The sequence below is a fragment of the Gossypium arboreum genome, chromosome 10 (genome assembly GCF_025698485.1).
Source record: "Gossypium arboreum isolate Shixiya-1 chromosome 10, ASM2569848v2, whole genome shotgun sequence".
NCBI classification, from domain to species: domain Eukaryota; kingdom Viridiplantae; phylum Streptophyta; class Magnoliopsida; order Malvales; family Malvaceae; genus Gossypium; species Gossypium arboreum.
Window position 1 is genome coordinate 49,941,920 of NC_069079.1, and position 72,089 is coordinate 50,014,008.

At 37.4% G+C, this 72,089-nt stretch overlaps 2 non-coding genes across 2 annotated transcripts; both read left to right on the top strand.

The window, feature by feature from the left end:
• The first annotated feature begins 7,094 nt into the window (after positions 1–7,094).
• On the top strand, positions 7,095–7,201 carry LOC128283224 (small nucleolar RNA R71). Its single transcript, XR_008273566.1, has one exon. It is a non-coding gene; the product is annotated as a small nucleolar RNA R71 (small nucleolar RNA).
• Positions 7,202–28,126: 20,925 nt separating this feature from the next.
• Positions 28,127–28,233, top strand: LOC128283204 (small nucleolar RNA R71). Its single transcript, XR_008273546.1, has one exon. It is a non-coding gene; the product is annotated as a small nucleolar RNA R71 (small nucleolar RNA).
• The last annotated feature ends 43,856 nt before the right edge of the window (positions 28,234–72,089 follow it).

Below are 72,089 nucleotides of genomic sequence, written 5' to 3' on the forward strand. Positions count from 1 at the left end.
TGTTTACAATCTACCTTAGCATCATACAATGTTAACGGTCCATTCCCAAGATAACGTCAAACTCACCAAATGGTAACACATCAAGTTGGCGGAAAACAGTGACCTTGAATCATTAATGGGCAATTCTTGCAAACCTTGTCAACTAGCACATATTGGCCTAAGGGTTCGACACTTTAATCGTAAACTCGATAAATTCAACAGCAACTTTTTATTGGATACTAAATTCAAGCAAATATAGGAATGAGTGGACCCGGATCAATCAATGCAATAACAATAGTATCATAGAGAAAAATGTACGATAATAACATCGGAGATGATGCATCTTCTCGACACGTATAGCATAAGCTCTAGCAGTGCTCTAGCTTCGATCTTGCCGTTAAATCTTTCATCACAGTTTTACTACTAGTCCCACCTCCGATATTTCTCGGTGGTCTACCTCTACTAGCGGTGGTATTCTCGCTAGCACTCAAATCTTTCTTCTTTAACTTTCTCCGGACAATCTCTAATAAAATGCTCATGAGAACCGCACCTAAAACAAGCTCGCTCGGTCCCCAACACTCACCATAATGTTGCTGCCACATTGCGACACTCGGGCTTTCTAGGTCGCACATTACCCATACTTGCCAAAAGTAGCTTGAGCTTTAGACCCGAATATGCTCTACCACGATCTCTGTGTGAATCCCCAATTGAAACTGTCATTCGAGGGTTTGTCTCTTTGGACCTCTTTGGTTGAGATTGAAATGGCTTGCTTATCTGTCTTTTTCGACATCTCGGGCCTCAATAGCGACTTTTCTTCTTTCTTTGTTCAATTCTTGGCTTTAAGAGCTCGATCAACCAATACTACAAATTCTTTCAACTCCAAAATTCCTACAAGCACTTTAATGTCCTCATTCAGCCCATCTTCAAATCTTCTACACATAATGGCCTCGGTGGACACACATTCCAGGCATACTTGCTGAGTCTTACAAATTCGCGTTCATACTCGCTCTGAGACATTTTCCCTGCTTCAATTCAAGGAATTCCTTCCGTTTTGATCAATAAATCGCTGACTTATGTATTTCTTTCTAAATTCTTCTGGAAGAAATCCCAAGTAACTTTTTTCTTTTGGCACCACTGCAACCAAAGTCTTCCACCGGTGGTAGTCAATCTCTCAAAAGTGATCTGACATACTTTAAGCATTCCTCGGGTGTACATGAGAGCTCATCAAATACACGGGTAGAATTTTCAAGCCGAATTCCGCTTTCTCGGGATCATCATCGACCTTTGCTCTAAACTCTTGACCCTTGTTTTGAATCTTGTCAACCGGAGGCTTGTTCATTCTTACCAAATCTATACCTTGAGCAGCTACAGAGAATCGCCCGAGGTATAGGAGGGGTGGAGGAGGTTGAGCATTTGGATTTGCTCGAATAAATTCAAGATACCAATTGTTCATCATTTGGAGAAAGGCATCCCGAGCCTCATCTCCTTGTCTCAATGTCTCAGTCTACTTTCCACAGTAGCGGTCCCTTGTGCGGGCCGGCGCATTAGCAAAGACATCATCGTAGCGATTCCTTCAGGATCCATTACTATATTAAAACAAAACACGCTTTAGAATAATCAGAGTCACCACACTATCACAATATTTTTATGGCATGTATAGCTAGACTTTTACACACACTTTATTAGTCCGAGAACCGACTAAACCATAGCTCGATACCACTAAATGTAACACCCTTACCCGTTACTGTCGTAGGAATGAGATACAAGGTATTACCGAACATAACACATACCATTAAACATAACCGAAATATAAATATGTCATCTAATTTGATAGTGCATCGTATAATATATGTCTTGAACAATATTAGCCAACTTTAATGGCTTGTACAAATTAGCTGGTCGAATCTTTGTAACTAATATTTTAAACCTAGACAAATATGACACGTAACAAAATAATTAAGCCTACTATACATGCCATAATTCAAAACGTTTAGTTCAAATACCCTAAAGTATGATAGTGCGGTAGATCTTCACGATCCTTAACTCCCGAGCAAGTCAAGAACACTATAAGACAAAAGAGAGAAACAAAGTAAGCTTATAGCTTAGTAAGTAAGTATGTAACTATTAATAAAAAAATCTAACATGTTTACACAACAATTCAAGTATATCTACTTTAACTTCACTATTCATTCCACTTTGATTAAGCTGTCTCTGCTTTCGTCATATTCGCTAAATAAATCATAACTCGAGCTACAAAACTCAAAATTCAAATCCGTAAAATTTCCCTGAATCTAGACTCATAAAGCTTTTTGATAATTTTTTTCTATAATTTTTGGTTCAGCCGATTAGTACAGTTTATTAGTTAAAGTTTCCTCTGTTACACAGCTCGACTGATCTGACCTCTGTTCACTACAAATTTAATTTCTCTCAGTACACAATTCAAACAACCCTGAAGTTTGTTTCATTCAAAACAAGTCTCAATAAGGAATTTAGGCATGTAAACTATATTTCTTAATTTTCTTTGTACAATTTTTAATGATTTTTCAAAGTTGGAACAGGGGATCACGTATTCATCCTGAGCAAGTCACATACAATTGTAAATATCTCAAAATATAGAATTCCTTTGCTTGCTCTGTTTCTTTTATATGAAAGTAGACTCATTAAAATTTAATTTCACATCTCATTCAACCTCTAACTATATTCCTCCTATTTTTGGTGATTTTTCAAAATCACGTCACTGCTACCATCTAAAAACAATTTTAATGCTAATTTCACTCTTTCACGCATTCTTTATGCTAACCTCATTTTATCTTATATATGTATATACCACAAATCATTTTCACCACATTTCATTCACCATAAGTGTAGGTCCAAACCACAATATCACCACAAAACCATCCCGTTGAACAATTCGGATCAATCCTCGATATTTAATGGTTTCAGCACACAACCCCACCATCATACTTCGTTTAGTTCGGCTCTCTTGTACACATGGTGAACACTTAGTACCACTCATGCGACCCAACCGATTTGTCTCGTAGCTCTCTTGTCTACATGGTGTCCTTCACTTGGAATCACGCATGCGACCTAGCTACATTTATCTTTCACGTAGCTCTCTTGTCTACATGGTGTCCTTCACTTGGAATCACGCATGCGACCTAGCTACATTTATCTTTCACGTAGCTCTCTTGTCTACATGGGATACATCTCGTATCACACATGTGACCTAGCTACTACAGGTGTCTCGTAGCTTTCTTGTACACATGATGTGCACTCAAGATCATACATGTGACCTAGCTACGCTCCTCTATTTCATTCGATCTCTCAGAATGTTCAGCCGGATCTCTCTCTATATTTATTTCCATTCTTCCAATAGTTGATTTATATTTTAACATCAGCTAGTATATTTATATAATAGGCTGAAATATAAGAATGTACATGAAATTATTGTAATATTTACATACAAACTTACCTTAGTGCAAAATGTGGAAATTTTGCAATTTAGTCCAAAACTTTTTCCTTCCCCTGCTCGAGATCAATTCGCGTCTTTCTTGATCTATAATAACACATTTAGCTCATTTAATACTCATAATATTTATTTCAATCCAGAAATCACATCATGGAAAAATTACATTTTGCCCCTAACTTTTCAAAATTACAATTTTGCCCCTAGGCTCGGAATTTAATTTCAGCCCTTATTCTTATATTTTATGATATGCTGAACATTTTTCTCTTCTACAACAACATCAAATTCTCACTCTATCATATAGTTATGAACAATAGGTATTTTTACTGATTATGCTGCTTTTACTCGTTTTCACTTAAAACCGAGTAGCACAAGTTATTTAACATAATTTAAAACCTCATATTCTATCATAAAACATCAAAATACACAAATTTCACCTATGGGTATTTTTCCAAATGTGAACCCTAGGTTAAATTATTACTAGCATAAGCTTAATCGAGCTTAGGGATTCCAAAAGCGTAAAGAACATTAAAAGCGGGCTTGGAATCACTTACTATGGAGCTTGAAAATTGAAGAAACCCTAGCTATGGAGAGAGGAGAATTCGGCAGCAACTAAGGAGGATGATGATCAATTTTGTGTTATTTTTCCCATTTTATTTCATTTAATATCCAAATGACCAAAATGCCCCACCTTACTAAACTTTCAAAAATTCCTTCCATGTCCTAATTTTGTCCATGAACTTAAAATTGGTCAAATTGCTATTTAAGACCTCCTAATTAATATTCCAAAACAATTTCATACTAAAAACTTCTGGGATGCAAATTTTGCAACTTATTCGATTTAGTCCCTACTTTCAATTTAAGCACTTTAGGCATAGAATTTCATCACGAAATTTTCACACAATCATGCAATCATATCATAAACCCCAAAATAATTATAAAACAATTATTTCTATCTCGGATTTGTGGTCACGAAACCACTATTCCGATTAGGCCCTAATTCGGGTTGTCACACGATCCATGTCCCAGACATGTCTTACACTAGCACACAAAATAACACGAATGTCATGGCATGAATACCCGATTTATTTCCTAAGGTTCGAACAGGAGTTTTTCTATCTCATTATTTATCATACATAATCATTTCCACAAACAAGAAATTTATGCTATATCAATTTAAACACATCTAATACGATGTAATTGTATTATTTACATACAACTTACCTCGGTATCTAAGATGTAGATGACTAGTTCGGCTTAGTCTACTTGTTTTACTTTTCCCCTGGACGTGTGTCCCCAAAATCTATAAATACCTTTCACTATTCATCATCTTCTTCACCCAAAATCCCTAACCCTAGCCGCTTCAAGGCATCGACTCTCCCTCCATCTCTGAGGTACTTACACGCCATTTTGGCTCACACGTTAATAGGAAGGAGAGCGAGCACTGGCGTCGTCAACAGTCACAGTGCCTACTTTCTATGGTGTTTGTCACACGGGCACATCATAGACCTTGCTTATTTCATTACCCTCTCTATTCAACATCAGATGGAGTGACATCGGATGGGGTTCATCTCAATTGGCCGCTACGTGACTCGACTAGCACGGCACTTCGGGCTCCTCAACACAGCACCCAATCATCCTCCCTCACTCTCATGGGCCAGATGTCCCCACAGGGCATCTCGAGCATGCTAAGTATGAGGATGATCGAGAAACGACATGGCACCTTCCCTCCTCAGTACCGTCTCACCCAATCCACTGAAAATGAGGCCCATGAGGACATTACTGATGATGTCCCTCCACGTCATGAGGACCCACCGACTCAGCCACAACCACCCTCTCGTCTAGTTCATGCGGCAACTTCATACACTGACATCTTTGAGCACCTTACCTCGACTATACTGAATGGAAAAATGCTAAGTACCGCAAGAGAGATTTGTTCATTTGGTTTGGTAGTGACAATGTGAGGATCTGTGGCATCTAATAAAACTTTATCTCCAACCTTAAGTTGATTTGGAAAGTATTGAGCTTGTTCTGGCATAGTTTTGGTTTATCGTGTGTTCTCGATTTATGTGTCTGCCATTCATCTAGCTCCTTGATTTGTAGCCTTCGTTCTTCATGAATAGGTCCTCTACTATTGCTTGAAAATGGCTCATGTACTTCCTTCAAACTCATTTCCTGCAAAGTAGGTTACACCATATTGTTAGTTTTAGTAGAATAGTTTAGATAATCACCTTCAATTTTTGATGTGTTGCCAGAACTGCGAGCTTGAAGGGTGATTGTTTCGTCTCCCACAAGAAGTGTGAGCTCACTTGTGCCAACATCAATAATCGTTCTAGCAGTTGCTAAAAAGGGCCTTCCTAAAATCAAATGAGTGTTGCTATCCTCCTCTATGTCTAGAACAACGAAGTCAACAGGAAATATAAATTTATCGATTTTAACTAGCACATCTTCAATAATACCCCTATAATCTTATAGTTTTATCTACTAATTGAATGCTCATCCTAGTCTGTTTAGGTTTCCCAAGACCTAGTTGCTTAAACATTTTGTAAGGCATGACGTTAATACTAGCCCCTAAATCATCTAATGCAGTATTAACATCTAAACTACCAATTAAGCAAGGAATTGGAAAACTCCCTGGATCTTTCAATTTGTTGGGTAGCTTATTTTGTAGAATAGCTGAGCAAACTGCGTTTAGCTTCACATGCGAAGCCTCATCCAACTTTTGCTTATTTGCTAAAATGTCCTTTAAAAGTTTCATTACGTTTGGTGTCTGCAATAGAGCTTCAATAAACGGTAAGTTAATATGTATTTTTTTTAAGATTTTAAGGAATTTACCAAATTGTTCATCTGAGCGGTCTTTCCTTGTCGCATTAGGGTATGGCACACGAGGTTTGTATTCTGTACTTACTCATTGTGGTCTACCTCACCTTTACCTTTGCTTATCTCAGTTTCTTGCCTTGGTTTTGGTTTAGGTGTGACTAACCCTTCCTCATCTTGACTAGTAATCACGTTGAGTTGCTCCCTTCGGTTAGATTTTGTGTTGCTTGGCAAGCTACCTTGTGGTCGTTCAGAAATCAACTTGGCAAGCTGTCCAATCTGAGTTTCGAGCCCTTAGATCAATGCTTGTTTATTCTTAAGTGCTATCTCGGTATTCTGAAAACGAGTTTACGACACCAATATAAACTTTGAGAGCATCTCTTCAAGGTTTGGCTTCTTTTCCTGTTGGTAGGGTGGTTGTTTGTAGCCTGAAGGTGGTCTCTGATTTCCTTGGTCTCCCCATGAAAAATTTGGGCGGTTCCTCCAACCTGCATTGTAAGTATTGCTATAAGGATTGTTATGAGATTGACCTCCACTTGCTTCACACTGCATTATTGGGTGAACCTGTGAAGAACTAAGACAACCATCAATTTACGTATTCAAGAGTTCTACCTGATTAGAGAGCATGGTGACCGAATCAATGTTATAAACACTGACTATTTTTGTTGGCTTTGTCCTCATGACTTGCCACTGATAGTTATTTAGTGACATCTCCTCTATAAACTCATAAGGTGTTTTATTATTGATGGTTTCGCCAGCAGCTGCGTCAACCATCTGTCGGGTCGAAGGATTCAGGCCATTATGAAAAGTTTGAACCTATAGCTAGAGTGGTAACCCATGGTGAGGGCATCTTCGCAAAAGGTCTTTGCATCTCTCCCATGCATCATAGAGTGTCTCTAAATCCATCTGCACAAAAGAAGAGATATCATTACGTAATTTAGCCATTTTAGCCAGCAGAAAATATTTTAGTAAAAAATTTTTGATCATTTGTTCCCAAGTAGTGATTGACCCCCATGGTAACGAATTCAACCACTGTTTAGCTTTGTTTCTCAAAGAAAAAGGGAATAACTGAAGGCGAAGGGCATCATCAGAAACACCATTAATTTTAAATGTATCGCATAGTTCTAAAAAGTTTACCAAGTGAGCGTTGGGATTTTCATCTTGCAAACCATCAAATTGAACAAATTGCTGTATCATTTGAATTGTGTTAGGTTTTAGTTCAAAAGTATTTGCAGCTACAGTAGGTCTAACTATGCTCGATTCAGATCCTGTTGGAGAAGGTTTAGCATAATCATACATAGTGCGCGGAGCAGGATTTTGATTAACAACAATCGCAGGAGGTAGTGAATTTTCTTGGTTTTCACCCATCTCCTCGGTTGTGGTTGAAGTATCATCCTCTTGCTCGTTCTCTATGTATCTTAAGCTTCGCCTTATTTCTCTTTGGTTTCTGCGGACTGTGCGATCAATCTTACTATAAACAAGTAATGCTCCTGACGTGTTTCTTCTAGGGATAAACTATAAAAACCTACCAGGAAAAAGGGAAAAAGAAGAATTAGTAATAAAAGTTAAAATAAAATTTAAATTCCAGTAAAAGTAAATGGCTAAAGTAATAAAAATCGAGTGTTCCTAATATGTTAGTTCCCCGGAAACGGCGCCAAAAACTTGATACATGATATTTGTGATAGGTTTTAAATATTTATAATGAATCGTTCTACAAACTAACTATTATCACGATGAAGGCAAGTGTACCTATCAAATAGTAGTATAGCTTTAGGAAGACCAGATTATCGAACCCAAAGGAACTAAAAGTACTAGTATTAACTTTTTTTTTATTATGTAGCCTAAAAATAAAAGGGTTTTGTTTATCTAACTAATTAATTAAACTAAGAAATCACATAAAAAAGAATTGGGGAATTACTTTTGGAAAAACGATTGAATTAAGACAATACCTAAGGAAAAATCCACCTAAACTTCACTTGTTATTTGACTCTAAATGGGATGATTTATTCATTTGACTTGATCCGTAGAAATCCCTAAGTTATATTATTATCCCTCTCGAGACTAACAATGTCTAACCGTAGGTTGAATAATTGAAATCTCTTTCTAATTAACTCCCTAGGGTTGCATTAACTCGATCTATGGATCCCCTTATTAGGTTTCACCCTAATTCGGCAAAATCTTTTCACCTATCTCTAGGCGCGCAATCAACTTCGCTTAATTATTACAAATGTACTCTGAGACAGGGTCTATTCCTCCTCTGAATAAGAGCTTAACTTGAATCAATATCCTGGAATACCAAAACAAGTATTAAGAACACATAATTAAGAACAAGTCAAATATTTATCATACAATTCAAATAATAATAACAAGATTGGTCTTAGGTTTCATTCCCCTTAGGTATTTGGGGGTTTTAGTTCATAACTAAAAAGGTAAACATCTTTGAAGAATAATGAATACAAAACATAAAGAAAAACCCAAAACTCTTGAAGGGAAATTGAGGGGAGATCTTCAGTCTTGATGATGAATCTGGCTTCTAATATGGATCAATCGGCTTTCCTTGAGGAGTTCCCTGCTTCCTTCTCTGTCGCCCCCCTTTTCCTCCTCCTCTAGGGTGTATTTATAGGTTTTAGAATGCCTAAGAACCCTCAAAATTGACATTTTCTGAATTGGACTCAATTTTGGCTCGACAGGGACACGCCCGTGTGTGATTACTTCAGGCCGTGGTTAAGCCTGTTAAATAGGCACGGACATGTGGTCCACCCGTGTGAGTCGTGCTTCGATTCTGCCAAATTGACACGGGCATGTGGTCTACCCGTGTGAGGAGGTCCAAGCCATGTTGATTTCGTATGTTGGCCCATTTTCTCCATTTTTGGCCCGTTTCTCATTCCTTTCATTCTCCTATGCTCACCTAAGTATAAAATATGAAATTAAGGCATTAGGAGTATCAAATTCACCAATTTTAAGGAAAAATCATCCATAAAATGTCCTAAGCATGGGATAAAAATATGTAAAAATTACAGTTTATCAGCTCCCTTCAACTGATCAAACAAATCATCGATCCATGGCAAGGGGTACTTGTTCTTCACAGTTACCTTGTTTAGCTATTGGTAGTTTATACACAATCTCATCGACCCGTCTTTCTTTTTCACAAAAAGTACTGGAGCACCCCACGGTGAATAACTCGGTCTTGCAAAACCTTTATTTGTTAACTCCTGTAATTGAGCCTACAATTGAGATAGGTGTCGTACCAGGGACTAAATCGATCCAAACTCAATTTCTCTAGTTCGAGGTAATCTGGGCAACTCTTCCAGAAACACATCCAGATGCTCACATACCACCGACACTGTCTCAATTTTCACTTCCGACTCTATTGTGTTCAACACAAATGCCAGGTAAGACTCATACCCTTTTCTCAACTATTTCTCAACAGTCAAAGATGAAATCAGTACTGGTGAGTTATCCAGTTCACCTGATTCAACTCGATTAATATCCGTATTCTCACATTTCATTTTAATGAACTTGTTACCATAATTCACTATCACATTATGAGAAGTTAACCAATCCATGCCAAGAATTAGGTTAAATTCATCAAATGGTAATAGCACGAGGTTAGCCAGAAAACAATAACCTCTAACCATCAAAGGACAATCTCTACACACTTTTTCAACTATCACATGCCTGCCTAACGGGTTTGACACTTTTATCTCAAATCTAGTGGACTCAATAGATATATTCATACTAGGTACTAATTTCATGCATACATAGGAATGAGTAGATCCCAGATCAATCAAAGCAGTAATAGAAATATCATGAAGAGAAAAAGTACCCATAATAACATCTGGTGAAGATGCCTCTTCACAAGCATGAATGGCATAAGTCCTTGCAGGCGCTCGGCCCTCGGATCTCACAGCTGAATCTCTAGGAGCTTCTCTATTACTGGCCCCATTGCTAGGGTTCTTTTGTGGTCTACCCCTCGAGGGAGCACTACTCGCCCTCGTCTCTAGCTTTTTCTCTTTCTCATTTAATTCAGGGCAGTCTCAAATGAAGTGGTCTAGTGATCCACATTTGAAGCAACCTCTTTCATTCGCTCGGTATTCGCTGAAATGACGTTTACCACATTGCAAACACTCCGGCCTATTTGGTTGAACATTACCGACTCTTGTGATAGAAGTGGTCTGAGCTTTAGAAGCCGTGTTCTGCTTGTTCTTGATCTTATTCGAGAACCCCACTGACACGTTGGATTGGGTAGGAAACTCTCTCGATTTCTTAGCTGAGGTTTGCTGTGATTTCCCCATCTATCTTTTCCTTGAGTCTCGGGACTCAATATCAGCTTTTCTCTTCCCTTTGGCCAATTCCTCGGCCTTACATGCTCTCTCCACGAGCACTACGAATTCCCTCAATTCTAAGATTCCAACTAACAATCGAATGTCTTCATTCAATGCATCCTCAAATCTCTTGCACATGATGGCTTCAGTAGACATGCACTCCCTAGCATATTTGCTGAGCCTTACGAACTCACTTTCATACTTTGTTACTGTCTTTCAACCTTGTTTCAGTTCTAGAAATTCCTTCCTCTTCTGTTCTATAAACCTTTGAGTGATATACTTCTTCCTGAACTCCTCCTGGAAGAACTCCCATGTAATCCTTTCCCTTAGTACAATCGACACAAGGGTATTCCAGCATTGGTAAGCTAAGTCTCATAGGAGTGACACTGCACACTTCACGCACTCCTCAGGCATGCATGATAACTCATTAAATACCCTAATGGCATGTAACACCCCGAACCCGAGACCATCGCCGGTGTCGGACACGAGGGGTTAACAAGCCAAATCCACATGTTTCGCCCATCAATTTGACATTTCTAGTCAGGCTGGAAAACTGCGTCACTGTCGCCTTAAAAATAATATCTCGAGTTTCAAAACTCGGAAACTGTTTTCATAAATTTTCCCTGAATTTAGACTAATATATCCATCCATGGATTTATTTCTAGAATTTTTGGTCGGGCCAATTGGTACAGTTTATTAGTTAAAGTCACCCATGTTACAGAGATCGACTGCTCTGACCTTTGCGCGTTACAACTTGAATATCTCTCCGTACAGGGCTTTAATACTGGTTCCGTTTGTTTGTAATGAAACTAGACTCAAAATGAAATCTGTACATATAAGGCATGACTCCTGATTCATTCTGGATAATTTATAGTAAATTTTTAAAGTTGCGACAGGGGATCCAGAAACTGTTCTGGCCCTATCTCACAATAGCATTAATATCTCTTAACATGTAACTCCTATGACCGTTTCGTTTCTTCCATATGAAAGTAGACTCATCAAGGTTCATTTACATAACTTATTCACTATTTAATACCATTCCTACAAATTTTGGTGATTTTTCAAAACCACTACACTGCTGCTGCCAGCATCTGTTTTCAAGGTAGGTCTTATCTATTTGTAGTCTCCATGATCCAACTAGTCTTGCCATACATAGGTTCACCTATGACCATTTTAGCCATTCCAATGGCTGATCATGTGACCAACACTCCCATTTCCAATCCATAATTACATCATGAAACCATATATTATATATACAAATCACAAATGGTCTAAGTTCGTACTTGACTTCTACGAGCCATTTTCGCATGGCCGTACACATATACATCACAACACAATTGAACCGACAAGGGTAGTCCTATACATGCCATTTCAAAGTTCAACCAAAATTATACCAAAATGGAGGCTTTGATAGTGTAGATGACTTGACTTTAATGATCCCGAATCCGTTTGCTATCGAGCAAAATCTATAAAACAGAGAGCCAAAGCAACGGGTAAGCATTTTTATGCTTAGTAAGTCTCAAGGATTAAAATCAGCTTTAATTAAAGCAATACATTCACATAGCCAAATGCATCATTTCATTAATACACATTCACATAATCATTCTTACTTCACACTTCATCATTATATACTTTCACAAGGTATCAACCACTTCAATAGTTGATATTCGTTAGTCGATTGAGCGAATGTTGCTCAAACATGTCGACTTTTCCAATGCACATATAAACATACCTTATTCTTTGGGCTTTTCGAGCGTACTAATTGAATTTATTACAGCAACCAACACTCACCTCCAGCCCAAGCTTCTTGAATACAACCGGATATAACCACATGCACGAATGCCTTGGTCTTAGCCAGATAGAACGACTTGCACGAATGCCTTGGTCTTAGCCCGGATGTAGCCGCTAGCACAATTGCCTTGGTCTTAACCGGATATAATTTCCAGCATAAATGTCTTGGGACTTAGCCCGGATATCATTCAATTGCTCATGCACACATACATCAATAATCATTAGACATTCATGTTTCATTTTCGTTACTAAGGCTCAAACACAAAGGTAATCACTAGCATAATCGCCTTGGGACTTAGCCCGGTATCATTCAAATACTCATACACACATAAATCGATAATCATTACACATCCATATTTCATTTCACATAATTCAAGTAGGGTCACTTCTTGAGGACTTACCTCGGATGTTGTCGAGCGGCTTTTACGGCTATTCGATCACTTTTCCTTCCCTTGTCCAATTGTGGCCCTCTAAGCTCTTGAGCTAATTCAAACAAATTTAATTTATTAAAACCTCATTATGGTAGCTTATGGCCGAATATGACAAGGAGTTTAAATGGTCATATGGCCACCCTTTAGCTTGAATACACAATGGTCATGCACATTTTATACTACATCAAGCAATTCAATACAATTCATTCAAGCATCAAGGAAAAGCTAAGGCCATCAATAGGCTACCTAAGGTAGAATATACATGTCCAATTTGAGGCCAATTATCCACTTAATACCACACAAAAAAAACAGCATGCATTTTACTAGTTAATGTTTTACATATTGTGGCTCAATACTTATAATATAGCATCAAGCACTCATATGGCCGATTATACTTGCAATTTCACAAACATTCTTCAACATTTTCTTCTTTAAACAAACATATTCATCACTTACTTCATAACCAAAACATCATGTGCAAACATATATATACATATATGTGCATGGCCGAATTTCAAGGTGCCCATAGCCATCCAAAACACAAATTTTAACTATCATGCAAGAAGCATGAACCGTGCTCATGAATGCATCATGGCCGAATACATCACAATCATGCCCCTTTCAACTTCAATCATGGTTAAACAAAAAAGAAAACTCAAAGTCTTACTCAAGATGGCTACAAAGAAATTTCAAGAGTAGACAATCCATCTTTGCATGCATCATTATCAAGCTTCACACTTAGCATGCAATGGCTTTATCACCATATTCACTTGGGCCAAATTTCATTCCCATGACATAACAAAGATTTGAACCATGGGCTAACAAGAACATCAATCTAGCAACCAAAAACATGCATGAATCTCATGGCACAACCTCAAACATACCTTACTCTTGATGCAAGTATAGCCAACCTCTTCCTAATCCTCTTCCAAACCAAGTATGAAGCAAAACTCCTTCCTTATCCTTAGTATTTTCGGCCAAAAGGAGAGTGAAAATAGATGAATAAAAAAAAATTTTTTCTTTGTTTTTGTTTCTCTCATGTACGGCACAAGGGGGGGGAAAGCATCCACACTCATTTTTTTTTCATTTCTTTACCCATGCTCTTATTTTATTATTTCTAACGTCCACCACTAGCAAAACATGTTTAAGACATGTTTTCTTTTGCCCATCTTCATCACCATGGCCAGCCACTTCCTTCTTTTTGGGTAAATTGACATGCAAAACCATTCTTTTGCATGCATATACTATTAGACCATTGAAGATTGGCCTATCACCTTTCAACAATGTTTCATATAAGTCCATCTTAATAAATTCACATAGAAGTGATCAAATTAATGCATGCAACTTTCACACATGCATTTGCTAACATCATAAACATAGAATATAACTTTTAATTACTTATAAGACTCGGTTTAATGGTCCCGACACCACTTCCCGACTAGGGTCAAATTAAGGATGTCACAACTCTCCCCCACTTAAGAAATTTTCGTCCCCGAAAATCTTACCTGTAAATAGGTTTGGATATCGCTCTTTCATAGAGTTCTCGGTCTCCCAAGTAGCTTCTTCTATCCCGTGCTTGAGCCATAACACTTTCACTAGCGGAACCCGCTTGTTTCGCAACTCTTTCACTTCCCGTGATAGGATACGAATCGGTTTCTTCCTCATAATTCATATAAGCTTGAATTTCAATTTTGATGGACTAATCACGTGCGATGGATCGGATCTATAGCGTCAAGCATTGAAACATGAAAGACATCGTGAACCTTTTCGAGTTCAGGGGGCAAAATCAAACGATATGCCACTGGACCGACTCGCTCGGATATCTCATATGGCCCAATGAACCTCGGGCTCAACTTACCCTTACGGCCGAATCTGAGTATCTTTTCCAAGGCGATACCTTGAGAAACACTTTATCACCCACGATACTCGATATCCTTACGCTTCAGATCCGCGTCGACTTCGACGATCGGAGGCTATCTTCAGACTTTCACGGATTACTTTCACTTTCATTCAGATCTCTAATCAAATCCACCTCGAAAATCTTGCTTTCACCGAGCTCGGTCCAAAACAATGGTGTACGGAATTTACGATCGTACAAAGCCTCGTAGGGTGCCATCTTAATACTTGATTGAAAGTTGTTGTTGTAAGCGAATTCAATCAACGGCAAATACCATTCCCATGAACCACTAAACTCGAGGACGCAACATCTCAACAGATCCTCAAGTATCTGAATTATCCGCCGGATTGACCATCGGTTTGGGGTGAAAGGCGGTCTTGAAATGCAACTTGGTACCCAAAGCTTCTTGCAACTTTTTCCAAAATCGCGAGGTAAATCTCGGATCTCTATCCGACACGATGGAAATAGGCACCCGTGTAATCTCACAATCGAGAACGTACAATTCGGCTAATTTGTCCATTGAAAAATCCGTATGTACGGGGACAAAGTGAGCCGACTTAGTCAATCTATCTACCACGACCCAAACCGCATCCTTCTTACTCGGCGACAATGGCGGTCCGGATACAAAGTCCATTGTGACTCGATCCCATTTCCACTCGGGTATCGTGATTGGTGAAGTAATCTCAAGGCACTTGATGTTCCGCTTTCACTTGTTGACATATTAAACATCTCAAACAAAGTCGGAGATGTCTCGTTTCATACCATGCCACCAAAACCGACGTTTCAAATCATTGTACATCTTCAGACTCCACGGGTGGATTGCCATTCGGCTACAATGGGCTTCATTCGAATTATCGAAATGAGTTCAATTCTTTGGAACACACAGACGACTTTTGAACCTCAAACAATCGTCATCATCGATTTGAAACTCGAGTCCTTGTTCGAACACACTCGGCCGTTTTGCGACCAACTCGTCGTCGACTTTCTCGAGCTTCTCGAATTTGATGTATCAATAATGGTTTGGCTTTCAATTCAGCTACTAACACACCGTCGGATCGAGCAGACAAGTGCACATTCATCGCTCAGTAAGCGAATAATGATTTACGACTCAAGGCATCCGCAACCACATTCGCCTTTCCCGGGTGATAGTCAATGACCAGCTCATAATCCTTTAACAGCTCGAGCCAACGTCTTTGTCGCAGATTTAAGTCTCTTTGGGTCATCAAATATTTGAGACTTTTGTGATCCGAGTACACATGGCACCTCTCACCAAATAAGTAATGTCGCCAAATCTTTAAGGCGAATACGATGGTGGCCAATTCGAGATCATGGGTCGGATAATTTTTCTCATGTGGCTTTAATTGCCTCGACGCATAGGCCACAACTCGACCTTCTTGCATCAATACACAACCTAACCCAAGTAGGGAGGCGTCACTATAGATGACAAACTCTTTGCCGGATTCGAGTTGCACTAGAATTGGGGCTTCAGTCAAATAAGTTTTCATTGATCGAAACTTTTCGACATTTCTCCGTCCATTCGAACTTAACATCCTTTTGGAGTAGCTTCCGTCATCGGCGTGGCTATCGTTGAGAAACCTTTACAAATCGTCGGTAATAACCAAGCCCCAAAAAGTCGAACCTCGAGAATATTTCTGAGGCTTCCAATTAAGTATGGCTGAAATTTTATTCGGGTCAACTCGAATACCGTCTGAATACCACATGACCCAAGAAGCTAACCTCTCTTAACCGAACTCACACTTCTGAACTTAGCATATAATTGCTTATCCCGTAAAATTTGCAAAGACTAACCTCGTGTGTTCAAGATGTTCGATCTCATTCCTTGAATAGACCAAGATGTCATCAATGAACACGACTACGAATCGATCCAAATATGGTCTGAAGATCCGATTCATTAAATCCATAAATACCGCAGGGGCATTAGTAAGCCCAAACGGCATCACTAGGAACTCATACTGACCATATCTCGTTCTGAAGGCGGTCTTGGGTACGTCCGAATCTCGGATTCGCAATTGATGATAGCCCGATCTCAAATCTATTTTCGAGAACACTGAGGCTCCCTTTAGTTGATCGAACAAGTCATCGATACGTGGTAACGGATATTTGTTCTTTATCGTCGCTTTATTAAGTCGACGATAGTCGATCTACGACCTCATGGTTCCATCCTTCTTTTCACAAACAACACCGCACACCCAAAGGCGAACAACTCGGCGAGCAAAACCTCTATCCACCAATTCTTGCAACCGAGCTTTCAACTCCTTTAATTACATTGGTGCCATACGATGCGGAGCTATCGAAATTGGAGTGGTACCGGTACCAATTCGATGCCAAAATCTATTTCCGAACAGTGGTAAACCCGGCAATTCTTCAAGGAAAACATCCGGTATTCACAAACCATGGGCACAGATTCAGTTTCTTTTCGATTCCTTGTCATCGAGCACGTCGCAAGGTACGCCGCACCCTTTTCTTACATATTTCGGGCCAACATTGCGATATTACGGTGGCAACCCTTTAAGTCCGTAGACTCAACCCGAATTATCTCATTATTCGCGCACCTCAAATCGATAGTCTTGCTTTCGCAATTTACAACCGCATCGTGCATGGTCAACCAATCCAAACCAAGAATAACGTCAATTCATCGAACGGCAAAAGCATCAATTCATGGGAAAACAAGAACCTCGGAACACTAGGGGACTTTTCTTGCACACTTTGTTGACAAGCACGTAATGACCCAAGGGTTTGACACCGAATTACAAACTCGATGAGACTCAATAGGCAAAGTCTTCTTTGGATGCTAAGGTTTCACATATATAAGAATGAGTAGAACCGGGGTCAATCAAAGCAATCACATTAGTATTGAAAAGAGTGAAAGTACCGGTAATGACATCCGGAGAGGCAGATCCTCGCGTGCGGCGTATGGCATAAGTCCTAGCGAGAGCACGAGCCTCGGATCGATGGTAGCATCTCTAGATCCTCTCCGACCGCCATGACATTGCCCATATTTCTAGGTGGCCTACCTCGGCGATGGTAGCACCGGGTTTCCACTTTGACTTACATTTTGTTCAAGCATCCTCGGGCAATCCTTCATAAAGTGGTCAGCCAATCCACACTTATAGCAGGAGCAATCACGGAACCAACAGCTCCCGAATGCCATTTGCCACAATGCGGACACTCGCCCTCTCTCGTGATCATTTCCACCATCACGATCAAGTGACTCGTGTGGTCACAGGGGTCGATCGCGTCCTCATCTAGAAAAGCCCGGCGCCTCTAGACCGGCTCACATCATCTCGAAATCTCTTCGATGCTGTTGAAGAGACTTTCCGAGGACCTCTTCGAAATTCTCCGGTTCCCACATCGACTTTTTGTTTCTCCTTTCTAAGCTCTTGACTTTACAAGCTCGCTCAACAAGTACTACGAACTCTCTTATTTCGAGAATGCCAACGAACATCCTTATATCATCATTCAGCCCATCCTCGAGCGTTTACATAATAGCTTTGGACGAAATGCATTCTCGCGCGTCGGCTAAGCCTCACAAATTTTCGTTCGTGATCGGTAACTAACATAGAACCTTGCTTAAGATCAAGAAATTCCTTCGCTTTTGGTCGATGAATCTCGGTGATATACTTTTTTCAAACTCGGTTTGAAAGAATTCCCAAGTCACTTGCTCTCTAGGCACCACAGAAGTCAGAGTACTCCACCAATAGTAGGCGGAATCGCGTAGCAAGGAGATGGTACACTTTAGGCACTCATCGGGTGTACAAGATAGCTCATCGAGCACCCGGATAGTGTTGTCCAACCAAAATTCAGCTCGCTCGGCATCATCATCATCCGTAGCTTTGAATTCAAGTGGCCCCATGTTTTCGAATCCTATCGACTGGGGGCTTACTTGACCTTATTTGGTCGATTCTCAAGGTATTGTAGGTCTTGAGGTTGCATTTGTCGGGAATGGAGGTTGTGGAACAGTAGTGTTAGTTCGAATGTATTGGTTAAACCATTCATTCATCACACTATAAAAGGCTTGCCTAGCCTCATCATTCGGATTGCTGGCCATAGGTTGAGAGTCCGCCGGCACTGTCCCTTGCGCGGGAGCAGGCGCCACACTCTCCACATCATCAGCTATCGCTCGGTTGGGATCGGGATCCATTACTATAAACAACACAAAGTCAAATTGTCAGAAATCACCACACTATCGATTCATCATTTAATGGCATGTATAGCTAGACCCCAAACACATCACGGTAGTCCTAGAATCGACTAAACCGTGGCTCTGATACCAATAAAATTGTAACACCCCGAACCCGAGACCATCGCCGGTGTCGGACACGAGGGGTTAACAAGCCAAACCCACATGTTTCGCCCATCAATTTGACATTTCCAGTCAGGCTGGAAAACTGCGTCACTGTCGCCTTAAAAATCATATCTCGAGTTTCAAAACTTGGAAACTGTTTTCGTAAATTTTCCCTGAATTTAGACTCATATATCCATCCATGGATTTATTTCTAGAATTTTTGGTCGGGCCAATTGGTACAGTTTATTAGTTAAAGTCACCCATGTTACAGAGATCGACTGCTCTGACCTTTGCGCGTTACAACTTGAATATCTCTCTGTACAGGGCTTTAATACTGGTGCCGTTTGTTTCTAATGAAACTAGACTCAAAATGGAATCTGTAAATATAAGTAATGACTCCTGATTCTTTCTGGATAATTTATAGTAAATTTTTAAAGTTGCAACAGGGGACCCAGAAACCGTTCTGGCCCTGTCTCACAATAGCATTAATATCTCTTAACATGTAACTCCTATGACCGTTTCGTTTCTTCCATATGAAAGTAGACTCATCAAGGTTCATTTACATAACTTATTCACTATTTAATACCATTCCTACAAATTTTGGTGATTTTTCAAAACCACTACACTGCTGCTGCCAGCATCTGTTTTCAAGGTAGGTCTTATCTATTTGTAGTCTCCATGATCCAACTAGTCTTGCCATACATAGGTTCACCTATGACCATTTTAGCCATTCAATGGCTGATCATGTGACCAACACTCCCATTTCCAATCCATAATTACATCATGAAACCATATATATATATACAAATCACAAATGGTCTAAGTTCAGTACTTGACTTCTACGAGCCATTTTCGCATGGCCGTACACATATACATCACAACACAATTGAACCGACAAGGGGTAGTCCTATACATGCCATTTCAAAGTTCAACCAAAATTATACCAAAATGGAGGCTTTGATAGTGTAGATGACTTGACTTTAATGATCCGAATCCGTTTGCTATCGAGCAAAATCTATAAAACAGAGAGCCAAAGCAACGGGGTAAGCATTTTTATGCTTAGTAAGTCTCAAGGAATAAAATCAGCTTTAATTAAAGCAATACATTCAGCCAAATGCATCATTTCATTAATACACATTCACATAATCATTCTTACTTCACACTTCATCATTATATACTTTCACAAGGTATCAACCACTTCAATAGTTGATATTCGTTAGTCGATTGAGCGAATGTTGCTCAAACATGTCGACTTTTCCAATGCACATATAAACATACCTTATTCTTTGGGCTTTTCGAGCGTACTAATTGAATTTATTACAGCAACCAACACTCACCTCCAGCCCAAGCTTCTTGAATACAACCGGATATAACCACGTGCACGAATGCCTTGGTCTTAGCCCGATAGAACGACTTGCACGAATGCCTTGGTCTTAGCCGGATGTAGCCGCTTAGCACAATTGCCTTGGTCTTAACCGGATATAATTTCCAGCATAAATGTCTTGGGACTTAGCCGGATATCATTCAATTGCTCATGCACACATACATCAATAATCATTAGACATTCATGTTTCATTTTCGTTACTAAGGCTCAAACACAAAGGTAATCACTAGCATAATCGCCTTGGGACTTAGCCCGGGTATCATTCAAATACTCATACACACATAAATCGATAATCATTACACATCCATATTTCATTTCACATAATTCAAGTAGGGTCACTTCTTGAGGACTTACCTCGGATGTTGTCGAGCGGCTTTTACGGCTATTCGATCACTTTTCCTTCCCTTGTCCAATTGTGGCCCTCTAAGCTCTTGAGCTAATTCAAACAAATTTAATTTATTAAAACCTCATTATGCTAGCTTATGGCCAAATATGACAAGGAGTTTAAATGGTCATATGGCCACCCTTTAGCTTGAATACACAATGGTCATGCACATTTTATACTACATCAAGCAATTCAATACAATTCATTCAAGCATCAAGGAAAAGCTAAGGCCATCAATAGGCTACCTAAGGCCGAATATACATGTCCAATTTGAGGCCAATTATCCACTTAATACCACACAAAAAAACAGCATGCATTTTACTAGTTAATGTTTTACATATTGTGGCTCAATACTTATAATATAGCATCAAGCACTCATATGGCCGATTATACTTGCAATTTCACAAACATTCTTCAACATTTTCTTCTTTAAACAAACATATTCATCACTTACTTCATAACCAAAACATCATGTGCAAACATATATATACATATATGTGCATGGTCAATTTCAAGGTGCCCATAGCCATCCAAAACACAAATTTTAACTATCATGCAAGAAGCATGAACCGTGCTCATGAATGCATCATGGCGAATACATCACAATCATGCCCTTTCAACTTCAATCATGGTTAAACAAAAAGAAAACTCAAAGTCTTACTCAAGATGGCTACAAAGAAATTTCAAGAGTAGACAATCCATCTTTGCATGCATCATTATCAAGCTTCACACTTAGCATGCAATGGCTTTATCACCATATTCACTTGGGCGAATTTCATTCCCATGACATAACAAAGATTTGAACCATGGGCTAACAAGAACATCAATCTAGCAACCAAAACATGCATGAATCTCATGGCACAACCTCAAACATACCTTACTCTTGATGCAAGTATAGCCAACCTCTTCCTAATCCTCTTCCAAACCAAGTATGAAGCAAAACTCCTTCCTTATCCTTAGTATTTTCGGCCAAAAGGAGAGTGAAAATAGATGAACAAAATTTTTTTTTCTTTGTTTTGTTTCTCTCATGTACGGTACAAGGGGGGAAAGCATCCACACTCATTTTTTTTCATTTCTTTACCCATGCTCTTATTTTATTATTTCTAACATCCACCACTAGCAAAACATGTTTAAGACATGTTTTCTTTTGCCCATCTTCATCACCATGGCGGCCACTTCCTTCTCTTTGGGTAAATTGACATGCAAAACCATTCTTTTGCATGCATATACTATTAGACCATTGAAGATTGGCCTATCACCTTTCAACAATGTTTCATATAAGTCCATCTTAATAAATTCACATAGAAATGATCAAATTAATGCATGCAACTTTCACACATGCATTTGCTAACATCATAAACATAGAATATAACTTTTAATTACTTATAAGACTCGGTTTAATGGTCCCGACACCACTTCCCGACTAGGGTCAAATTAGGGATGTCACATGGCATTTTCTAACCAAAATTTTGCTCATTTCGGTTCATAATCAATCTTAGCCCAAAATTCCTCAGCCGCTTGCTTTTGTATCCTATCTACTGGGGGTTTCTCTATCCTAAACAACTCCACCCCTTGCGAAGCTATAGGGGCATGCTGAGGAATCAGAGAAGGTGGGGGAGGTGGAATGTTCAGATTCATACAAACAAACTTTGTGTACCAAGCGTTCATCATGTGGAGATAAGCCTCACTAGACTGTCCGCCCTCACTCAGTATCATAGGCTCACTGTCTACTCGTACGGTCCCTTCAGCGGGAGCCGGTGCATTACTCTCTACATCATCCGTCGTAGCTATGTCAGGATCCATTTACTATATGAAAAACATAATTTATAATCGTCAGGAGTCGTCACACTATCAATATACAACTATGGCATGTATAGCTAGACTCGTACTCATTCTAGGTTAGTCCTAGAACTGACTAAACCTGGCTCTGATAGAACTAATTGTAACACCCATTACACGAGTCTGAGGCTGGGACTGGGCACGAGGCATTACTATACTCAACCACATGCATACAATCATTTCGAAGTCACCAAGACTCGATCAAATTTAAAATTTTTTCTAACCTTATTTAAAACTCCTTAATATGGGCCTAGTAGGCCCTAAACTCTCATTGGAAACCATTCGAAACTAACTCAGGTCCTTAACCTAACTTAATAAAAATAACCTTGAAACAGGGCACACGCCCGTATGGAAGGGTAACACGCCCGTGTGTTCATTATAACACAGCCGTGTTGGTGGCCCGTGTGAATTAAATTATAAATTCGAACCTACAAGGGTTTTCACACGGCCTGACACACTCCTGTGTCTAAAAACCTGGACATTTTGTTTCTGACATCAACAATCCTTAAGGGTCACATGGCCAAGGCACACGCTCGTGTGCTAGGCCATGTCCTTCACACGGCTTAGACATACAGTGATGTCTCTGCTCGTGTGTTTACTACCATGCATACTGACTTGAAATTTTTATGTGCAGGGGACACACGGTCGGACAACACGCCCATGGGGCTGGTCGTGTGTCATGTAACACCCCAAACTCGGCCTAGACGTTATGACCGGATCTAATGCGCCACATTGAAGCGTTCAAAACATTCCGTATTACTTAGTTTGGAAAAACTTAGTTGGTGTTGTAAAGACACTTTTAAAAGTAGGTTAAAGTGAGCGAAGTCATGCACCGGTAGGAAACCGGAAGAAGAGGAGGTGAGTCCGTCGGACAACTTAAGTACCAAGCTCCCTTTGGATCCAATCCTAGACATGCACACTGCCATTGCCACACTCTAACATCTCGTATAATTTTGGGAAAACCGTTTGGTTATGTCCATCTTAATAAAGTGATTAAGGTTGAAAACGTTTGCTTAGCGAAAGTCTTACTCGTATTCGTGTTATTTCGAAATCACTTAATGTTTTTCAAAACGCGTCCTAGAGCTAATTTATTTAGTTAGTTATCATAGATCGGTTTTAACATAATAGAATTAAATAATAAAAAACAACCCAAACCATAAAAATAATTAGCGGCCTTATTACAAAAAAACCCAAAACCATAAGCGAAAATATGGAAAATCTAGTTCACGAAGAAAACGAATTTGCGTAAAACGTGTGGCCACTCCGAATCCCGCCTGACTCCAAGTCCACCAACTAGGGCTCACTGCAAGGATGCAAGGGAAAAAGGGTGAGTTTGGGAAAACTCGGTGTATCTGAAACCCATCCAAAGCCCAAATCAGCTCAAGCCCATTGGGCCTAAGCCCTATTCAGATAACAGTACACAGTGGACCGAAGCCCTTTTCAGAACACAGTAGCAAGGCCTTAGCCCTTTTTAACATAACAGTGTGGCCCATAGGCCCAGTTCAGTAACATAGGTAACAATAGTAGTAATGCATGCAAACCCATCTGGGGAGACTACTCAACCCACCAGCCGCTACACTGCCCCGTACCAGCCCTACATTCCATGTGGGAATATCTCAACCCACCCAGCCCTACACTCCACAGTTGCAGCAACGCTGCTCAAATATTAGTAAGTTGAGGCAAAGCCTCCAGTACATGGATGAACCACTTTCAATACTTCCTCCATCAATACCCTAATCCCATGCAACAGATATTAATAAAGCATATCATGTACAATACAGTATTAATCAATCATGTAGTTTAACTAATTTAAACCCTAGGGGTACATCGGTAATTTTGCTCTTTAGGGGTCATTTTCGTAACTTAGCAACTACACAAATTACTTCAGAAATTTTCAACAGTTTTATGCAATTTGGTTCCACCATCTAACTAACAGGCTAATTTGCCCATATCTTACCCATATTGGTCCGTAAGCCCATTGGGCCCAGTTTTGGCCCATCTGGCCCCTTTTTCCGAAGTACGCTAAAATGTCACACGAACTTACTTACCACCTTGCGGTGCTAGATCTAACAATTACTCTATGTCTTGAGAGTATTCGCATACTCACAAGCCTATGAAATCTTAAATTTTGGCATTTACGCTTTTCCAATTGAACTAAGGAAGGGTGTTAAATTTTTGATTCATGACATTGATCGCTAATGAGATCCCTTTCGATGTCCTACAATTGATTAGTACAATTCTTATTTACAAACCATAATCACTAAACCAAAACTTGCTCAACCAAAGTCGAACCATGTTCCTAAAAAGCCTTTGAACCCTTACCTTTTTGCCAAAATCGATAGCTAGCTCCGAATCCGATTGTTCCAATGATTCACGCTTTTGATCCAATGCTTAAGAAGACTCTAATCACCGAAAGAAAACATCAGTTACAAACCCTTAAAGCCTTATGCTCAAATCGACAGCCTCCCTAATTTTTAGGGACATCGGCTTTTCCTAACATCGTAAAATAAGAACAGATTTGAGATGATAAGTACTTACCCCTTACTCCTACTTGATTTCCATGCAATCCGGTGCATATTTATCCTTAGAACAATGGTAAAACCCAAATCCAAGGGTTGAAGAAGTTTCGGCTATAAGCCCCTAAACCAATGGTACTTTCGGCTTTTGGGTGGTGAAGGAGATGACGATATGAGGCTATGACCTTGAAGTAGAATTGCCGTCAGGTATCTAGGATTAAGAAAATATAATTGTAGATGTAATAAAAACAAAAGAACATAAAAGAACCTGGCTTTGAAGAAATCGGCACAAGCAGTGATCACAGGATTTCGGCTTTTGCGACTTCGGCAAAGGTACTGATGAATAGCAGGTTTGATGGACGGCTTTGGAGAAAAAAGTAGAGAAAGAAGAACAGGATAGGTGAAAGTTTCAGCTAGGGAGGAAAAGAGAGAAAAATAAAACTCTTGTGGTGCTTGAGCAGAAGAAAACGGCACCTCACAAAGCCCTAGGTGCCGAAATATTACCTAAACCCTCTGCCGAATTTTCCCTCTTCAATTCCCTAAATTTGGCCAACTCTCAGTCTCTCACCCAATCCCTTAAATCTCTCCCCTTATCACTCCTTAATTCAAGCATTTGGACTGGTTCAAACTTTCCTTTAGCAGAATCCACTTGGACTCCAACACTTACCCCTCCTGCACTTAAAAAATAAATGCATCTATTTGTCAACACAGGGAATCGATCCCATGCCTTCCCCAATGCTCCACACGCCACCTTTTTAGGAGCCTAGTGGCGTCACCCTTGCCACTTTACTAAGGCTCTTTTTGTGATGCAATTTACCCATCACTCCACTTAAGGGCCACTTAGCCAGAACCCCTAACTCCTAAGTCCAAAAATTCAAAAATTCTACCAGGTTTTGGCCAACACATGTGCCTTCTATAAGCCCATTTACCTACTCAAAATATTAATTCCACATCCAAATACAAAATTTTAAAGTCTTTACAAAATATTGAAAACCGCGAATAAATCCGAAAATCAGGATGTTACATGTCACACACGACCTAGACACACGCCAGTTTGTCTACCTGTGTGGACAACATAAGCCAATTTACCAAGCCCTTTGCCACCCTGAAACTCAAAATAACAGCATCCATCATGCTATAGATTATCATAGTATGAGTCCTCAATCCAAGAACCACATCTGAAGCCTTTACACATTTTATATTTACTAAAACAACCAACAATTTTCTATTCTTAAAATAACCTCTTGTATTTGTTTAACAACTTTCAAATTTAGCCATTTCTCTGGCCTTATAAAAAATGAATCAAAATGCTAAAGTAAGCCAACACATTTGGCCAAATAACAATGACACAATATTCTAAAGTCAGGGTCCTATACATGTCATAATCAAAATAAATAGATCTAACTATACCAAGTGCTTCGATTGATAGTGAGATCGATGCCTCTAATGATCATTGATCCACGAGCTAATTAGGCGACACTATAAGAAAATGGAAAGAAATAAGGTAAGCATAAAACCTAGTAAGTTGCATGCAAATAAATATAAAAACAACTATACCATTCATCATCATGCTCATTATACAAAAGCAGGCATAAGTCATCATTAACCAACACAATTCACATAATATATTTTTAGCTTACGTCTCTTACATTTCAAAGAGTACTTTTACCACTCACAATATGGTTATACTTTTCTCGTCTAACTTAAACTATGACTCTCACCATTGAACAATTGGGAAAGCTATCGGATATTCACTAAGCCTCAAACATAGGGTATAATGCCGATGCCATGTCCTAGACATGGTCTTACACTAGCTCATCCATCAAGTCGATACCATGTCCCAGACATGGTCTTACACTAACTATCAAAATCGAGGCTGACGTGATGTCCTAGACATGGTCTTACACTAGCTTTCACATATTTGTGTTGATGCCATGTCCTAGACATGGTCTTACACTGACACATCTCATAGCCAATGTATGTCCCAAACATGCCTTACACTAGCTTACGTGTCGAGGCTGATGCATCTCCCAGACATGTCTTACACTATCTCTCGTCTCAATGCTGATGTCATGTCCCAGACAAGGTCTTACACTGGCTCTCATAATGTGGTCGATGCATGTCCCAGATATGTCTTACACGAGCATACAAAATAACCCGAACGTCATTGCATGAATACCTGATTTATTTCCTAAGGTTCGAATGGGAGTTCTACTATCTCATTATTCATCATACATAATCATTTCCACAAACAAAAAATTTATGCTATATCAATTTAAACACATGTAATACAATGTAATTGTATTATTTACATACAACTTACCTCGGTATCCAAAATGTAGACTCGGCTTTTGTAATTCTTGATCTAAAATGATAACAATTCATTCATCTCATGAGCATATTACTTTAAACACTCGAGAATTCATAATTGGGCAAATTGACCATTTTGCCTCTAAACTTTCACAAAATGACCATTTTACCCCTAGGTTCAAAAATTGATTTTTTATGTTAGGAAAAATATTCGGGTGGTTTCGCTATGATGGGTTATAGAAATTGGATTGCAGCCCTTGCCTTCCTTGATTTTGGTTCTGGTTACCCATGTAATACACAGATTCTGGGTTCGATGGACATTCTTCGAACAAATGCCCTTCCCCATAATAAAAACAGGCTACGTTTTCAAATTGATTTGGTGGTTGTGCTGCAAAACTATTAAACCCATTAGTGGTAAAATTTTTAAGCATTGATGATATTGAGGATACCTGAGATGCGAGTGAAGTAAGAGTGTCTAATTCATGTATTCTAGCGACTCGTCCTCCTAACATTGCTCCATTGGTTGGCTATTGATAATTGTTTCTGGAAATCCTCTCAATGATTTTGCAAGCCTCATTATAAGACTTAAAAAGGAGAGCAACATTAGTAGACGTGTCCACTACATCCTTGTGTGAGCATTGAGACCATTATAAAATGTCTTAAGTTGGATGCAATGTGGGATTCCGTGATGAGGGCACTTTCGTAATAATTCCTTGTACCTTTCCCATGCCGTATGCAAGGACTCATCATTCATTTGTCGGAAAGCAGTGATCTCGTTTCTCAACTTAGCATTCTTGCTAGGCGGGAAATACTTCATAAGGAATCTTTCTGCTAACTCTTGCCATGTGGAAATTGAGTTTAATGGCAATGAGTTTAACCAAGATCGAGCTCTGTCCCTTAGTGAATATGGTTATAGCTTCAATTGTAATGCATCTTCGAGAACACTGGCTAACTTGAAAGAGTCGCTCACCTCCATAAACAGTCTTAAGTGTGGGTGAGGATCTTCGATAGGCATTCTACTGAATTGGCCCACCGTCTGAAGCATCTGAAACATGACTGACTTCAGCTCAAACTGTTGTTCCTCAATTTAAGGTCTCCTAACACCCGGATTAAGATCATGAAATACTAGCACGACATACTATCTTAAAGCTCTATCCCTATTATTAGCAATAAGGATAGGATCTTGAGCAAGGTTTGCTCCGTTTCCTTGATTCAGATTTTTGAAGTTCAACTCTTCAGTCCTTCTCTAACTTGCTTGTCTTCTTCATTGTCGAAAAGTTCATTCAATCTAAAGGTCTATAGGAGTAAATCGATAATTCGGTCAATACTCATAAACACCTAAAATAATCACAGAAAAATTAATTAAGTTAAAAATTAAACAGACAAATAAACCAAAATGCAAAGCTAAAAAAATCACAAATAATGACTTGTTAAAATAGTCCCTGGCAACGGTGCCAAAAACTTGGAAAGACAAAAATGTACAAGTGTACATGATAAACTATAATTTATACATATTTCTATCCCATGCTTAGCACATTTTATGGATGATTTTTCCTTCAAATTGGTGAATTCGATGCTCCTAATGCCTTCATTTCATGTTTTAAACTTAGGTGAGCATAGGAGAGTGAAAGGAACGAGAAACGGGCCAAAAATAGAGAAAATGGGCCAACATATGAAATCAACATGACCTGGACCTCCTCACACGAGCAGACCACACAACCGTGTCAAATTGTCAAATCGAAGCACGACTCATACGGGTGGACCACACTGCCGTGCTTATTTAACAGGCTTGACCACGACTTGAATAATCGCACACGTACGTGTCACACGGGAGTGTCCCTGTCGATCCCAAGTTTAGTCCAATTCGGAAATGGAAAATTTTGAAGGTTCTTAGGCATTCTAAAGCCTATAAATACACCCTAGAGGAGTAGGAAAGATGAGACAAATAGGAGAAGGCAGGGAACTACTCAAGGAAAGCCTATTGCTCCATCTTAGAAGCCAGATTCATCATCAAGACTGAAGATCTCCCCTCAATTTCCCTTCAGAAGTTTTGGGTTTTTCTTTATATTTTGTATTCATTATTCTTCTGAGATATTTACCTTTTTAGTTATGAACTAAAACCCCTAAATACCTAAGGCGAATGAAACCTAAGACAGAACTTGTTATTATTATCTGAATTGTATGATAAATATTTTACTTGTTCTTAATTATGTGTTCTTAATTGTTGTTTGATATTCCAGAATATTGATTCAAGTTAAGCTCTTATTCAGAGGAGGAATAGACCCTGTCTAAGTGTACATTTGTCATAATTAAGCAGAGTTGGTTGCGTGCCTAGAGATAAGGTGACAAGATTTTGCCAGATTAGGGTGAAACCTAATAAGGGGATCCATAGATCGAGTTAATTTAACCCTAGGGAGTTAATTAGAAAGAGATTTCAATTATTCAACCTAGGGTTAGACGTTGTTAGTCTCAAGAGGGATAATAATATAACTTAGGGATTTCTACGGATCAAGTTAAATCAATAAATCGCCCGATTCAGAGTCAAATAACAAGTGAAGTCTAGGTGGATTTTTCCTTAGGTATTGTCTTAATTCAATCGTTTTTCCAAAAGTAATTCCCCAATTCTATTTTCTGTAAATTCTTAGTTTAGTTAATTAGTTAGTTAAAACAAACCCCATTATTCCTAGGCTAGATAATAAAAAGACAGTCATTATTAGTACTTTTAGTTTCTTTGGGTTCGACAATCCGGTCTTACTAAAGCTATACTATTGTTTGATAGGTACACTTGCCTTCATCGTGATAATAGTTAGTTTCAGGAACGATTCATTATAAATTTTTAAAATCTATCACGAATATCATGTATCAAGTTTTTGGCGCCATTCCCAGGGAACTAAGATATTAGAAACACTCGATTTTTATTACTTTAGCCATTTACTTTTACTGCAATTTAAATTTATTTCTAATTTTTATTACTAATTCTTCTTTTTCCCTTTTTTCTAGCAGGTTCTTATAGTTTATGACTAGAATAAACCCGTCAAGACCATTGCTTTTTGATAGTGAGATCGATCGCACAGCTTGCAGAAACCAAAGAGAATTAAGGTGAAGCTTAAGATACACAGAGAACGAGCAAGAAGACGATATTCAAACTAGAATCGAGGAGATGGCTGAAAACTAAGAAAATCTGCTACCTTCTGCAATTGTTGTTAATCAAAATCCTGCTCCGCGCATTATGTATGATTATGCTAAACCTAATTTAACAGGAACTGAGTCAAGTATAGTTAGACCTGCTATAGTCGTAAATACTTTTAAACTGAAACCTAACACAATTTAAATGATACATCAATTTGTTCAGTTTGATGGTTTACAGGATGAAGATCCCAACGCTCACTTGGCAAACTTTTTGAAACTATGTGCTACATTTAAAATCAATGGTGTTTCTGATGATGCCATACAACTTTGGTTGTTTCCCTTTTCATTAAGGAACAAAGCTAAATAGTGGTTGAACTCGTTACCACAAGGGTTAATTACTACTTGGGAACAAATGACCGAAAAGTTTTTATTAAAATATTTTCTACCAGCAAAAAGGTCTAAATTACTTAATGATATCTCTTCTTTTGTGAAGATGGATTTAAAAACACTCTACGATGCATGGAGAGATACAAAGACCTTTTGCGAAGATGCCCTCACCATGGGTTACCACTTTGGCTACAGGTTCAAACTTTTCATAATGGCCTGAATCCTTTGACTCGAAAAATGGTCGACGCAGCTACTGGCAGAACAATCAATAATAAAACACTTGAAGATGCTTATCAGTTTATAGAGGAGATGTCACTAAATAACTATCAGTGGCAAGTCATGAGGACAAAGCCAACGAAAATAGCTGGTGTTTATAACGTCGATTCGGTCACCATGCTCTCTAATCAGGTAGAACTCTTGAATAAGAAAATTGATGGTTTTCTTAGTTCTTCATAGGTTCACCCAGTAACGCAATACGAAGCAAGTGGAGGCGGATCAAGTAATTTAGAATACCAACCTTATGGCCACAACATGGATAACATGCAATTAAATTACATGGGTAATAATCTTCGATCTTAATCCATATAGTAACACTTACAATGCAGGTTGGAAGAACCACCCAAATTTCTCATGGGGAGGCCAAGGAAATCAAAAACCACCTCCAGGCTACCAACAACCACCCTACCAATAGGAGAAGAAGCCGAACCTTGAAGAAATGCTAATCAAATTCATCTAGGTGTTAGAGACATGTTTTCAAAATACTGAGACAACACTTAAGAATCAACAAGCATTGATCCAAGGGCTCCAAACTCAGATTGGACAGCTTGCCAAGTTGATTTCTGAACGACCACAAGGTAGCTTGCCAAGCAATGCAGAATCTAACCCAAGGGACCAACTCAACGCAATTACTAGCCAAGATGAGGAAGGGTTAGTCACATTTGAACCAGAACCAAGGCAAGAAACTGAGATAAGCAAAGGCAAAGGTGAGGTAGACCACAATGAGCAGAAACTAGTAAGTACAGAATACCAACCTCATATGCCATACTCTAATGCGACAAGGAAAGACCGCTCAAATGAACAATTTGGTAAATTCCTTAAACTCTTAAAAAAATTACATATTAACTTACCATTTATTGAAGCTCTATCGCAGATGGCAAACGCAATGAAATTTTTAAAGGAGCTATTAGTAAATAAGTGAAAGTTAGACGAGGCTTCGCTTGTGAAGCTAAACGCAGTTTGCTCACCAATTCTACAGAACAAACTACCCAACAAATTGAAAGATCCAGGGAGTTTTACAATTCCTTGCTTAATTGGTAGTTTAGATGTTAATAATGCATTAGCTAATTTAGGGGCTAGTATTAACATCATGCCTTACAAAATTTTTAAACAACTAAGTCTTGGGAAACCCAAATAGACTAGGATGAGCATTCAATTAACAGATAAATCTATAAGATTTCCTAGGGGTATTATTGGAGATGTGTTAGTTAAAATCGACAAATTTATATTTCCCGTTGACTTTGTTGTTCTAGACATAGAGGAGGATAGCAACACTCCTTTGATTTTAGGAAGGCCCTTTTTAGCAATTGCTAGAATGATTATTGATGTTGGCATAGTTGAGCTCACACTTCATGTGGGAGATGAGACAATCACCCTTCAAGCTCGCAATTTCATCAACACATCGAAAATTGAAGGTGGTTGTCTAAATCACTCTACTAAAACTAACAATATGGTATAACCTACTTTGCAGGAAATGAGTTTGAAGGAAGTACATGAGCCATTTTCAAGCAATAGTAGAAGACCTATTCATGAAGATTGAAGGCTACAAATCGAGGACCTAGATGAATGGCGGACACATAAATCGAGAACACACGATGAACCAAAACTACGCCAAAACAAGCTCAATACCTTTCCAAATCAACTTAAGGCTGGAGGTAAAGATTTATCAGATACCGCAGATCCTCACATTGTCACTGCCAAACCGAATGAAGAAATTCCTCTTACAATACTTAGCATTTTTCCATTCGGTACAGTCGAGGTAAGTCATCCCAAGTTTAGCACTTTTAAGGTAAACAATACTCGCCTAAAACCTTATTTTGATGAGATTCATAATAGGAATGAGGAGTATAAACTTCTCAAACCACCATGACCATTCAATAGAGAGGTAAGTCGAGCTTTGATTATAAATAAGAGCTTCTCGGGAGACAACCCGAGCACTAACTGTATTAACTTCTTTAAATTTTAGTGTTTAAACACCTAACTTACTAACGAAGCTCTTGAATATAGGTTTCCCACAAAGACGCGGCCTAACACATGGGCGTGCCTTAGGCCGTGTGGAAACAGGGCAAAGATTTTTCCTAGTACGGGCTACGATAAATCGCCACAGCCATGCGACATGGCTGTGGGTGAACCTGCCAAAATAATACGAGCGTGAGACACGCTCGTACCTTGAAACCGTGGCCAAACCTGTCAAATTAACACGGGTGTGCGAGACGCTTGTGCCAAGCAACCATGGTCGAACCTGTTAGATTAACATGAGCATGGGAATACGTACACAGGCATGGGAGAAACGAAAAAAGATAGACACGGCCGTGCGATACGGTCGTGTGCACCCATACGCCCAAGGTACACGGGCGTGGGGAAATTGTCAGATGCGCCCAAATTCAAAATTCGCGAATCACACAGGAAAAAATTGGGTAACACGGACGTGTTCCCTAGCCATGTGTCCCAAAATCTATAAATACCCTGCACTATTCATTGTCTTCTTCGCTCAAAATTCATAACCATAGCCGCTGCAAGTCCACACGGCCTTCCTGCCACGCTCGTGCGCCGCTCTCACTTCATTTTTGACGCCTAATCTCTCTCCCTTAGTGTCTGTTTACTCTTTTCACTTCTATTATACTTATTTCTAATGTTTATTATCAAAATAATCTTCATTTTTCTCATACTATTTTCATTATGCTCATTATTCTATCATTTAATTTGCATTCTTAGGTTATTTATCATACATTTCATGTTGAATCGAGTTGTTAGGAAAGCCTTATTCTATTGTCAAACCCAGGCCATTACTATGCTCATTCTCATGCTATTACCATTCTAATATCACAAAATTATTCTATCAAATTGATTATTTGGCTGAGTTTTGTTAGTATTAGTAGTTTTGGCTGAAATTGTTAGTTCGAATTCATGGCTTTTTCCTTTTCAAATCTATTTACCTACTATTATTCTTTTTTATATTGCAGGTATACAATGTCGTCTTCACGTGGTAAAAAGGCTGCCGTCCCTGCTTCAAAGAAAAGGAAGGGAGCGTCTTCTTCCTCGGGTCCTACTGCAGAAATTCGTCACCCTTTCCTGCAGTTCCCCATTGGGCCCCAAGAAGAACTTTTCCAAATACTCTAGGCCCGACCTTTAATTGTGGGCCACTACATCGACTGGGCTGTAGTAGAACAAGTTCAGTTAGTCGATGTGATTCGAGCTCTCCTAACCACTGACCCTTGGGAGCTTTTCTTTGGGATCATCGAGCCGACACATCTTGAGCTCATAATGGAACTATGCTCAACGTTTTATCTTCAGACCGTAAGGACAAACTACGATGATCCTGGCATGGTCTAATTTCACCTAAGTGGATTAGTCCGCTAGCTAAGCGTCCCAGAATTCGGTACTGCACTGGGCTTATATATGGAGGAGTTCAAGGAGGAAAGTGACTTACATGCTCTCAACCACCACATCCATCATTCTCCTTCACGGTGCTGGGATGCACTAGTACCACGTTCGGCCACCTACGACCCCAGTCGCTCCAAGGCCTCAGCTCTCCCTCCATCCTTGAGGTACTTATATTCTATTTTATCTCACACCATGATAGGGCGGAGAGTGAGCACCGGCGTCGTCACAACTCACGACGTCTACTACTTATGGTGTATGTCACATGGGCATATCTTCGACCTCGCCTAATTTATCTCCCTTTCCATTCGCCACCAGATGGAGCAACATCGGAAGGGGGTCATCTCCATTGGCCCTTAAGTGACTCGACTGGAGCGACACTTCGGGTTCCTCGACAGCGCGGCACAAGAATCATCCTTGACCCTCATTGGCCAGATGTCTCCACAAGGCATCTCGAGCATGCTAAGCATGAGGTTGATCAAAAAGCGCCGAGGAACCTACCCTCCTCAATATTGTCTCGCCCAATCTACTGAGGAGGAGTCCCTAAAAGACATTACTGATAACGTCCCTCCACAGCACGAGGACCCAGTGTCTCAGCCACCATGCTTCCATCATCCAGTTCATACAGCGGGTTCATATGATAACATTGATACTACTCTACAGCAAATTTGTCAGCACTTCCACATCTCATCGCCACCACCACCTCGCGAACCATCCGGCGATGATGATGTTTAATTTTATTTTATTTTTATTTTTATCTTTATTTTTATTTTTATTTTCATTCTGATTTTGATTTTATATTTTTATTAATTTCACCTTTAACTTTTAAATGTTATTTCCTTTTTGTTACTATTTTAGGTTTTATAAACAAATCTAGGTTAATTCTTTATGAGCAATTATTCTTCCTAATATCCCTTAAAAAGTTCCTCATTTTATCACAGTTATAAATAGCTACAAAGCTCACCATTACTTAGGAACTTGAAACTCCACTGGGAAAGGTTTTCCACGACTGCCATGTCTTGCTCGACCACGACCATAGCTACCACCAAATATAATATTCTTTTGGCGCAGGACTTATGGACTAATGAACCTCTACCACCACCGAAGTATCCTCCTCCACCCCTAAGCCGATTATTCTCCAAACCTCCAATTCAAGGAAATTCATTCATCACTCAGGAAGTTTCACTTCTCTCCCTATCTTATTTTTATATTCTCTTCTATAGATCTATCTTTGTACATTAAGGGCAATGTACATCTTAAGTGTGGGGGGTATTCATTTCACTATTAGAAAAATCCTTGAATGATTCCCTTGTTCTCTTGAAAAGCTCTCATATCATGTTTAGGATAAATTTTGATTGATTTATGACTTTTATTGATATATCTTGAATTAAAACACAGGTATTCATTGATTGTTGAAACTTTAACACATCAGGGAATCAAGCATGATAAGTTGATTTTTGAAGAATTAAAAACTTTTAGGTTGTTTCCTTAAGTACAGGTATTATCTTGAGTTGGAATTCACAAGTTTAAACATCAAAAAGCCATAATTTTTGTGAGATCTTAAGCCTTTAGAGCATCTATTATTTCTTTCATGCTCACTTTCATTATGAGTGCATCAGTATTGAATTGTTATTCTAGAACTTGCTTGATTATGCATGTCAAGGCCATACCATTTGATTTGATATGTCAAAATGATAAAGGCACTTAGGCTTAACCCACTCACTCCATAAAAGTCTACCTTCACAATTAACCCTTAGTGAACCCCCTTGAGCCTTACAACGCATTCATTGATTTACCCTCAATATTAACCTATAACTCATTACTATTGAAATCCCCTAAATTAATTTGATCGCTATTTTTGTCGAGATTTGAGTTGGAATAATTGCTTAGCTATGTTTTATTCTATTTTGTAATTTGACTTGTTCTTAAAAAAAATTACATGTATACGTACTAGTAGTAGCGATCTTCTAAGCTAAAGAAGTTAAATTCCATAGTCTGAGAAAAAAGCTCTATTGTACGCAATTGATGTTTAATTACTTTTTCTAGTTAGGAAGTTTCTCAATTTAATCTCGATTCTAACCTTTTCTTTCAGCTTGTGACCACACCTGTAACACCCCGTACCCGAGACCGTTGCCAGAGTCGGACACGTGGGGTTAGCAGACTTAATTCCCTTATTTTTTACAGTCCATTTTAAAAATTTCCAGACTAGCTGGTTAACTGCGTCACTGTCACCTTAAAAATCATATCTTGAGTTCCAAAACTCTAAAATTAGTTTTGTAAATTTTACCTGAAACTAGACTCATATATACATCTAAAAATTTTTTTCTAGAATTTTTGGTCAGGCCAATTAGTACAGTTTATTAGTTAAAGTCTCCCCTGTTTCAGGGTTCGGCTGCTCTGACCTTCATGCATTACGACTTATATATCTCCCTGTACAGGGCTTCAATACTTATGCCGTTTGTTTCTAAAGAAACTAGACTCGAAAAGGAATCTATACATATATGTCATGACTTCTAACTATCTCGGGTTAATTTATAATGAATTTCCTAAGTCTGAACAGGGAATCCAGAAACTGCGCTCGCCCTGTTTCACAAAAACTTTAAAATCTCATAAAATACTGTTCATATGATCGTTTCATTACTTCCCTATGAAAATAGATTCATCAAGGTTCAATTACTTAATTTATTCACTATTTAATTCCATTTTTACTATTTTTAGTGATTTTTCAAATCCACACCACTGCTGCTGTCAGCATCTGTTTTTAAGGTAAACCTTACCTATTTCATGGTTTTCCATGAATCAACTAGAGTTTGTCATACATAGCATCAAAATAATCATAATTAACCATTCCCAATGGCTAATCGTTACCAAACATTTCCATACCTCTCAATGAACAACATACAAGACGATTATAATGCTATGCTCAAAGTGTATATAAGCCATTTTCGCATGGCTATCCAAATTTATACAAAACCAAAGGGTACATGACCAACAACAAAAGGGTAGTCCTATACATGCCATTTTCAGAGTTCAACCAAAAGTGTACCAAAAGGGCTTTGATAGTGTGGACGACTTCAACTTCGACAATCCCGAGCCCGACAAATTGACGAACCAAAATCTATAAAACAGAGAATCAAAGAAACGGAGTAAGCATTTAATGCTTAGTAAGTTTTGAATAATGAAATTAGTTTCGGCTAAGGTATAACATTCATATGGCTAAATGGATAACTTCATATATGCACATTCTCATAAACATACTTACTTCACGCTTCAATCAATATATTCATTCACAAGGTATCAAACCTAACTAAAGGCCGTAAATTCGTTAATCAATTGAACGAATACTATTTAAAACGAATCGACTTTTCCGATGCATATACGAAACATACCTTATCGTTTGGATTTTATGAGCGTATTAATTTGAAATTTACAGCAAGCTTGCTCACTTCCAAACCCAAGCATCTTGATTTAGCTGAATATAACTACTTGCTCAAATGCCTTGGGACTTAGCCGGTTATAGTAACTTCGCACAAATGCCTTGGGACTTAGCCGGATATAGTAACTCGCACAAATGCCTTCGGGACTTAGCCCGGATATAGTAACTCGCACAAATGCCTTCGGGACTTAGCCCAGAATTAGTCACTAGCACAAATGCCTTTGGGACTTAGCCTGGTTATCATCCGAATACCCATGCACATATCACTAAATCATGACACAATCTATATTTCATTTTCATAACTAGAATTCAAACACAAGTCACTTATCAAGCATTATCATTTTCAGCTCAAAAGCTACATACAAAGGGCATGATTTTGATTTGCTTATAACATAATCTAATCGAATCATAATCTAAGTTTCATTACTCGAAAACTTACCTCGGATGTTATCGAACGATTTCGACGGCTATTCGATCACTTTTTCCTTTCCCGTATCCAACTTTGGTCCTCTAAGCTCTTGAGCTAATTCAAACAAATTTAACTTATTAAAGTCTCATTATGCTAGCTTATGGCCGAATATGACAATGAATTTGATAGGTCATATGGCCACCTTTAGCTCAAATACAAAATGGTCATACGCATTTTTAATCACATTAAGCAATTTAATACCATTAATCTAACATTTCCTCATGTGCAACTTTATGACCGAATACACATATCATTAACTCAATATCAATTAACTAAGCACTTAAACAAATTTTCTTTAACTATACACACATTCGGCAATGACAAAGACAATTTAGCAAACCTTAAATTCAACTTATAACAATATATATATATATACTCAATATTCAAAGCATTTACCCTTACAAGGCCGTATGTTCCTTTGAACCATTTACCCGTAAATTTTCCCTGAAACTAGACTCATATATCTACTTACTAATTTTTCTAAAATTTTTGGTAGGGCCAATTAGTACAGTTTGTTAGTTAAATTCTCCCCTATTTCAGGGTTTGGCTACTCTAACCCCTGTGCACTATGAATCAAATTTCTTCTTGTACAGAGATCCAATGACCATGTTGTTTATTTCTCTTAAAATAAGACTCAATAAGGAATCCATACATATAAGTGTGAGTCCTAATTATTTTTACACAATTTATGATGAATTTCTAAATTTAGAACAGGGAATCCAGAAATTGCTCTGACCCTATTTCACTAAAACGTAAATATCTCATAAAATACAAATCTTTTACCTATTTTGTTACTTCCACATGAAAATAGATTCATTAATATTCAATTCCATATTTTATTCATCATCTAATTCTATCTCTACTATTTTTAGTGATTTTTCAAACTCACATCACTGCTGCTGTGTGATTCTGCTTTATAGCCAATTTCACCATTTTATGGATTTCCATATATTAGTTAGCACATAAAGCATACGTGTTATCAAATATAATCTTGATTACCACTCCAATAGCTAATCATTCTCAAACATTTCCATGCCATCCATGAGCCATATTATAAGATTATATACACAAAATGATTATAATGCTATACATGCCATATTCCCAAAATATATTAGTCATTATACCGAAATAGTTTGTTAATAGTGTGAGCGCGCCTCCGACCGTTCCCAATCTCCTAGCCGGCTTTACAAAACTACAAAGAATAGAGAGGAGGGAGTAAGCATAATTGCTTAGTAAGTTCACATCTAAATAGCAAGTAACATAACCATGCAATAATACGAAATCCACATTTGCATAATATCACCAAAGCATTCATATCATATTTCTCATTCAGATCCTACCATATTATTGATATATTGAAGTCTCAATCAGAGGGTTAAGTACATACCTGTACAATTCACCACACTTACCAACATGTCACCTTCGTTTTAGGTACTCACCTTATCCGCTTAAGATTTACACGTTGAACACATCAAAATATGATTCGAGTACACGGATTTCATGCACATAAGTGTCATACCCGCAGCTAGACAAACTCAATAGCCTACGAAAATTATGTAGCCAAGCTACCATGTAACCCGCCCATAAGTTACCTCAGACTCAACTCAACGAGCTCGGGCGTTCGCATCCATAAGTGAACACGGACTCAACTCAACGAGTTCGGATGCCTAGTTACATCTCACGAACTCAGACTCAACTCAACGAGCTTGGAACTCAAATATCTTAGTGAGATGTCACTTGTATCCTAATCTATTCCCAAGGTTCAAATGGGATTTTCCTCGATCACACATCTTTGCCGTCTTCCACGGAATGTCAAAACCGATACTTAGTAGCAATTCATATTTAAAAAGTAGCACACATAATTTGCATATTACTCAATAATAACCACAAAGCATAATATTTCATGATATTAACCATCATATCATATAAATAACATTAAATTACTTAAAATGACAATTATGTTACTACATTTACACCTGAACTTACCTTGGTACAAAATAAAGAAATTTTGCAATTTAGTCCGCAATCTTTTCCTTTCCCCGATCAAGGTCGATTCCACTTCTTTCTTGGTCTAAAGTAACACATTTAGCTGATTTAATATTCACATTTATCAAAATAGTCCTTAACTCTAACTTTGATAAAATTATGATTTTGCCCCTAAACTTTTACATATTTACACTTTTGCCCAAAAGCTCAAAAATTAAGTTTTTTTTCCAAAATTATTATGTTTTAAGACATACTGGTCATTTTTCCCTTCTATGGCAACATCAAATTCTCACTCTAACATGTAGTCATAAGCATTAGGTATTTTTACCGATTATATCATTTTACTCGTTTTCACGTAAAATCGTTTAGCAAAAGTTGTTTAACACAATTTAAAGCTTCATATTCTACCATAAAACATCAAAATAAAAACATTTCACCTATGGGTATTTTTTTAAAATATAAACCCTAGGTTAAATTATTGCTAGAATAAGCTAAATCAAGTTACCAGGACTCCAAAAACGTAAAGAACATTAAAAATTGGGCTTGGAAACCCTAGCTATGGAGAACCCTTGAAATTTCATCCTAATGAAGAAGATGGACATATTTTGCCATCTTTTTCCATTTTTTTAATCTTTTAATCACCAAATGACTAAAATACCCTTCATTAAAAACTTTGGTTATTTCTACCTATGTATGTCCACTTTTGTCCATGAAAACCTAATGGTATAATTGCAATTTAAGGACCTCTACTTCAATTATGCTCTTCAATTAAATCCTTTAACATCTAAAACTCATATTTATCAACTTTTGCAATTAAGTCCTAATAGGCAAATTAGACATGCAATTCATGAAATTTTCTATCGATATTCTAACACATGCATCTAATCACTCAATAAATTATAAAAATTAATTGGAATAAATTTTTCTACCTTAGAGTTGTGGTTTCAAAACCACTATTCCATTTAGGCCCTAATTCAGGATATCACAACTCTCCCCCCTTTTAGGGATTTTCATCCCCGAAAATCTTACCAGTAAATAGGTGTGGGTATTGATTTCTCATAATTTCCTCGGGCTCTCATGTAGCCTCTTCTAGTCCGTGCTTTTTCCATAATACTTTTACGAGAGCGATACTTTTATTTCTTAGTTGCTTGACTTCCCGAGCTAAAATCTTAATCGATTCTTCATTTAAGTCATATCCGGTTGTAGCTCAATTTTCGTCGATGAAATTACATGTGAAAGATTCGAACGATACCGACGTAACATAGATACGTGGAACACATCAAGAATCTTCTCTAATTAAGGTAGTAATGCTAACCAATATGCTACCTATCCAACTCTTTTAATTATCTCATACGGTCCGATAAAACACGGACTCAATTTGCCTTTTCGACCAAATCTAAGAACTTTCTTCCGTGGAGACACTATTAAAAATACCTTATCACTGACTTGAAACTCGATTTCTTTTCTTTTCAAATCCGCATAAGAGTTTTGTCTATCTGAAGTAGCTTTCAAACAATCTCGAATCACTTTCACTTTTTCTTCCGTTTTTTTAATTAGATCAACTCTATAAATCTGATTTTCTTTGAGTTCAGTCCAATACAATGGCGTCCGACACTTACGACCATACAATGCTTTATAAGGTGCCATCTTCAAACTCGTCTAATAACTATTATTGTAGGCAAATTCTACCAACTGTAAGTATCTTTCCCAACCACCTTGGAATTCCAATACACAGCATCTGAGCATGTCTTCAAGAATCTGAATTACTCTTTCTGATTGTCCATCAGTCTGCGGATGGAAGGTAGTGCTGAAATTTAACTTCGTACCTAATGCCTCCTACAACTTTTGCCAATATCGCGAGGTAAACCTCGGATCTCTATCCGAAATGATCGACAAAGGTACTCCTTGAAGTCTAACAATCTCACTGATATATAATTCAGCCAACTTATCAAGAGAATAATCAGTACGTACCAGAATAAAATGAGCTAATTTAGTCAATCTGTCAACTATTACCCAGATGGCATCTTTCTTCCTGGGAGTTAACGACAACCCCGATACAAAGTAGACCCGAAGGAACCTGGTGTTTAGCTTTTACTTGCTGACAAATCAAGCATCGCGATACAAACTTGAAAATATCTCTTTTCATTCTGTTCCACCAATATATTTTTTTCAAATCAGTATACATTTTTATACTGCCCGGATGCATTGACAAACAACCATTGTATGCTTCGTGCAAGATCTTCCGAATCAACTTATCATTCTTTGGTACACAAATTTGATTTTTAAACATCAAGCAACCATCAGAATTGATTCTAAAATCTTATCCTGTATCAGCCTCAGATTTCTTTCTCCTGGCTTGCAAATCTTGGTCACTTTTCTGAGATTCACAAATCTCTTGTAAAAACATCGGTCTTGCCTCAACTCTGCTAAAATCAAACCATTATCAGACACTGTCAATTAAGTATTCATAGCTCTCAAAGAAAACAACGACTTTCTACTCAGAGCATCGGCAACCACATTCGCTTTCCCCGGATGGTAGTTAATCACAAGCTCATAATCTTTCAATAATTCTATCCATCTTCACTGTCTCAAATTCAAGTCTTTTTGTGACATCAAGTACTTGAGACTTTTGTGGTCAGTATATACTCGGCACTTTTCACCATACAGATAATGTCGACAAATCTTCAAAGCAAACACTATAGCAGCCAGTTCCAAATCATGAGTCAGATAATTCCTTTCGTGAGGTTTCAACTGCCTCGAAGCATAAGCCACAACTTTTCCTTCTTGCATAAGTACACATCCCAAGCCATTTAGAGAAGCATCACTATACACCACAATTTCTTTACCTAGCTCGGGTTGTACCAACGCTGGTGCCTCAGTCAGTAACTTTTTCAATTTCTCAAAGCTCTTTTGACATTCTTCCATCCACTCAAATTTAGCATCCTTATGGAGTAGTCTGGTCATATGAGTAGCAATTATAGAAAATCAGTTTACAAACTGTTGATAATAACCAGTTAGACCCAAGAAACTTCTAACCTTAGTTACATTCTTCGGCGGTTTCCAATCAACAATAGCTGAAATTTTACTGGGATCAACCCGTATACCATCACCAGAAACTATATGATCCAAGAATCCGACTTCTCGAAGCCAAAACTCACTTTTACTGAACTTAGCATGCAACTGCTTATCTTTTAAAGTTTGCAAAACTATCCTCAAGTTCTCAGCATGCTCTGTCTCATCTTTTGAATAAATTAAGATATCATCAATAAATCCATAAACACGACAGGAGCATTTTTCAAACTGAATGGCATAACTAAAAATTCATAATGGTCGTACCTTGCTCTAAAAGCAGTTTTAGGTACATCTAACTCTTTTACTCGTAACTGGTAGTACCCAGACCTCAAGTCTTTCTTTGAGAACTATGTCGCTCCTTTCAACTGATCGAATAAATCATCAATTCTCAGCAACGAATACTTGTTCTTGACGTCACCTTATTTAACTACCGATAGTCTACACACAATCTCATTGAACCATCCTTCTTTTTTACAAATAATACGGGAGCACCCGAAGGTGAAAAACTCGGTCTTACAAAAACTTTGTCAGTCAACTCTTGCAATTGCAACTTTAATTCTTTCAACTCTATTGGTGCCGTTCTATATGGAGCAATCGAGATCGAAGTTGTTCCCGGTATCAACTCAATACCAAATTCTACTTCTCTGATAGGAGGCATACCCGACAACTCTTTTGGAAATACATCTAGAAATTCACTTACAATCGGCACTGATTCAATTTTCTTCTCAAATTCCTTTGTATTCAACACATATGCCAAATAAGCTTTACAACCCTTTCTCAAATATCTCTGAGCCGACATCAAAGAAATCATACTAGGCAATACCTCTGATTCATCAGTGATCACATCGGGAGTTGAAGCATCTTCACGTGCCCTTATGGCATAAGTTCTAGCTGGAGCTCTAGCTTCAGTTTTAAATGCTGAATCTCTGACTACATTCTTGCTGCTTGCCTCATTCCCAGCATTTCTCGAAGATCTTCCTCTTGAAACTGCACCACTAGGTTTTGCATTCTAAAATTTTTCTTTCACAATTCTCTCGGGACAGTCTCTAATAAAATGATCTGGAGAACCACACTGATAACATTCATTAGTTCTACATGGACCAAGGTGACTTCTACCGCATCGTTAGCACTCGGGTCTAAAAAATCTCAAATTTCCCACACTAGCCACAAAAGTAGTCTGGGATTTAAAACCCGCATTTTGCTTCTTATGATTCCAATACGAATGTCCGGCTGAAACATGAGAACGAGAATACATATCTCTGGATTGTCTAGATTGCGGTGGAAATGCACTACTTATGGGTCTTTTCTTCAAATTTCTAGTCTCATTCTCAACCTTTCTCTCTTCTTTAATTAGCTCTTCAGCCTTGCAAGCTCGATCTACAAGTACTACGAACTCTTTCAACTCAAGAATTCCCATAAATACTTTAATGTCTTCATTGAGTCCGTCTTCAAATCGTCTGCACATTTTAGCCTCTGAAAGAATATATTCTCTAGGATACTTACTCAATCAAACAAACTCCCTTTCATACTCAATAACTGTCATGTTGCCTTGTTTCAACTTGAGAAACTCTTTACGCTTCTGATCAATAAATCTTTCACTTATGTATTTCTTCCAAAATACTACTTGAAAGAACTCCCAAGTCATTTTTTCTTTCGGTACCACTAAAATCAATGTCTTCCACCAATAATAGCTTGAATCTCTCAACAAGGATATAGCACATTTCAAGCACTCTTAAGGTGTACAAGACAATTCATCAAATACCCGAATAGAATTCTCAAGCCAAAATTCTGCTTTATCGGCATCATCATCAACATTTACCCTGAATTCTTCAGCTTCTTGCTTGAAATTCTATCAATTGGGGTTCTGTGAAATTTCATCAGATCCATACCTTGAGGCATCGGGGTAATGGTTGAGGAATCGGGGGAGGTGGGGAAGGTTGTTGAGCATTCGGGTTTGTACGAACAAACTCGGTGTACGATGCATTCATCATCTGGGGAAAGGCTTCCCGAGCCCTTTCTCCTCCTCCTTGACCAACAGTAAGAGGTCGACTTTCCGTCGGCACTGCCCCTTCAGAAGGAGTTGGGGCATTGCTCTCTACATCATTAGCCACAGCTGGATTGGGATCCATTTACTAACAAAAAAATAATTTTAAAGGTCAGGAGTCGTCACACTATCATCATATATATATGGCATGTATAGCAAAACCCGTACATACGCCACGTTTGTGATAGCCCTAATTTGACCTTAGACGGAATGTGGTTTCGGGACCACAAAATCGAGTCAAAAGTGATTTAAAAAAAATTAATTTGCATATCTTTATGTGTGGAAGTGCATGTGTGAAAATTTGAGATTGTTAATTTAGCCTCATGAATGTGAATTTCATTTGATTTACTTAGTTGAGAACTTAAGAAAATATGATAGGTGAATATGTAAGGACCAAGTAGTATTAAAATAGGGAGGTTTGGGTTTGCATGTCAAAATGCCAAGTTTATACAAAGTGGCCGGCGAAGTAAGGGTTTCCTCCACTAAGTTTATATTATTTATAATTAAATATTGGTAAGTAAGTTAAAATAGATGAAAAATAAAGATTAATAAAAGAGAAAATAGAAGAGGGGTGTTCATCTTATTCTCCACCTTGCCAAAACCGAAACAAAAAGGAAGGAAATAGGGAAGTTTTCATTAAGGAAATTCGGCAACCCTTTTTCTAGTTGGAGGTAAGTTTTGAAATGTTGGTTTTAACTTCCTTTGTATGTTGAGCTAATTGTTAAAATGCATTTCGGCAATGTCATGAAAAAAAAAATCAAACTTTCACGGTGGTTGGGCATTAAGCCGTATATTAAGAGGTTAGGAGTAGAGGTTGTTTCATGTTGTATTAAATAAGTACAGATTATTATGAGGTTGAAATTTGTGGAATTTTAGTTAAGTAATGCTTGGTACATTCGGCCATAGGGGTTAATGGAATGTTTATTTTATTTGTTAATTTCTTTTATGAGAAATGGGTAATTGTTAAAGCTGAATGAGTTAGGATGGATAGGAGAGTACAAAATTTATGTTATGTGATAATTTAAGTAGTTAACAGAGACATGGAAGAAGGAATAAATTGATATTCTTATGTTTTGAGAGTGAAAGGTCTAATGAAGATATAGTAAATTTAAATGCATATTTTAGTTTAAATGTTAAGTAGAATTTGGTTAAAATAGCTTGATATATGTGTGTTTTCCGATTATTTTGTTTATCAAGATAATTGAGTGACCAAATTTTTGAATTTGAAATTTTGTTTGATTAATTAAAATGGGCATTAAGATGTCGAATTCATGAAATTAGAAGTTTATGAGCTTGATAGATTTTAAATGATTGCTAACCGAAAATGAACTTAGCTACTAAAATATGAAAACGTGAGTTACCGAAGTTGATCTTGTAATGTGTCCAATTATTAGAATAGATGAAAAGTATGTTTGGATATGCATTAAGTTAAAAGTTAAATTTTAAATTATGTATGGGCAAATACCGAATCTCTGTGTGTGTGACTATGAGAAAGAAGTATAAATTAGGGTTATGATGATTGAGTTATTTTATTTGCTTAGCTGGAGTTGAAGTTCAAGATCAGAGGGAGCCAAGTTTGTTCAAAGGGAAAGCGAAAGCGGTGGAGTAGCCGATCGGAGTTGTTCATCCGATTAAAAGGTAAGTCCTTAGGCAAATTAAGTTAGATAAGATATCATAGTATGTATGAGTTATTGGGAATAGAATGTGAAATTTTTGATCAATCTATGTCAATGGGATGATTAGAGGTAAGAAATACAGCACTATGTGTGCTAGATTATGTAGCACTATGTGTGCTAGATTATGTGGCACTATGTGTGCGAATAAGTAAGAGCACTATGTGTGTGGGCTTTCAAATTGAGCACTAAGTGTGCAATGTTGATTATGGAGTATTATTTGTGGAAATCTAAAACGCACTTGGAAATTTAATTGGAAATTTGATTGATAGATGGAGTGACTTGGCTTACGCTTTAATTTTTTTGGTTTGTATATTATATATAATTACACATATATATACGTCAATGGTAGTATATGACAATTTCCATGGTATTTTAATTATGTATAATTAGATTAGGAGTACATGGTGAATTCGGGTAGGTATGTACCAAATGCATAAGGTACATTTGTGACCTAATGTTTCCTTGTGATATCATGGTTAAATTCGGATAATATGGAGTTAATTATTTAGTTTATAGATAATCGAATTATTATAGTATTAAATTTTCTTGGGACTTACTGAGTTAACAACTCACTCGTTGTGTTTTTTTTTTTTGTTTTTTTTACATTTATCATCTTATCAAGGAGAGCTTGGGAACCATCACGAAGTCATCACAACTTTTGTCAACCTTTTTGGTACTTTTGTTTTAAACCTTAGTAGACATTATGGCATGTATAAGATAAAAATTATTTAGAGGTTTGCTATTTTGGTATAATTGTATATAAAGCCATACGAATATGGCTAAAGTTCTATGTATGAAATTAAAAATGTTTGGTTACAAATCTCAAAACGTAAATTAACTTGATTTAGAACTTCTTAATTGTGATAGGATTGAATCATATATTTTTACATTATGTATGTGTATTAGGTCAATAGGGGATAAATCATTAAATGAACAGAAGGGTTTTAATCTGGTAATATTATTCATTAGATTTAAGGTTTCACTATTAAATATTTTTTTTATTTTATTTTTTTTATCTCAAGTGTTCCATTGAAGAGTTGAGCAGGTTATGTTATATGACCCTATTTTAGTAATCGACCCGGATGTTGGAGTGTTACATTTTATTGGTATCAGAGCTACGGTTTAGTCAGTTCTAGGACTACCGCAGTGCGTATGAGTCTGGCTATACATGCCTTAATGTTAGTATATGATAGTGTAATGACTTCTGACAGTTGAAATTATTGTTTTGATTAGTAAATGGAACCCAATTTAGAGAGAGCCTTAGCGGATGACGTTGAGAGTGTAGCGGCTGCTCCTGCGCATGGGACACCGCCTGTGGAACCTCAATCATCTGCGAATAATCAAGATGATGGGGCAAAACAAGCTTTCCTTACTATGATGAATGAGTGGGTCGCACAATATGCCCGAACTAACCCGGCTGCTCAACCATTCCCGAATTTAAATAATCCACCTCAGGTGCCTATAGTACCAGCAACTACTGATCCTTTGAGGCCGAGCAAACCTCCTGTGGATTTGATTAGGAAGCGCGGGGTCGAGGAATTCCAATCTACAGCTAATGATGATGCTAAAAGAGCCGAGTTTTGGCTAGATAACACTATCTGTGTCTTTAAAGAGCTGTTGTGCACGCCTGATGAGTGTTTAAAGTGTGGCGTATCCTTGTTACGGGACTCGGCCTACTATTGGTGGAGAACACTGATTTCTATTGCTCCGAAGGAACGAGTTACTTGGGATTTCTTTCAGGTGGAGTTTCGTAAGAAGTATATTAGTCAACGATTTATGGATCAAAAGCGTAAAGAATTTTTGGAGCTCAAACAAGGTCGTTTGACAGTATCTGAATATGAACGTGAGTTTGTAAGACTCAGTAGATATGCTCGAGAGTGTGTAGCTAATGAAATTGCCATGTGTAAAAGATTCGAAGAAGGATTGAATGAAGATTTAAAGCTACTGGTGGGTATTTTAGAAATAAAAGAATTTGTAACACTAGTCGAACGGGCTTGCAAGGCTGAAGAGCTGGGAAAGGAGAAAAAGTAAGCTGAATCGGAAGCCAGAGACTTTCATAAAAGATCGGCGGGTAAAACTTCTTTCTTAGCTGGAAAGAAATTCAGAGACGACACTAATAAATCGAAGACGACTGCAGGAATTTCAATTAGGGAGCGACCATCAACGAAATCTCGAGCTACTTCGGTTGCTAGTGTTGGTAACAATCGACAAGAAAAACCTGAATGTTCACAATGTGGAAGGCGACATGTAGGTGAATGTTGGGGTAAATCTATTAATAGAGCCTGTTATAGATGCGGTTCGAGGGATCATTTTATTCAAGATTGCACGGAATCTGACGAGAAAAATAGGATGCAAGGTGTGAGATCGAGTGGTACAGCAACTAGAGGTAGACCACTGAGAAACACAAGAGGTAGGGGCAGTAGTCAGAGAGGGATTTCTGATACGGCTATTCGATCTGAAACTCGTGCTCCTACCAGAGCTTATACCATCCACGCGCGAGAGGAGGCATCCTCCCCTGACGTTATCACTGGTACTTTCACTCTTTTTTATACTGATGTGATTGCATTGATTGACCCTGGCTCTACTCATTCTTATGTATGTGAGACTTTAGCATCCAATAAGACTTTACCTGTTGAGTCTACTGAGTTTGTAATTCGAGTGTCGAATCCCCTAGGTCGATATGTACTTGTCGATAGAGTGTGTAAGAAATGCCCCTTGATTATCTGAGGTTCCTATTTTCTGACCGATTTGATACTTTTACCATTTGATGAATTTGATGTTATCCTAGGTATGGATTGGCTAACCGTACATGATGCAGTTGTGAATTGCAAAAGAAAGGCCATTGATTTGAGGGGTGCAAATAATAAGATAGTACAAGTTGAGTCTACTGACTTGAACAGAATGACATCAATAATATCCTCGATGACCGCTCAGAAATATGTGAAAAAGGGGTGTGAAGCATATCTTGCATACGTACTTGATAACAAAGAGTCAGAAAAGAAAATTGAATCAATACCAGTAGTTTGTGAGTATTCAAATGTTTTTCCTGAGGAGTTACCGCGATTACCACCCGTTCGAGAGGTAGAATTCGGCATCGAACTGGCACCTGGTACCACACCAATTTCGATAGCTCCGTATCGTATGGCACCAACGGAATTGAAGGAATTGAAAACTCAATTGCAAGAGTTGACGGATAGAGGTTTCGTTAGACCAAGTTTCTCACCTTGGGGTGCACCAGTATTGTTTGTAAAAAAGAAAGACAGAACCATGAGAATGTGCATCGACTTTCGTCAATTGAACAAAGTGACAATAAAGAATAAATATCTGTTACCACGTATTGATGATTTATTTGATCAGCTAAAGGGAGCCTCAGTGTTTTCAAAGATAGACTTGAGATCGAGCTACTATTAGTTGCATGTTCGAGGATCAGGTATACCTAAGACTGCCTTCAGAACGAGATATGGTCACTACGAGTTCTTAGTAATGCCATTTGGGCTCACTAATGCCCCTGCGTATTTATGGACTTGTTGAATAGAATCTTTAGACAGTATCTGGATCGGTTTGTAGTGGTGTTTATAGACGACATCTTGATTTAGTCACACAATGAATCTGAACATACTGAGCATTTGAAATTGGTATTACAGATTGTACGAGACAAGCATTTATACGCGAAATTCAGTAAATGTGAATTCTGGTTGAGAGAAGTTAGCTTTTTGGGACATGTGGTATCCGCATCGGGTATTCGAGTTGATTCGAACAAAATTTCGGCCATCATTGATTAGAAGCCTCCGAGAAATGTTTTTGAAGTTAGAAGCTTTTTGGGACTTGCCGGTTACTACAGACGGTTTGTAAAGGGTTTCTTGATGATAGCCACACCGATGACAAAACTACTTCAAAAAGATGTTAAGTTTGAATGGTCAGAACAATGTCAGAAAAGTTTCGACCGATTGAAAACCTGTTTAACTAAAGCTCCAGTGCTAGTACAGCCAGAATCCAGAAAAGAGTTTGTTATTTACAGTGATGCATCCTTACCTGGGCTGGGTTGTGTGTTGATGCAAGAAAGTCGAGTTGTGGCTTACACGTCGAGGCAATTAAAACCGCATGAGAAAAAACTATCCGACTCATGATCTTGAATTAGCGGCCATTGTTTTCACTTTGAAAATATGGAGACACTACTTGTTTGGAGAGAGGTGTCATGTTTATTCTGACCACAAAAGCCTCAAATATTTGATGACTCAAAGAGATTTGAATCTGTGACAAAGACGTTGGCTTGAGTTATTGAAAGATTATGAACTCGTCATTGATTATCACCCGGGAAAGGCTAACGTGGTTGTCGATGCTTTAAGTCGTAAATTGCTGTTTTCCTTGAGAGCGATGAATGTTCACCTGTCCATTTCATCCAATAATGTGTTAGTAGCTGAATTAAAGACCAAACCATTATTAATTCATCAAATACTTGAATCCCAAAAAGTCGACGATGAATTGGTCGCTAAACGAGCTGAATGTGAATCAAATGAAGAATCAGAGTTTCGGATTGACGACAATGATTGCTTGACATTTAAGAGTCGATTATGTGTTCCAAGAAATTTGAAACTTATTTCGATGATTTTCAGCGAGGGTCATAGTAGTCGAATATCAGTTCACCCGGGAAGTACGAAAATGTACCACGATCTAAAATGTCAATTTTGGTGGCCTGGTATGAAACGAGACATTTCTAACTTTGTTTTGAAGTGTTTGATATGTCAACAAGTGAAAGCAGAACATCAAGTGCCAGCCGATCATGATACCCGAATGGAAATGGGATCGAGTCGCGATGGATTTTGTATCTGGTTTGCCGTTGACGCAGAGTAAGAAAGACTCAATTTGGGTTATTGTTGATAGATTGACGAAGTCTACTCATTTCATTCCTGTCCGTACGGATTTCTCACTAGATAAATTGGCAAAATTATATGTCTCCCAAATTGTTCGATTACATGGAATACGTATTTCTATTGTATCGGATAGAGACCCGAGATTCACATCATGATTTTGGAAGAAATTACAAGAAGCATTGGGTACCAAGTTGCACTTTAGCACCGCTTTTCATCCCCAGACTGATGGTCAATTTGAGCGGATAATTCAGATACTCGAAGACATGTTGAGATGTTGTATCCTAGAGTTTTGTGGATCATGGGAAAGATATTTGCCTTTGGTTGAATTTGCTTACAACAATAGTTTTCAATCAAGCATTAAGATGGCACCTTATGAGGCTTTGTACGATCGTAAATGCCGTACACCGTTGTTTTGGACCGAACTAAGTGAAAGTAAAATCTTCGGGGTTGATTTGATTAAGGATGCTGAGCAGAAAGTTCAAGTGATTCGTGAAAGTTTGAAAGCCGCTTCGTATCATCAGAAGTCGTATGCAGATTTAAAAAGAAAAGACATTGAATATCAGGTTGGAGACAAAGTGTTTCTTAAAGTCTCACTTTGGAAAAAGGTGCTGAGATTTGGCCGTAAGGGCAAATTGAGTCCGAGGTTCATCGGGCCGTATGAAATATCTGAACGAATTGGGCCAGTTGCATACCGATTGATTTTACCCCCTGAACTTGAAAAGATTCACAACGTTTTTCATGTCTCGATGCTTCGACGTTATAGATCTGATCCATCGCATATAATTAATTTATCTGAGGTAGAGATTCAATCTGATTTGAGTTATGAAGAAGAACCGGTTCGTATTTTAGCACGTGAAGTAAAGGAACTGAGAAACAAGAAAATCCCATTAGTGAAAGTACTATGGCTTAAGCACGGGGTCGAAGAAGCTACTTGGGAACTTGAAGACACTATAAAGGATCGATATCCTAACTTATTTGCGGGTAAGATTTTCGGGGAGGAAAATTCCTTATGTGAGGGAGAGTTGTGACAGCCCTAATTTGACCTTAGACGGAATGTGGTTTCGGGACCACAAAACCAAGTCAAAAGTGATTTAAAAAAAAAAATCTAACTTGCATGTCTTTATGTGTGGAACTGCATGTGTGAAAATTTGAGATTGTTAATTTAGCCTCATGAATGTGAATTTCATTTGATTTACTTAGTTGAGAACTTAAGAAAATATGATAGGTGAATATGTAAGGACCAAATAGTATTAAAATAGGGAGGTTTGGGTTTGCATGTCAAAATGCCAAGTTTATACAAAGTGGCCAGCCAAGTAAGGATTTCCTCCACTAAGTTTATATTATTTATAATTAAATATTGGTAAGTAAGTTAAAATAGATGAAAAATAAAGATTAATAAAAGAGAAAATAGAATAGGGGTGTCCATCTTCTTCTCCACCTTGCCAAAACCGAAACAAAAAGGAAGGAAATAGGGAAGTTTTCATTAAGGAAATTCGACAACCCTTTTTCTAGTTGGAGGTAAGTTTTGAAATGTTGGTTTTAACTTCCTTTGTATGTTGAGCTAATTGTTAAAATGCATTTCGGCAATGTCATGAAAAAAAAAATCAAACTTTCATGGTGGTTTGGGCATTAAGCCGTATATCAAGAGGTTAGGAGTAGAGGTTGTTTCATGTTGTATTGAATAAGTACAGATTATTATGAGGTTGAAATTTGTGGAATTTTAGTTAAGTAATGCTTGGTACATTCGGCCATAAGGGTTAATGGAATGTTTATTTTATTTGTTAATTTCTTTTACGAGAAATGGGTAATTGTTATAACCGAATGAGTTAGGATGGATAGGAGAGTACAAAATTTATGTTATGTGATAATTTAAGTAGTTGACAGAGACATGGAAGAAGGAATAAATTGATATTCTTATGTTTTGAGAGTGAAAGGTCTAATGAAGATATAGTAAATTTAAATGCATATTTTAGTTTAAATGTTAAGTAGAATTTGGTTAAAATAGCTTGATATATGTGTGTTTGCCGATTATTTTGTTTATCAAGATAATTGAGTGACCAAATTTTTGAATTTGAAATTTTGTTTGATTAATTAAAATGGGCATTAAGATGTCGAATTCATGAAATTAGAAGTTTATGAGCTTGATAGATTTTAAATGATTGCTAACCGAAAATGAACTTAGCTACTAAAGTATGAAAACGTGAGTTACCGAAGTTGATCTTGTAATGTGTCAAATTATTAGAATAGATGAAAAGTATGTTTGGATATGCATTAAGTTAAAAGTTAAATTTTAAATTATGTATGGGCAAATGCCGAATCTCTATGTGTGTGACTATGAGAAAGAAGTATAAATTAGGGTTATGATGATTGAGTTATTTTATTTGCTTAGCTGGAGTTGAAGTTCAAGATCAGAGGGAGCTAAGTTTGTTCAAAGGGAAAACGAAAGCGGTGGAGTAGCCGATCGGAGTTGTTCATCCGATTAAAACGTAAGTCCTTAGGCAAATTAAGTTAGATAAGATATCATAGTATGTATGAGTTATTGGGAATAGAATGTGAAATTTTTGATCAATCTATGTCAATGGGATGATTAGAGGTAAGAAATACAGCACTATGTGTGCTAGATTATGTAGCACTATGTGTGCTAGATTATGTGGCACTATATGTGCGAATAAGTAAGAGCACTATGTGTGTGGGCTTTCAAATCGAGCACTAAGTGTGCAATGTTGATTATGGAGTATTATTTGTGGAAATCTAAAATGCACTTGGAAATTTAATTGGAAATTTGATTGATAGATGGAGTGACTTGGATTACGCTTTAATTTTTTTGGTTTGTATATCAATATAATTACACACATATATATACGTCAATGGTAGTATATGACAATTGCCATGGTATTTTAATTATGTATAATTAGATTAGGAGTACATGGTGAATTCGGGTAGATATGTACCAAATGCATAAGGTACGTTTGTGACCTAATGTTTCCTTGTGATATCATGGTTAAATTTGGATAATATGGAGTTAATTATTTAGTTTATAGATAATCGAATTATTATAGTATTAAATTTTATTGGGACTTACTGAGTTAACAACTCACTTGGTGTGTTTTTTTTTTTGTTTTTTTACATAGATCATCTTATCAAGGAGAGCTTGGGAACCATCACGAAGTCATCACAACTTTTGTCAACCTTTTTGGTACTTTTGTTTTAAACCTTAGTAGACATTATGGCATGTATAGGATAAAATTTTTTGGGAGGTTTGCTATTTTGGTATAATTGTATATAAAGCCATACGAATATGGCTAAAGTTCTATGTATGAAATTAAAAATGTTTGGTTACAAATCTCAAAACGTAAATTAACTTGATTTAGAACTTCTTAATTGTGATAGGATTGAATCATATATTTTTACATTATGTATGTGTATTCGGTCAATAGGGGATAAATCATTAAACGAACAAAAGGGTTTTAATCTGGTAATATTATTCATTAGATTTAAGGTTTCACTATTAAATATTTTTATTTATTTTATTTTTTTATCTCAAGTGTTCCATTGAAGAGTTGAGCAGGTTATGTTATATGACCCTATTTTAGTAATCGACTCGGATGTTGGAGTGTTACAACGTTAGTCCGAGAACTGACTAAACCATAGCTCTGATACCACGAAATGTAACGCCCCCTTACCCGAGACCATCGCCAGAGTCGAGCATGAGATATTACTAAACTTATTTTAGCATTTAAACAAGTTCAAACAATTCTCGTAGTAAACTGTCCATCTGCATCACAGTCTCTAAAAAAATTATATCTTGAGTTACGAAACTCAAAATCAAATTCTGTAAATTTTTCCTGAAACTAGACTCATATATCTACTTACTAATTGTTTTCTAGAATTTTTGGTAGGGCCAATTAGTACAGTTTATTAGTTAAATTCTCCCCTGTTTCAGGGTTCGGCTACTCTGCCCCTGTACACTACGAATCAAATTTATTCTTGTACAGAGATCCATTGACCATGTCGTCTATTTCTTTTAAAATAAGACTCAATAAGGAATCCATACATATAAAGTGTGAGTCCTAATTTGTTTTATACAATTTATGATGAATTTCTAAAGTCAAAACAGGGAATCCAGAAATCGCTCTGACCCTATTTCAAAAACGTAAATATCTCATAACATACAACTCTTTTACCTATTTTGTTCCTTCCACATGAAAAGAGATTCATTAAGCTTCAATTCCATATTTTATTAATCATCTAATTCTATCTCTACTATTTTTAGTTATTTTTCAAACTCACGACACTACTGCTGTGTGATTCTGTTTTGTAGCCAATTTCACCATTTTATGGATTTCCATAGATTAGTTAGCACATAAAGCATACGTGTTCTCAAATATAATCTTGATTACCCACTCCAATAGCTAATCATTCTCAAACATTTCCATGCCATCCATGAGCCATATCATAAGATTATATACACAAAATGATTATAATGCTATACATGCCATATTCCCAAAATATACAAGTCATTATACCGAAATAGTTTGTTGATAGTGTGAGCACGCCTCCGGCCATTCCCGATCTCCTAGCCGGCTTGACAAAACAACAAAGAATAGGGAGGAGGGAGTAAGCATAATTTCTTAGTAAGTTCACATCTAAATAGCAAGTAGCATAACCATGCAATAATACGAAATCCACATTTGCATAATATCACCAAAGCATTCATATCATATTTCTCATTCATGATCCTACCATATTATTGTTATATTGAAGTCTCAACTCGAGGGTTAAGTACATACTTGTACAAATTTTCTCATTCACCACACTTACCAACATGTCACCTTCATTTTAGGTACCCACCTTATCCACTTAAGATTTACCCGTTGAACACATCGGAATATGATTCGAATACACGGATTTCATGCACATAAGTGCCATACCCGCAGCTAGACAAACTCAATAGCCTGCGGAAATTATGTAGCCAAGTTACCATGTAACCCGCCTATAAGTGAACTCGGACTCAACTCAACGAGCTTGGAACTCAAATATCTTAGTGACATGTCACTTGTATTCTAATCTATTCCCAAGGTTCAAACGAGATTTTCCTCGATCACACATCTTTGCCGTCTTCCACGGAATGTCAAAACCGATACTCGATAGCAATTCATATTTAACAAGTAGCAACATAATTTGCATATTACTCAGTAATAACCACAAAGCATAGTATTTCATGATATTAATCATCATATCATATAAATAACATTAAATTACTTAAAATGACAATTATGTTACTACATTTACACCTGAACTTACCTCGGTACAAAATAAAGAAATTTTACAATTTAGTCCACAATCTTTTCCTTTCCCCAATCAAGGTCGATTCCATATCTTACTTGGTCTAAAATAACGCATTTAGCTGATTTAATACTCACATTTATCAAAATAGTCCTTAACTCTAACTTTGACTAAATTACAATTTTGCCCCTAAACTCAGAAATTAATTTTTTTTTCCAAAATTATTATGTTTTATGACATGCTGATCATTTTTCCCTTCTATGGCAACATCAAATTCTCACTCTAACATGTAGTTATAAACATTAGGTAGTTTTACCGATTATGTCATTTTACTCGTTTTCATGTAAAATCGTTCAGCAAAAGTTGTTTAACACAATTTAAAGCTTCATATTCTACCATAAAACATCAAAATAAACACATTTCACCTATGAGTATTTTTTTAAAATATAAACCCTAGGTTAAATTATTGCTAGAATAAGCTAAATCAAGTTATCGGGACTCCAAAAATGTAAAGAATATTAAAAACGGGGCTTGGAATCACTTACTATGGAGCTTGAAAGCTTGAAACAAACCCTAGCTATGGAGAACCCTTGAAATTTCGTCCTAATGAAGAAGATGGACATATTTTGCCATCTTTTTCCTTTTTTTTAATCTTTTAATTACCAAATGACTAAAATACACTTCATTAAAAACTTTGGTTATTTCTACCTATGTATGTCCACTTTTGTCCATGAAAACCTAATATAATTACCATTTAAGGACCTCTACTTCAATTATGCTCTTCAATTAAATCCTTTAACATCTAAAACTCATATTTATCAACTTTTGCAATTAAGTCCTAATAGGCAAATTAGACATGCAATTCATGAAATTTTCTATCGATATTCTAACACATGCATCTAATCACTTAATAAATTATAAAAATTAATCGGAATAAAATTTTCTACTTTAGAATTGTGGTTTCAAAACCACTATTCTGTTTATGCCTTAATTCAGGATATCACAGTAAATCAATTAATGGCTTGTTAGGTTCAAAGGGGTTTACTAAGGGTTAATTATGAAGGTAGGCTTTTGTCGAATGAGTGGGTTAAACCTAAATGCCTTTATCATTTTGACATATCAAATCAAATGATGTGGTCCTGACATGCATAGTCAAGCAAGTTCTAGAATAACAATTCAATACAGACGCACTTAAAGCAACAATAAAAGTAAGAATGAAAGAAATGATAGATGCTCTAAAGGCTCAAAATCTCACAAAAATTATGGCTTTTTGATGTTTAAACTTGTGAATTTCAACTCAAGATAATACCTATATTTGAAAGAAACAACCTATAAAATTTTAAATTCAAAAATCAAGTTATCATGCTTGATTCTTTAATATCTTAAAGTTTAAACAATCAATGCATGAATGCCTATGTTTTAATTCAAGACATATCAATAAAAATCATAAATTAATCAAAATTGATTCTATTCATGGCCTGAGAAGATCACATGAGAATAAGACAAAACTCAGGGATTTCTAATGACGATATGAAAGACCCCCCACACTTAAGATGTACATTGCCCTCAATGTACAAAGATAGATATATTGAAAATGATAGATATATAATCATAAGATATGGAGAGAAGTGAAACTTCCTGAATGATGAATAAACTCCTTGAATTGGGGTTATGGAGAATAATCAGCCAAAGCAATGATAACGGTGAAGGAGGATACTTCGGTGGTGGTAGAGGTTGGGTTCCACAAATGCTGTGCTGAAAGAATATTATATCTCAAGTTGGCTATAGTCGTGGTCGAGCAGGGTATGGAAGTTATGGAGTTTCAAGTTCCTGAGTAATAGTGAGCTTTGGAGCTCTTTATAACTATGATAGAATCAGGAACTCTTTTAGGAAATATATAAGGAAGAATAATTACTCGTAATGAATTAGCCAAAATTAAAAATTGTAAAATAATAGTTATAAAACTTAATAAAAATAAGCTTAAAGAAAAATAAAAAGTAGTCTTAAATTAAAATAAAAGTAAAAACATAAAATAATAAATAAAAGTTTTTAAACATCTTCACCGCTAGATGGTTCGCGACTTGGAGGTGGCGATGAGATGTGGAAGTGCTGACAAATCTGCTTTAAAGTAGCATGAATGTTATCGAAGCGCTGAAAACACTGTTGCTCGAATCGAGTAAGGCACTCAGAAATGTCAGTGTATGAAGCCGCCGTATGAACTGGACGAGAGAGGGGTGGTGGCTAACTCGGTGGATCCTCGTGACGCAGAGGGACATCATCAATAATGTCCTCGGGGTCTCCCTCCTCGGTGGACTGGGTGAGGCGGTACTGAGGAGGGTGGGTTCCTCGACGCTTCTCAATCATCCTCATATGTAACATTCTTGAGATGCCCTATGGAGACATCTGGCGAATGAGAGTGAGGGAAGATGATTGGGCCGCTATTTTGAGAAGCCCAAAGTGTCGAGCCAATCGAGTTACGTAGGGGCCAATGGAGATGTTCCCCTTTGATGTCGCTCTGTCTGGTCGCAAATGGCAAGGGCAATGAAGTAGGCGAGGTCAAAGATGTGCCCATTCGCCATACTCCATAGAAAGTAGGTGTCGTGAGTGTTGACGACGCCGGTGCTCTCTCGCTGGCCTGTCAAAGTGTTCGGCAAGATGGCATGTAGGTACCTCAAGGAGGAAGAGAGAGCCAATGCCTTGAAGCGGCAGGGATTGTAGGAAGCCGAGCTGGGGACCAAAGCATCCCAACACTTCGAAAGGGAGTAGTGGATGTGGCGATGGAGGATTGAGCTCGTTATCTTCCATGAACTCTTCCGTATAAAGGCCCAAAGCGATACCAAACTCAGGCACACTTAACTGGCGGACAAAACCACTGAGATTGAACTGGACCGTTTCAGGGTCTTCGAAGTTGGTCATGACATCTTGAACATGGAAGGTTGAGCAAAGTTCAAGTGTAAGCTCAAGGTACATCAGCTCGATGATCGCAAAGAAGAGTTCCCATGGATCGGTTGTCAGGAGGGCTTGGACATCGACAGCCAACTGAACTTGTTCAAGCATAGTCCAGTCAATGCAGCGGCCCACACCCGAAGTATCTAAAAAAGTTCCTCCTGACTTCTTGGTGGGAACTGGAGGAAGGGGTGTCTGTTTTTCGAGATGGGACCCGAGGATGACGCTGCTCACTTTGACTTTTTCGAGGCGGGAACAACAGTCTTCTTACCACATGATGATGACATTGTACCTCCATTGAAAATTAGAAACTCAACCAATGCATCCCAAAAATAGCACAGAAGCATAAAATTAAATATGAAGATTTCATAAGACTTACGTAGTGGATTAAGTAAACAAAACCACTAAATGTATCAAGTTATAGTATTATTGGAATAATGTAATAGAAAATAGGAATAAATGTATATGGGAAGCATAAATTTCATGAAACTAGGGAAAATAAAAAAGTAGAGTAGAATGGAGTAACTAAAATGACAAAATTCTTATAAACAAGCAAAAGTATTCTATTGTTCTAACTATGAGAATTCATTTAAAATAGGCAAATAGAGCAGAGAAATCATGGCATAAACAAAATATTTAAAGGAGAAAGAGAGAAAAGAGTAAACAAACGCGAAAAAAAAGAGCTTGGGCATCAGAATCGGTGTTGTAGGCGGCGCACGGGCATGGGGGTAGGGGGCGTAGAGTTGCAGCGGCTGGGGTTAGGGATTTTTGGGGAGGGAGATGATGAATAGTGAGGGGTTTTTATAGATTTTGGGGTACATGGGTGTGTCCTAATTTTTGGCCGTGTGTTTTGCGAATTATGAATTTGGGCACGTCTGACATTCGGCCTACACCCGTGTTGCTCAGGCGTGTGAGTGCACACGGCTATGTCGTATGGCTGTGTCTTGCTTCGTTCCCTTCTTCCACGCCCGTATACATAGGTCCACACTCATGTTCATTTGACAGGTTCGCCCACATTTTTTAGGCACGAGCGTGTCTAATGCCCGTTTGTTTTGGCAGGTTCGCCCACGGCCATGTCGCACGGCCGTGGTGACTTATCGCTTCCCATGTTGGAAAAATTTTTCCCCGTTTTCGCACGGCCTAAGGCACGCCCATGTTCCTAGTCGTGTGGGCTTTAGAAAGCCTGCATTCCATGATCCGGTTAGTACGTTAGATGTTAAAAACTAAAATTTAAGAAAATTAATACTGTTAATGCTTGGGTTGCCTCCTAAGAAGCGCTTATTTATAGTCTAAGCTTGACTTACTTCTCTGGTGCATAATCATGGTGAATCGAGGAGTTTACACTCCTCATCCCTGCTATCAATTTTATCAACATAAGGTTTAAGACGAGTACCATTTACCTTGAACATACCAAATTTGGAGTGATTTACCTCGACCGTATCGTATGGAAAAATACTAATTACCATGAGAGGGGTTTCTTCATTTGGTTCAGAAGTGGCGATTCGAGGATCTGCTGCATCTAGTAGTACTTTGTCTCCAACTTTAAGTTGATTTTTTGAGGAATTAAGCTCCTCATGGCATGGTTTTGGTTTATCGTGTTTTCTCAGTTTATGTGTCCGCCATTCATCTAACTCCATGATTTGTAGCCTTCGTTCTTCATAGATAGGTCCTTTGTTGTTGTTTGAACATGGCTCATATCAATACCAGTAGAATGATTTATACAACCACCTTTAATTTTTGATGTATTACTCGAATTACGAGCTTGAAGGGTAATTGTTTCGTCTCCCACACAAAGTGTGAGTTCACATGTGCCAACATCAATAATGGTTCTAACAGTCGCTAAAAAGGGTCATCCTAAAATTAAAAGTGTGTTACTATCCTCTTCCATATCTAGAACAACAAAGTCTACTGGGTTTTCCAAGACCATCTTTAATGATACCCCTAGGAAATCTAATGGTTTTCCAATACCTAGCTGTTTAAACATTTTATAAGGCATAACATTAATGCTTGCCCTTAAATCAGTCAATACATTATGAACATCTAAACTACCAATTAAACAAGGAACCGTAAAACTCGCTGGATCTTCCAATTTGTTGGGTAGCTTATTCTGTAGTATGGCTGAGCAAACTGCATTCAATTCCACATGCGACACCTCATCCAACTTTCGTTTATTTGTTAAAAGCTCTTTTAAGAATTTGACTGCGTTTCGCATTTGCGAAAGGACTTCAATAAACGTTAAGTTTATATGTAGTTTCTTTAAAAGTTTAAGGAATTTACCAAATTGTTCATCTGATCTGTCTTTCCTTGTCGTATTGGGGTATGGCACACGAGGTTTATATTCTGTACTTACCGGCTTTGGGTCATTTTGGCCTACCTCATTCTTACCTTTGCTTACCACCGTTTCTGGCCTTGGTTTTGCAATTAACCCTTCCTCATCTAATGGCAATCGTGTTGAGTTGCTCCCTTGGGTTAGATTCAGTGTTGCTTGGTAGGCTACCTTGTGGTCGTTCGAAAATTAACTTAGCGAGCTGTCCAATCTGAACTTCGAGCCCCTGGATTGATGCTTGTTGATTTTTGAGTGATGTCTCAGTATTCTGAAAACGAGTTTCTGACACCAAGATGAATTTGGTTAGCATCTCCTCAAGGTTCAGCTTCTTTTCTTACTGATAAGGTGGTTGTTGAAAACCCGGAGGATGTTGTGGATTTTGATTTCCTTGACCGCCCACGAGAAATTGGGATGGTTCCTCCAACCTGCATTATAAGTGTTACTATATGAGTTATTTTGGGATCTAGAGTTATTGTTACCCATATATTGGACTTGTTCCTCCTCAATGCTAGGGTTGAAGGGTTGATATTCTGTGCATGATCCTCCTTCATTCTAATCGCACCTCCTCCCTGGATGTACCTGAGTAGAACCACATAAACCGTCAATCTTTTTATTTAAGAGTCCTACTTGGTTAGATAGCATAGTAACTGCATCGAGGTTGAAAATACCGGCTGCTTTCGTCGGCTTTTTTCTCATAACTTGTCACTGATAGTTACTCAGTGACATCTTCTCTATAAATTCGTAAGCCACCTCAGGTGTCTTATTATTGATAGTTCCTCCAACGGCTACATCAATCATCTGCTGAGTCAAGGGATTCCGGCCATTATGGAACATTTGAACCTGTAGCCAAAGCGGTAACCCATGGTGAGGGCACCTTCTCAAAAGGTCCATGTATCTCTCCCAGGCAACGTAGAGTGTTTCTAAATCCATCTGCACAAAAGAAGAGATATCATTACATAATTTGGCTATTTTAACCGGTGGAAAATATTTTAATAAAAACTTTTCAGTCTTTTATTCCCAAGTAGTGATTGACCCTCGTGGCAATGAGTTGAACCATTGTTTAGCCTTATTTCTTAACAAAAAGGGAAACAACCGAAGGTGAATGGCGCCATCAGAAACGCCAATAATTTTAAAGGTATTCCAAAATTCTAGGAAATTTGCCAAGTGAGCGTTGGGATCCTCATTCTGCAAACCATCAAACTAAACAAACTATTGTATCATTTGAATTGTGTTAGGTTTCAATTCAAAAGTATTTGTGGCTACAACTGATCTAACTATGCTTGATTCAATTCCTATTAAAGAAGGTTTAGCATAATCATACATAGTGCACGGAGCAGGATTCTGATTAACAGCAATTGCAGGAGGTAGCGAATTTTCTTGGTTTTCATCCATCTCCTCGGTTGTCGTTGAAGTCTCGTCCTATGTGTATCTTAGGCTTCGCCTTATTTCTCTCCGATTTCTGTGGACTATGCGGTCGATCTCACCTTCAAAAAGTAGTGGTCCTGACAGGTTTCTTCTGGTCATAAACAAGAAAAACCTGTCAGAAGGAAATAAGAGAAAAATTAAAAAAATAAAAATTTAAATTGTAATAAAAGTAAAGTGGCTAAAGTAATAACAATGAGTTTCCCCCCAGCAGCGGCGCAAAAAACTTGATGAACGATATTTGTAAAAGGTTTTAAAGATTTATAAGTGAAACGTTCTTGAGACTAACTTATTATCACGATTAAGGCAAGTGTACCTATCGAACAGTAGTATAGTGCAGCAAGACCGGATTGTCGAACCCAAAGGAACTACGAGTACTAGTAATTAATTTCTTTTTATTATCTAGCCTAAAATTTAAGAGGTTTGCTTTTCTAAACTAATTACTAACTAAGAATGCACAGAAAGAAAAACTTAGGAAAATACTTTTGGGAAAATTTGATTGATTGAGACAATACCTAAGGATAGATCGACCTAGACTTCACTTGTTATTTGACTTTGAATCAGACTAATTATTCATTTGACTTGATCCATAGAAATCCTAAAGTTATATTATTATCTCTCCGAGTCTAATAATGTGACAGCCCTAAAGTGACCCTAGTCGGAAAGCGGTTTCGGGACCGCTAAACCGAGTCACCAAATTATTTGGATGTGATATTTATGGTCTAAAATAGGTGAATATGAATGTGCAAAAATTTTTAAGCTTCGATTTAGTTAATTGCATGTGAATGGAGTACATAGGACTTATGTGAGAAAATTTAGAAATGTGCTAGGCAAATGTAAAATAGCCTATCAATACATGTGGGAAAGTGTTTGTCCTTGCATGTCAAATTAGCCAAATTGAAGCATAGTGGCGGCCATGCTATGGGTGGAAACATGTCACAAACATGTTGGGTTAGTGATGTATGTAAGGAAGAATTAAATAATGAAAGGGAGGAGTGATGAAAAAAAATGGTCTCATCCATGCCCCCCTTTTGCCGTGAATGGAAGAAAGAAAACAAGAAAAAAATGTTTTGTTCATCCTTGAACATCCTTGGCCAAATAGAGGAAAGAAAGGAAGGGAGGAGCTTGAGAAAATCGGCTATGGTGATTTGTTAGACTAAGGTATGTGTGATGTTGTCCATGAGATGCATGCATGTTTTAGTTGGTAGCTTGAGTTCTACCTAGCCCATGGTCTAAATCTTGCTTGGTGATGGAAATGACACTCACCATGGATGCATCATTCTTGCTTGGTGTTGATGTCATTTACATGCTAAAAAATGAAGCTTTGTAATGATGCATGTGATGGTGGATTGATGTTTTAAGGTTTAATAGAGTTTAAGCTAGTAAATACTTAATTTTGGTATTTATATGAGAAAGAGATGAACTTGAAATTTTGAATTTACATGAATAAATCTTTTGGTTTGTCTTAGTATTAAATTGAAGGAATGCCATAGGTGCTTGAATGTACTAACTAGATATTGTTGTATATACATCTCTCAATAGGTTCGGCTTTGTGCATGAATTTAGGGATTAAACCTTGAATGATGTTATGTATAAGTTTCGACTATGAATCTTTGTGTTTAATTTCTTTATGTGTTGATGCTCAAATTGAAAAAAGGGATGTTAGTTATGTTATAACATTTGTTTAATAATGAAAGGACATGAGCTTAAAGCTTGAGTAGCATTCGGTATTAGAGTAAGTTAAAATTTGTTAGAAAATAACTCCCAAGTTAGTGAATCACGAGTTAAGAAAGGGATTTGGGTTGAATATATATATATGTATTCGCAATGGGATAAAATGTGTATTAAGGTAAGTTTCAAGGTGATTAATCGGTTATGAAATTAGCTAAATTGAATAGGTATGTTTAATGATATGCTTAGTATAATGTATGATCTTATAACTCGGCATTGGGATAAAGGTTAGATGTATGATTGGATTTTGGTATGTGTTAAACTGGTCAATCAAAGATTAAATGATATGTGAGTGCCAAATGTGATTGTTAAGTGAATAATATTAGTTAAGTACTTAAGCAAATCTATTGTTTTACTTAAGCTTAAGAGCAAAGAGGATCGAAGTCGGATGGGGGAAAAGAGAAAGTAAACGAATAGCCATGGACATCTAATCGTCGACCACTTCCGAGGTAAGTTTTAAGCGATTAAACGTTGAGTAAATTCAACCATAATAGGACATAATGAGTTGATTTAATAAGATATGATGTGGCCATGATATGTCTTAAACTCAAATGGTAAGTTCATATGTGTTTGGACTTGGAAATTTAAGAGCAAATTGTAATAATTTGCTTGGACAGCAGCAGTAATGTGATTTTAGAAAATCACTATAAATTGTTGGTGTGGAATTATAGGCTGAGTAAAGTATGTAATCAAAGCTTAGTTGGTCTAGTTTCTTATAAAAGAGACCGTGGAAGCAAAGAAATTTCCTATAAAGAGATATTTAAAGTTGTGCGGGACAGTGTCGGAATGACTCCGAAATCCCCTGTTCTGTTTTTGGAAAATCATTATAATTTGTAAAAAAATGGTTATGAGATAAGATTTATATGCTTAGACTCCTTAATGAGTCTAGTTTCAAATGGAATCAAATAGAACACATTATGAATTCTGTACAATGGAAAATTTGATTCGTAGTGAAGAGTGGTCAGATTAGTCAAACAGTGAAACAGGAGAAACTTTAAGAAAAATCTGGTATTGATTGGCCAAACCTAAAATTCTGAAAATTTTATGGGTGGAAGATACATGAGTCTAAATTCGAGGAAAATTAACGGCAATTGATTTTGAGTTTTGTAGCTCCAGTTATAAACAACTTAGTGACTGTTGGTCAGAAAAACTGCTCGTACTGAATATGTGATTTTGTTGTAAACTTTGATGAAACTATTTGAGTTGCTTATATGCTATTGCTGAAATTGATGTACAAGAAAAATATGAAATATGTATGATATACATATATGTGTGATAAGGCCTAATGGCCGATGTGGTGAATGTGAAAGTGTATGTATATGTGATAAGGCCTAATGGCCGATGTGGTGAATGTGAAAGTGTATGTATATGTGATAAGGCCTAATGGCCGATGTGATGAATGTGAAAGTGTATGTATATGTGATAAGGCCCAATGGCCGATGTGGTGAATGTGAAAGTGTATGTATATGTGATAAGGCCTAATGGCTAATGCAAGATATATGTGTGATATGCATATGTGGTAAAGCCGAATGGCTAATGTGAATGTTGTAACATGTGATTAAATGTACATGAAACTTGGAATATGTTCCGGGTGAGACCCGATGACTACGTGTGGAGATTATGACCGGGTAAGACCTGATGACTACGTGTGGAGATTATGTCCGGTAAGACTTCTTTTATAAGAATTGCTTATAAAAATACGCAGTCGAAAGGTTAAACAGTATGTACTCCAAGTTTATATGTGAGCTTGATTTAAACTAAACCATAAGGTAGTTATGTGATGTATACGAGAGCAATCTATGAGACTATTCCCATGATTATGATGAGATGTGCATATTTGGATAAAGGGTGGTATGCCCGAAGGAAGAGTAAAATAAAAATACGAACAACTATGTTATAACGTGATTGTTATCTGTTGACACCGCTTGAAACTTACTAAGCATTGTAATGCTTACTCCGTGTACTTTGTTTCCTCTGCTTTATAGATCTCATTTGGAAGCTACAGGCTCGGGATCGTCAAGAACTAGTCACACTATCACTATCCACTGTTTGGTATCGCTATGTTTTGGAATATCTTATGGCATGTATAGAATAGACTAGTAGTGAGAGGATATCTTGGTTAATGTATAGGACTACCCTTTTGTTGTAGGTCATGTACCCTTCGGTTTTGTGTAAATTTGGATAGCCATGCGAAAATGGCTTAGATATACTTTGATCATAGCATTATAATCGTTGTATGTTGTTTATCAAGAGGTATGGAAATGTTGGTAACGGTTAGCCATGGGAAGGGTCATTCATGATCACTTTTGGTATATGTATGACAAACTCTAGTTGATCCATGGAGGATCATGAAATAGGTAAAGTTTACCTTAAAAATAGATGCTGGTAGCAGCAGTGACGTGAATGTGAAAAATCACTAAAAATAGTAGAAAGGGAATTAAATAGTGAATAAATTATGTAGTCGAACCTTGATGAATCTATTTTCATAGGAAAGTAACGAAACGATCATATGAACAGTATGTTAAGAGATATTTAAGTTTTCGTGAGACAGGGCGAGAACGGTTTCTGGATTCCCTGTTCCAACTTTGGAAATTCATTATAAATTAACCAAAGATAATTAGGAGTCATGCCATATATTTATAGATTCCACTTTGAGTCTAGTTTCTATAGAAATAAACGACATCAGTATTGAATCCCTGTACAGGGAGATATCTGATTCGTAATGCATCAAGGTCAGTGTAGTCGAACCCTGGAATAGGGGAGACTTTAACTAATAAACTGTACTAATTGGCCTGACCAAAAATTCTAAGAAAAATTATGTAGATGGACATATGAGTCTAGTTTCGGGGAAAAATTACGAATCTGATTTTTGAGTTGTGGAACTCAAGTTATGATTTTTAAGGTGACAGTGATGCAGTTAGCCAGTCGTCTGGAAAAATTTTTAAAATGGACTGCGAAAGTGAACGGTTTAAGCCGTTAACCCCTCGTGTCCGATTCCGGCAGCGGACTCGGGTACGGGGTGTTACAAATAACGTCTAACCCTAGGTTGAATAATTGAAATCTCTTTCTAATTAACACCCTAGAATTGCATTAACTCGATCTATGGATTCCCTTATTAGGTTTCACCCTAATCCGGCAAAATCTTGTCACCCTATCTTTAGGTGCGCAATCAACTCCGCTTAATTATGACAAATATACTCTTAGACAGGGTCTATTCCTCCTCTGAATAAGAGCTTAACTTGAATCAATATCCTAGAATATCAAAACAAGAATTAAGAACACATAATTAAGAACAAGTCAAATATTTATCATAAAATTCAGATAATAATAACAAGATTTGTCTTAGGTTTCCTTCCCCTTAGGTATTTAGGGGTTTAGCTCATACTTATGAAAGAAAACATCTCAAAAGCATAAAGATAACAAAACATAAGAAAACCCAAAATCCTGAAGGAACTTGAAGGGAGATCTCTAGTCTTGATGATGAATCCGGCTATTGAGATGGATCAATCGGCTTTCCCTGAGTAATTCCTTGCTTCCTACTCTGCGTCCCCTTCCTAAGTGCCTCCTCAAGTGTTTAAATATGCTTTGGAATGCCTAAGAGCCCTCAAAATTGGCCTTTTCCGAATTGGACTAAACTTGGGTTAGGCAGGGACACGCCCGTGTGCAATTACTTAAGGCTGTGCCAAAGCCTGTTAAACCTACACGGGTGTGCTGATTTCCCACGTTGGCCCGTTTTCTCCGTTTTTGGCCCGTTTCTTGGTCCTTTTACTCTCCTATGCTCACCTAAGTATAAAACATGAAATTAAAGGATTAGGAGCATTGAATTCACCAAATCTAAGGAGAAATCATCCAAAAATGCGTTAGGCATGTGGTAAAAATATGTATAAATAAAGGTTTATTATTACCTAATTTGCATGCTTTAGACATCCACAACATCTCATGCATGAATAAATAAAGCAATAAATAAATGCAATAGTTATAGCCCATAAACTATGCTGGTTCATCCCAAGCCAATGGGAGAACCGAAAGGAAACCTAAAGGTGAAAGCCGTCTTCACAAGCTATTGATCCACACTAATTGGCTCATCTTCCTTCTTGTCAAACCCACAACAACTTTTTGCAAATTACAATATACAGAAACTCGTTTTACATACGAGGGAGTAAGATGAGTAGAGAAATACAAGAGAATAATAGTAAGGCACGACACGCAGGCCATATTTTATAAAATTACAACCTTTTATAAAATAGGTCATCGAGCTATAACTATGCATTTCAAACACCGTGCATGTCAAAAAAAAGCATACATCATTCAACGTTTACTAAGTGAATTATAAAATATCCTTTCCATCTTTTATGGCCCATAAAGTTTTATTTATTACAAAACATACTGAAAGATGATGGGGATCTGAGGAGATAAGAGGGAACTGTCACGGCCGGAATGTAACATCTCGAAATAGGGCCTAAATGGAATAGTGGTTGCGAAACCACAAATCTGAGATAGAAAAGTTTATTTTGATTAAATTTTTTTATGATTTACCGAGTGATTAGATGCATGTGTTAGAGTATTGATAAGAAATTTTATAGATTGCATGTTTAATTTGCCTATTAGGGCTTATTTACAGAAGTTGCTGTAACAACCCGATTTAGGGCCTAAACGGAACAATGGTTTTAGACCCACAAATTCGAAGTCAAAAAATTTATTTCGATTAAGTTTTAAGGTTTATTTATTGATTAAAATATTGTGTAAAAATATCGTTAAGAAATTTTACTGATAAAGTGCTTAATTGGACTTTTAGGACTAAATTGCAAAAGTTGCAAAATATGTGTTCTAATTCATAAGTGCTTGATTGAAATGGGGTTTTAAAGAGGAGGTCCTTAAATGGTAATTAGACCATTATATTTCGTTTGGACAAAAATGGGCATGAATAGGACAAAATTTTAAAGAAAGGTCTTAAGGGCATTTTAGTCATTTGGTAATTAAAAGAAATAAAAAGGGAAAATAAAGCAAAAATTGACTCATCTTTTTCATGGGGGCCGAAATTAGCATGGGGGAAGCCATGGCTAGGGTTTTCAAGCTTTCCAAGCTCAATAGTAAGTCTGTTCTAGCCCCGTTTTTCAAGTTCTTTATGTTTTTGGAATCCCGGTAACTTGATTAAGCTTATTCTAGCAATAATTTAAGCTAGGGTTCATATTTGAAAAAATACCCATAGGTGAAATGTGTTTATTTCGATTTTTTATGGTAGAATATGAAGGCTGAAATTATGTTTAACAACTTCTGCTAAGCAGTTTTAAGCAAAAATGAGTAAAACGCCTTAATCGGTAAAAGTTGTTATTGTTCATAACTATGTGTTAGAGTGAGAATTTGATGTTTCCATAGAAGGGAAAAATGATCAGCATGCCATAAAACATAAGAATAAGGGATGAAGTTTAATTCTCGAGCCTAGGGGCAAAAGTGTAAATATGCAAAAGTTTAGGGGCAAATTTGTAATTTTTCCAAAGTTTGAGTTAAGGATTGTTTTGAATAGTACATTAATTAAATAAGTAAAATATGATGTTTTAAATTCCCGGAAAACGAGATTTGGACCTAGAATGGGAGAAAAATAAAAAATCAAGAAAGTTGGTAAAATGATCGTTTTAGTATCGAGGTAAGTTCATATGTATAATAAGAATTAATTTATGCATGTTTCAATGTAAAATTAATATATTTACTATGATTGCCGAGGTGTTGAAAGTAAGTATAGTTATGATGATTTAAATGTTCAATATTAATTCGACATGGAAATGAGAAAGTATGTATGTTTGTATGTAAATAATACATTATCTTTATTACGTTTTTATATTTCAGCATATTTTATGTATTGTAGTTGATTTTTGAATCATAATTGACTATTGGAAGAATGGAATAAAGTATTAGAAAGTGAGATACATCCCGTTTGAACCTTCAGAATCGAAAGATACAGATGGTATGTAGCTAGGTCACATGTGTAATACGAGATGTATACCATGTGTACAAGAGAGCTACGAGACATTATGAGGTAGCTAGGTCGCATGGGTGATACTATGTGTACACCATGTAGACAAGAGAGTTACGAGATAGATGTAGCTAGGTTGCATGTGTGGTTCCAGGTGAAGGACACCATGTAAACAAGAGAGCTACGAGATAAAGTGGCTAGGTCACATGAGTGGTGCTAAGTGAAGGCCGCCAT